Below are 72089 nucleotides of genomic sequence, written 5' to 3' on the forward strand. Positions count from 1 at the left end.
TGAGCATGAAGATGGAGGGACCACATTATTCCAGCTTTTCCTAAATGTCAGTGTTTAGGACACCACCTTTGCAACTTCTGCATATGGGATTCCACTGGAAGCCAAAATGGTTCAATGAATGGCTAAATGAATATTGTGAGATCTAGAAGTCAGCATCTATGTTTTGCACACTAGCTACATTTCTAAGCAGTATGACGCCTGAGCATCCCATAGGAGACAAACAAGAAGCCAGCAGACAGAATAAGGCAGAGGTGAGATGAAATATAATAGAGCCAGAAAGGAAGAGAGAGTGTGAAACCCTGGCTTCTGTTGTGCCTGATATACTACTTCTGCTTTATAGGCAAAGTCCAGTTGTGTAGAAGTGGCAATATGTTCATCAAAACCCATTTCATTGTCCTCCTGTGCACACAATTAAGCTATAGTTTCCAGCCTTCTTTACAGGTAGGTATGGCCTTGAGTTCTCTCCAAATGTGGCTGAAACACATATAACCTATTTCTAGGCTTAGCCCATAAACGCCTTCCATGAGGGCCTTTCATTTCCTTTTTCTATCCATTGGGTACGAGGCTGAAGACTTATTGGAGGAGATTGGATCCTGCAGCCATCTGACCAGGATACTAGCATCAAACCACAGCACAAACAAAAAATAAATGCTCAATGCATTAAGACTGTGAGGTTTGGGAGTTTAAGTTTTTAAGAAATTAGTGATCAATATCTTAACTGATCTGTCTAGTAGTGAACCTTTCATTGCTGAAACTAATTTAGGTTGCCTTTATGTCACTTGCAACCAGAAGAGCCCTGCTTACATCATTTGGACACTTAAATAAAATTAAAGTGAAAGAATATTTGGGTTTCAGTGAAAAAACACCAGGCTTAAAGTCAGATTACCTAAGTTTCTTGTTCTATTAATTTGAAATTTTCATTCAGTGCATTAAAAAAAATTTTTTTTATTAAGTGAGAGGTGAGGAGACAGGGAGGCAGAGAGACAGACTCCTGCATGTTCCCTGACTGGGATCTACCTGGCAACCCCCTATTGGGTGATGCTATGCCCATCTGGGGCCATTGCTCCATTGCTTGGCAACCGAGCTATTTTAGTGCCTGAGGCGAGGCCATGGAGCCATCCTCAGCACCTGGGTCCAATTTGCTCAAACAGTTTGAGCCATGGCTATGGGAGGGAAAGAGAAAGAGAGAGAGAGAGAGAGAGAGAGAGAGAAAGAGAGAGAGAGAGAAGGGGGAGGGGTGGAGAAGCAGATGGTTGCTTCTCCTGTGTGCCCTGACTGGGAATCAAACCTGAGACTTCCACGCACAGGGCCAACACTCTACTGCTGAGCCAACTGTCCAGGGCCTCACTAAGTGCAATTTGGGTTTACATGGCCAAACTGATTCACTTTCTCGGGTTTGACTTCTACCATGACTTTTCAGCTAATCTAATCTCCATTTCCATTACTCGATTCCCTCTGCTCCCACCACGCCAGTGTGAAATTTACTAGGTATTTGAGAGACAGCCCAGGGATCGTACTACGTGGTCATTCTACTTAGCGATTGCTTTCTTCTCAGGTACTTGGAAAAGTTCCAGAAATGACTTTATGGAAGTCTTTCCAGGTCAAATATTTTAAAAAATTATTTTGGAAATTACTAAAAACATAGAAAAGTAGAGAATAGCTTAACATACTGCCAGTTGTCAACCTTCAAACATTATCACCAGAACATTTTGTCTCTTTTATCTCTTCTGTTCCCCCCCCCTTGTTTTCACTGCTGGAGTATGTTAAAGCAAATTTCAAGCATAATGCTATATGAACCCTAAGTATTTCTATGTGCATGCATGTGAATATATGCATATTTATTTTATATATATGTAAATGTGTATTATATATGAATATTTATATTTACATATTTGTGTTCCTAACAGGTAAGGACTTTTTTTTTTACTTAATCACAATTCCATTATCACATCTCACAAAATTGGCAATAATTCTTTAGTAACATTGAATATTCATTCTAATTTAAATTTTCCTAATTACCATAGTAATCTCTTTTTATAGCTGGTTTGATTTAAATCAGCTTCCAAAAAAAAAAAAAAAAAAGAGCCACATATAGCATGGAGTTAGTATGTTAGTCTATTTCTAAGTTTTCTCTAATCTATAAATAACTGGAACTGTTAGTTTTCATTGTAAAACCACTCCAAAACTTAGCAGTTTAAACAAACACTATTTATTTAGTACAAGATTCTGTGTTTGGCAACTGGGTTGGGTTCAGGTGTAATATGTACTGGGCAGCAAGTCTGGCTGGGCGGGGGGCCGGGCTCACCTGATGATTCCTCTTTGCTCTATATGGCCTATCATCCCCCAGGCTAAGCTGGGTTTGTTCACATGGTGCCAAGTTTCCCTAAACTGCGAGTGGGAACTCCTGCAAAGTCCCATGAAGCCTAGGTTCACACTGTACATGCTGCTTTGAACTCTAGTTGGCCATAAAAGTCACGGGGCAGCTCATATTTAAGAGGTAGGGAAGTAAACCATACCTTTTGATGGAAAAAGTTGCAAAGTCACATTGCAAAAGACATGGCTATTCAAGAAGGGGAATAATTTGTGGTCATTTTAGCAATGTATTTATAGTCACCTTCCCTTTATTCCTAGCTAAAAATGTTTGAGCTTCTATAGCTCTTAAAAGCTGTCAAAAGAATATATATTTCTTAAGGTTTATAATTTAATTTCAACCTCACTATTCCTAAACTATTGCAGTAGAAATTAATTACTTACAAAGTTTTAAGAAATACTGTATCAGAAAGCTTAAGATCTTTTTGTTTCTATATAATTTTTTTTTATCTCAAATTTTCTTCAAATAGCAAGGTCAATTCATGAGTACACTTATTTCAAGCACACCTTTACAATGCCTGAAAAAAGTTTTTTAAGATATATAATGAACATAACAAAAGGTTTTGTGATAATTTGAATTAAAGCATGAGTAGCAGATTTTTTTTTCTCTTCCAGAGGTTACCGATTGCATGGGATGTATCAGGAAGGGAATTCTATTTCTTTGGTCCAAGGCAATAGTTCAGTAGTAGACAAAGAAGCCTATTTATTAAGACTAACTATAGATCAAGGGCCTAATTTATGTGAAGGGATCATTTCTGCCAAACACTTTGTAATAAAAAAAAAATCAACTGTTAAAGTCCTTGCCAGGTCAACTGAATTTGGTAGTAAAAGGAAGTGACAAGAAGGTTGATAAAACAACTGTAAATCTTTACTGAATATATAGCTTTAATTGTCTGGCTTTAGACTTAGAGACTTTACTTCTAATGTGCTGAAGCCAGCTTATACCAGCTTGTACTCATCTTTTTCTAATTCCATGTTCAGTAAAGTCATATTGGTAGCTTGAAACTGGCCACAGTGGGAGTATTTACACCAACGCAACTGGCAAGTGCTACAAATGAGGCCCCGCTTTTATTCTAACTAATGGTCAATTGTTAAACATTCACAGCATACCACTGGACTATACCCACATGAAAAAAATGATAGGCACTATTTCTTAGTAATAGTCAAAAAAAGTTTATTTTGTGTGGGAGGATAGCTATTATAGAGGAGAGGGGCAGGCTTCTATGGGTACTTTTTCTATCAACCCCTGTTTGCTGATTACTGGTAGCCTAATTGGATATGAGCAAAGAAAGAGACCCTTTGAGAATTCAAAAGAAGCAGAGACAAGAGAAAGGAGCAGGAGGTTTGCTTGGTTCTTTATTAGCCTATTGACTTGGACTTTCAACAGACTCAAACTGGATATGCTCTTTAGCTTGTTTTTAAGTGTTTAAACATACTCTGAATCAGTTAGAAAAAAAGGCAGAAACTAAAGTATCTCTTTGTACATTAGAGAATTCTGTCTTTCAGCCTTGTGCATGTCCCTTACCTGTCACAGCTTTCCCTCTCTGCGAGGCAGGCAGAGATGAAACATCTGTTCTTCCCCACTGTGCAACTAGTTATGGTTAATGCCATGTTGCCTCTCCCTGCAGAGTAAGAAAAGGAATAGAATGAGATTATTAAAGAGATTCAGGGCTCTCGATGGAGAAGAGAAGTTGAAAGTCATCCGATTAGATTTTGCTATTGGGAGTGTAGTTTATGTGCCAACAGAATCGGTATCACCTGGGAGCTTTTCAGAAATGAAAAAATCTCAGGCCCCACCCTGACCTACTGCATCAGATCTGCGTTTTCACAAGATCCCAGATGGTTTTTATGCACATGATAAGTTGGAGAGTGATCTAAGTGGTCGTTTATTCATGGGAGCAGAGAAAAACCTATATGTTTTCTGTGAAGTGTATATTTTAATCCAAATTCTAACTCCCTTTTATTTCTTAGCTCATTTTTCCACTTTCAGATTCCTATTTGAGCTTCATGGTTAGCAAGCCACTTGGCCTTTTCAAGAACAATGTTTCCATAATCATTGTAATAGAAAAATATATATTGATTAACCTAAAATAGTGGTGCCTTGGGTAGCTGGGGAAGGTGAGCATTAACTCCTTATTCATAACAAGAGAACTTAGTGGATCAGGTAAAAAATGTAAAAATTAAAAAGTGTTAATATCAATATAACATTAAGAGACATGAAAGCAATGCTCAGGACTAAAATGAATAACAAAATGACTTAAAGTTAGTTGGCTCTGAGAAGTGGGACTATTTTTAAAAAATTCTCTTTGGACTATCAAAAAAAAAATGTGTGCATATATTACATCAGTGTCATTTAAAAATGTCATGTGATCTTCTATTTTATGCATTCCTGTAACTTACCTTAGGTCCTTTCTGAGAATAAGTTGAAATATAAATCAGCAAAAAACCAAACAACCCCCCCCCCAAAAAAAAACATACAAAAAAAATCTTCCCCTGGGACAGCAAGCAGCCTACAATGATGGCTAAAGTAGAAAATACAGTGGTTTCTGCAAGGAAAGTATGTCAAACTTGGAGAGGAAAGGAGCTGTGCACAGCAGTGACGAGCTTCTCTTCGTGATCATATATGTGAAGGATGGGAAGAGGCAACCCGGGGTCAGAAGCCGTACGAGGACGTGGTAGGATACCATTCATGAGAGAAGTCCATGTTTCCTGGAGGAGAGGTGCTTCTGTTGGAGAGAATTGCCCCAGGGATCTATCTGCTGGAGATGAGATACTGATATACACGCCCAGAGACAGAAAGTAGGACATTTGGGAAAATGAACCACAGAGAAGAAATAATTTTTTTTTTTTTTCTTAACAAGTGAGAGGCGAGGAGGCAGAGAGACAGACTCCTGCATTTTCCCCAACTGGGATCTACCTGGCAACCCCCTCTGGGGCTAGTGCTCTGCCCATTTTCATCTGAGGCTGCTTTTCCATTGCTGGAAACTGAGCTATTTAAGCACCTCAGGCAGGCCATCGAGCCATCCTTAGCACCTGGGGCCAACTTGCTCATTCAAGCCATGGCTGCAGAAGGGGAAGAGAGAAAGAAAGAGAAGGAAGGGAGTGGAGTGGAAAAGCAGATGGTCACTTCTCCTGTGTGTCCTGATTAGCAATGAAACCCAGGACTTACACACGCCGGGCCAACGCTCTAGCACTGAGCCAACCAGCCAGGGCAGAAATGGACATTAGAATCATTTAGGATGCTGGCTTTCAAATTTTATTTTAGCTTTTGAGGGTTTCTTTTCCCTAAATAACATTTTCTTCTGTATTCCAATGTGTTAAACAGAAGCAAGTAGGATGGCTGAGGTTGATGTAGGGGGTGGAAAGCCTAGGGCCAGTCTGGACCCATGAACTTCGTATTGCCCTGAAGATGCTCTGAGCTCTGAGGAACACAAGCAGAAAGTAAACTATGTGGCAGCTCACAAACATCCATCATGTTAGTAGGGCTTGGGGAGACCCATGTGATTTGCTCATGATCATGTGTAAGGTCAATGGCAGAGCCAAGTCGTGACTTTAATTTCTTCACTCTGAGTCCAGTGCCCTTTCTAATTTACCTTGCAGCTGTGTGCCACGGTTGGAGGGGCAGTTGACTCTGAAAGATATAAACTGTGTGAAGACTGAGTTTGGGTTTAGCTTCTTCACTACTGCAGAATGCTTGGTGTGAAGTAAGCTCTCAAGAAATATTTGTTGTGTAAATGAAATATACAGTGTCATGTTGACTTAGTTTCCTGATGCTTTTGTTAGAGGTGAAAAATGGCCCCAGGTGTTAGGCCAGTGGAGTCAGATCGGACCTTGATTCAGCACCCTTGGGACTTGATTTCTGGCCAAGAAAGAATTCAGAGTCAAGACTCAAACTACATGAAGGAGTGTGCTTAGAAAGTCACAGAAAGCCATGGCTGGTTAGCTCGGTTGGTGAAGAGCATCATCTGGAAATGATAAGGGTGCAGGTTGGATCCCTGGTCAGGGCACACATGGGAAGCAAACAGCAAATGCACAGCGAGTGGAAAAACAGATCCTTCCCCTCCCCTCCCCTCTCTCTCCTTTCCTCTCTCTGTCTCTCTAAAAAGTAGTCGATTTCAAAAACTAACTAAATAAGTTCTAGTTGAATAGCTTGGCTGGTTGAAGCATCGTCCTGGAGTGCAAAGGTTGCCAGTTCAATTCCTGGTCAGGGCACATACAGGAGAAACTCAGTGTTCCTGTCTCTCTCCCTCTGCGTTGCTTAAAAAAAAGGCACAGAGGTAGAAGAAAAAAATGAGCTCAGGAAAGGATTTATAGAGGGCTCTTGGAGTTTAGGAGAAAGAGGGTGAGAGATATAGGCCTTGTGGGAGGAAAGAGGGATGAAAGGTTAGGGTGTGTCCTAGAAAAGCGAGAGAGAAAGAGAGAGAGCACGCCCTAGGGAAGGATGGGGGTGGGAGAAGGCACTGATGACCCCTAGAGGGAGAACTAAGCAAGGCCCTCTGTTCTGAGGACTTTCATACACAGAAGAATATTATCAGCTTTCCTGGTGTGTCTTCTCCGCTCACTGGTCATTGCCAGGGTGCCATTAGTCCACGAAGCTGGTCCTGAGGTCAGCCATGGTGTCATTTCATCTGGTTTTGCTGCTTCTCTGGGCCTAGAGCTGAAACACAGCTGAAGCATAGATGTCCTCTCCAGGGGTTCATGCTGAGGGAGTGGTTTGCAGGGGCTTCAAGTTTTGCCGGTTGCTAGGCTCTCTGCCCTGGTACCTCTCTGGACCTGGACTATTGTTCCTACTTTGCTCGTGCCTAACTGCCTACTACACTTTTAGGGAGTTCAATCAAGTTAAAAGATGTGAGAAGTACAGTTAATTTATCTTGTACGATTTTTTTTTTCTCCAGAAAGAGAGGTTAGCTCCTTGAGGATAAATGATTTACTATTTTTACCTCCTTAAGTCTTACACGATCCTTTCTTTATTCCTCTCCAGTTTGGTGCTCTTTAGCAGAATAACCCAGAATGCAGACCATTTTTTTAGACCAGCTCTTGTATAAGCTTCATCTCTATGAAGATTGACTTTGGCTAGAGAGATACAGAAGTTGGATCTCTTCGCACAGACCCACAGGTTGAGTCAAAGGCATTCCAGCAGGGCCATCTCTCAGAAAAATCTTGATTCAGTCGAAATGAAGCCCTCTTCAGCTTGCCTCACTGCAGACAGATAGCAGAGGCTGCACCTGGACACAACAGCACAGCTGTGATCACTCACTATAATTGCCTTTTAATAGCTTGTCTTGAGAAGGGGGCTTGTGGAGAAAATCTATATCTCGGTGTCAGAGTTTCCATTTAGCTCAGGTAAAGAAGGCAGCTAAAGGCAATCTGTTTGATGGCTTCCACCTGTGTCTTAATAGCTGCCTCTCCCTCTCAGGTGTCCTGGGCAATTGACAATGAGAATGAACATCAGAAGAAGAGCATTAATACCAGGGTTACAGGCAATAGCTCAGCTCAACTTCCAGCACATTCTCCGTGGCCCTAACGTGTCCAAGTACACTGTGTTTTTCTTTGGAAGAATTAGCAAAAAGTATTGGTTGGCTGACCTACCAGTTGTACCCGGGGGCTGAAACAGCCTGTTTAGGCCAGAGTAAAATGGTTAGTTATTCCTCCATCCTCATTAGTTATTCCACTGTGCTGAAGTTACCTTTCCAAAGAAGCAGCTACAAAGATCATTTTATCCTCAGTGCCAACGGGTGGGCTGGAGAAGGGGCTGCCGGGACTTGGAGTGGCTGAGGATGACGGGCTAGTTTTTATGCAGGCAAATTGACCAGAGGGACTTTTCAAAAGTTGGCATCAGGACTTTTTCTCCTTTTTAAAAATTCTGACAATAATGAATGATGTTAGGCTTGTTTCCAATTATGCAACAAGTCCCCATTCATTAGAAACCAAGGCAGCGATGCCAGCTGTATTTCAGTGACTTTGAAAGCGCAGTTCCCTACTTGGCCCAAGGTTGAGCAATTTCAATGTTCAGCATCCATGCTGCCAGCTCAGGTGTCCCGGGGGTGATTAAATGCTTGCATATTCAGGAAAGAGTCCGATCTTTCCCACTTGAGTTTAGAGGACTTTTGGGCTTATCATTTGTTTTGGGGATATAAAGAAGTGGGAAATGCAAGAGTTTCAACCTCATTCTGTGTTTCAAGAGAAGGGAATTGTAATATAGGCAGGCGGGTGGGACCCTTGAGTGACCCACATCACTGTCTTCCCACTGTGATTATTCCTCATACTAAAGACATTGTGGGTTTGAGAATTCATATTCTTATGTCTAAGAATAGTCAGGATATCACCATAAATGTAGACTTCTGAATACTGGGATGGATGAAAGCATATCCCTTAGTCCTAGATTGTCATCAAATACATGATGTACTCTGATTTAGTAGTTTTCTTTTGAGGGGGAGTGAGGTGGGGGCTGGGGAGAAAAATCACAAACATACAAGTATATATTGATTATAAAATGCATTTCAATATCAGAAATATCAAATGTGAAAAAAATTGCATTTTAGCCTTGAGAAAAATATATTATGAAATCATGGGAAAACAATGTTTTATTAGAACTTCATAGACACAACAGACTTGTTCTTTTTCTTCCAATTACTCAGTAGATCTTTGAAGGCTAAGATGAGCTGAAATATTTTGTTGCTTCTTGAAGGATGAAGGAAGGATTGGAAAATTAAGATGAACAAGTGTAACAACAACTACAATAATAATAATGATAACCACAGAGAATAATGACTAGGTATAAGACATTGAGCCAGATGCTTTGTACATATTATTTACAATACATTCTATAATCTGGAGACGTGGGTATTACTAACCCATTTTATAGATAAGGAAACCAGGGCTCAGGCAGTTCATGTGACTTGGCAAAAGGATCACAAAACTGCTAGAGGATCAAGATGAGATTTGAAATGTGCTGTTTACTTCCCCAAAGCCATGTTTCAAGAGTAGGGATAGATGAGGTATTTCAGGTACTTCAAAGAGCAACAAAGTAAAAAGGCAGATTCCCAGGAAGTGACAGGGAAGAGAAGATCCCTTTGGGGTTTTGAAGAGGAGACTATGGAGCCCTGCCCAGATAGCTTGTTTGGTAGAGCATCAGCCTGAAGCACAGAGATTGCTGGTTCAATCCCCAGTCAGGGCATATTCAGCTAGTGCTCGACTTACGACCATGATTGGTTCCGACAGACCGGTCGTAACACAATTTGGTCATAAGTTGGGTAGGCTATATGTACAGTACTGTGAAATGATGTTATAAAAATCTTTAAGTCATATTTTATCATAATTTTCTTTCATTATTGTTATATATCATAATTTTCTTTGTTCATTTTATGCCATTTGTATCATCTCTACACCATTTTATTTCTTATTTTTACATTCGTCAGGTTTAAGTAAAACACTGCATTACCAGTACAACGGGTTTAATGTTTGCAAAGACAATTTCCTCTTGGTAGACATCTTGGGAGGGGTTTGATGAAAAATATCCAAGACACAAAACACAAACTGCTGTACCAAGTCTGGGATAACAGTTGAAATGGTGCATGTGGCGATGGTAGTGCTGCCGGAAGCTGGTCCACACTGTTGTACGCCGAGCTGGGCAACGCTTGCGCTGCCAGATGCAGAGAAGTCGTGGCTAGCGATTGTGGTCCTAAAGTCAAATGGTTGTAAGTTGCATAGGTCGTAAGTCGATCAGTACCTGTATAGGAACAGACTGATGCTCCTCTCTCTCTTTCTCACTCTTCCGCTCGCCCTTCCTTCCTTTCTCTCTAAGAATCATCTATCAAATAAATAAATAAATAAATAAATAAATAAAAACTCATACAGCAAAAATGACCAAAAAAATCATTAAAAAAAGAGGAAGGTATGGTTCTTTTCTCAGCTTTATAACAATAGCAAAGCCTATTGTGTGGCAAGCTCCAGCCAAGTACTTTGGCCACATTGTCTTGTTTAATTCTTCCAACAGCCCTGAAGGCCGGGAGAGGGAGTTATTTAGTTGCTAAGTTTAAACTGTGGCCAGTCTGACTCCAAGTGCTGCGCTCGTGACCAGTAAATTATTTTGTGACAAACATGAATTATGCTTTCCCTGACAAGTTAGGACATCTCTTCCATATTCCTCCCAAACCTCCATTTCTTCTTCAGCCGCTGCATCAAACCCTCGGTGGTTTCCTTGACTGGCTTTGTCCTGCCCTGGCTTTGTTTCTGAGCTCACGATGTAGGAACCACAAGGTGGCAGTATAACATTACACAGTTCAAACATGGGGGGGCGGAAGATAAGAATCTTCCCAATTGTATGTATTAACCAGGTCAGACTCAAATTTCAGACAGACAAATCATCAACAGTAAGACTGGCCCTAGTAGTTTATTTCGTTGTACATGCAAGTACATGAAATTTATTTCTCACTAGCTAATCTGAGAAGAAAGGATCCTAGAGACCTCAGCGAACCATAATGATGGCCCCAATGCTAGAGGGCAGTGGGTATAAATGCTCCATCAAGACTTGAAGAACAGTGAAAGCTATTTTTATTTTTTTAAGTATTTTTGCATCCTGGCCCTCCAACTCACCCTTCCCTATTTAGGTTCTATGGAATCTGTGTTTAAAAAGTACAGAAGTAGAAAGAGCAAGGAGAACAAGAGAAGAGGAGAGCAAGGCTTTGTTGTCAAAGGCCATGGGCTCTGGAAAGCACCTGGGCTCCTTTCTCGGTGTGTGATGTTAAGCTGGACACCCAGTCCCCCGGGCTCATTTCCTCATGCTGAAACGAGAAGATTATGTCTGCCTGCAGATTGTTGGGAATACTAGACAAGGCAAAGTCATGAAGTATTTCTAGGTACTTCATCATGGAAACTGTACTCTTCAGCTGTTTGTTTCCTTAGCTTACAGAGGCACGGCAACTGAGAGAAAAACTAAGATTCCCATCAAAGAAAGAGCACAGCACAGCTGGGGTAGAAATGAATACACAGTCTATGCACAAAGAGAATTTTTGTTAATCTATTAACATATATTTATGTGGTGGACAGCACAATGGGAATTTTGTTTGCATTTCTCTGCATCACTGTGTAATTTGTGTAGTGTAGTGACAAAAAGAAATAATTATGTTTTCCAAGAAAGGTGGGGAGCTGTACATATAGAAATATGTCTGATTTCTAGGCACCAGTTAAGCTTTATAGATATTACCTCACAGATCATTCTTCACACGTGTAAATGTTGCCTGAACATAAACTGGTCTCGGAAGCACGATCTCTAGTTTCAAACCCAGCTCATTACTTACTGGATTTGTGATTTATTTGCTTAATCTCAGTTTCCTCATTTGAAAAAAAGGGGGAAAATTATAGTAGCTTCTGTATAGGCCAACGGAAGGATTATATAGGATAGTCCATATAAAGTACCCAGCACATAGAAAGCCCTAGATAAGTCCTGGTCATTGTGATTGATAACTGCACCCAGTTACAATAACAATGGTGCTTTTCATGGGCCAGGAGTGCAGTTGAGAATCTAGCAATACCTGAAATTGTTCAAAGAGCAATAAACAGAAAGTTGGGCTCCTCTTTGCAGCTCTCTGCTGAAAGCTTTCTGCACATTTTTTCACATTCTTCCGGGGCACCTATTTCAGTGCCCAGGATTGTGGTGTCTACATCAAGCCAAAATGACTTCCCTTTGCATTTAAATTGAATTTTGGGGAGCAGTGGGGAGATTACCAATTCTTTGAACTAGGGACTCCAGCAGAACAGTAAGGTCAAAAGAATCACTGTTTCTCACTGATTCACAGGACAGATGCTTCTACAAATAATTGCACTTTTTGGCCACAATCTCAATTGCCTTACTTCCCCTTCCTCACCTTTTGCAGAGATGCTTCCATTTGAAGTCAAGCACTGTTATGTTCAGTAATCAAAAATCTCCCAACAAACAAAATCCCAGTACCATATGGCTTCAGAATTCTACTAAACACCTAGAGGAGAATTAATTTCAATCTGTCTCAAACTCTTGCAAAAAATTTGAAGAGGAAAGAATACTTCCAAATTTGTTTTATGAGGCCAACATTAGCTTGATACCAAAGCCAGAAAGAAACATTATAAGAAAATAAAATTGCAGGCCAATTTCCCTGAAGAACACATGCAAAAATCCTGTGTGTGTGTGTGTGTGTGTGTGTGTGTGTGTGTGTGTGTATATACACACCAGCAAACTGAATTCAAGAGCACATTAAGAGAATCATTTGGGCCTGATCTGTGGTGGTGCAGTGAGTCGGGCGTTGATCTGGAATGCTGAGGTCACCAGTTCAAGGCCCTGGGCTTGCCCGGTCAAGGCACATATGGGAGTTGATGCTTCCTGCTCCTCCCCCCTTCTCTCTCTCTCTCTCTCTTCTCTAAAATTAAATAAAAATAATTTTAATAAAAGAATCATTTGGCCCTGGCTGGTTGTTTCAGTGTTAGAGCATTGGCCCAGTGAGTGGATGTCCTGGGTTCAATTCCTGGTCATGGCACACAGGAGAAGCCCTCACTTGCTTGTCCACCTCTTCCTCTCTCACTTCTCCCTCTCTCTCCCCCTCCTGCAGCCATGGCACAATTGGAGCAAGTTGGCCCTGGGTGCTGAGGATGGCTCCATGGTCTCTGCCTCAGGAGTTAAGAAGAGCTTGGGGGCTGAGCAACAGAGCAATGTCTCAAATGGGCAGAGCATCATCCCCTAGTGGACTTGCTGGATGGATCCTGGTCAGGGCACATGCAGGAGTCTGTCTCTCTGCCTCCCCTCCTCTCACTGAATAAAAAAAATAATTTACTATAATTAAGTGGGATTCATCCCTGGGATGCAAGGACAGTTCAACACACTCAAATTAATAAATAGAATAAAAGATAAAAATTATACGATCATTTAAAAAAGACAGAAAACCACTTGACAAAATTTAAAAACCTTTCATGATAAAAAAATTCTCAACTAATTAAGTATATAAGAATAGAAGGAATTCTCCTCAACATAATAAGGGCCATATATAGCAAGCCCATAGCTAACATCATGCTCAATAATGAAAAATTAAAAACTTTTTCTCTAAGTTTAGGAATACAATAAGAATGGCCATTTTTACTTATACTATTCAACACAGTACCAGAGGTCCTAGTTACAGCAAATAGGCAAGAAAAAAAACTAAAAGGCTAGAAATTAGAAAGGAAAAAGTGAAATTATCTGTTTTCAGATGGCAAGATCTTATATATAGAAAATCTTAAAAATTCTACTGAACTCTGTTAAAACTAATAAATAAATTCAGCAACATTTCAGGATACAGAATCAACATACAGAAACATAGTGGCATTTCTATACAATAAAAATGAACTATCTGAAAGTTAATTAAGAAAGCAATTCCCCTTATAATAACATCAAAAAGAAGAAAATACTTAAAAATACATTTAAGCAAAGAGGAACAAGACCTGTAAACTGAAAGTTAAAAGACATTGATGAAAGAGATAGAAGAAGACACAAATAAATGAAATATATTTCATGTTCTTGAAGTATTAACATTATGAAAATGTCTGTAGTCTCCATAATGGTCTACAGATTTAATGAAATCCCTACAAAAATTCCAATGGTATTTTTCACAGAAATAAACAAACAAAAAACTATACTAAAATTTGTAAGGAACCATAAAATACAGCTAATAATCAGAACAACCCTGACAAGAAGAACAATGCTGGAGATACATCACAGCTCTTGATTTCAAGCTATATTGCAAAGCTATAATGTAGTATGGTACTGGTATAAAAACAGGTGCATTGACCTGTTGGAACAGAATAGAAAGCCCAGATGTAAACCTACACATACATGATCAACTAATTTTTGACAATAGTTCCAAGAACACACAATGAGGAGGATAATTTTTTAAATAAATGGTGTTAGAAAAATGAATACTCACATGTAAAAGAAACTGGACCACTATCTTATATCACTCACAAAAATTAACTCAAAATGGATCACAAACTTAAGTGTAATACCTGAAACCATAACATTTCTAGAAGAAAACAAGGAAATGGAATATTATCCAGACATAAATATATATGTATTTGGAATGTTATCCAGACATTTAAAAAAATACCCCAGCTGGGCAGTTCAGTTGATTAGGACATTGTCCCAATATACCCAGTTGGCAGGTTCGATCTTCCGTAAGGGTACATAGAAGAAACAACCAATGAATGCATAAATAAGTAGACTAATTTATCAATGTTTCTCTCTCTCTCAAAAAAGGAAAGAAAAGAAAAGGAAAGAAAATGCTGCCGTTTGTGACAACATGAATAAACCTGGAGGGCATTATGATAAGTAAAATAAACCAGACAGAGACAAATACTATGTATATATATGGTATCTTTATTATATGCAGCTTAAGTGTCTGTTTGTCACTGATAGCTTATTGGTTGCTTGCGTAACTGTACTAGCCAATGGGGTGAAGTTGCCACGGCATTCAAATACTCCCTCCTTCTGGCATGTTACCTCACAGATTGAGGTTAAAGATTGGGGCAATTATTATGCTGTTAAGAAATCTTAACACCAGAAGGTGTCTTGCAATGGTACAAGACTAGAGGTTCTCCAATTGAAAAATAATGTCATAATAGCTAAATCTTTGACTGGCTCCTCTAAAGGTGAAATACACGTCATTCCAAGAATTGATTTGGCTCCATCTCAAATAGGGTTGCTGTTTCAATTGAGACGTAGACAATTTCCTGTAAAACTTGCCTTTGCTATGACCATCAATAAGTCTCAGGGCCAAACGCTTAAGCGTGTTGGCATTTTTTTTTTACCTGAGCCTGCATTTGGACATGGTCAACTTTATGTTGCCTGTTCAAGAGTTCATGAAAAAATGAAAGTAAAATTAAAAATAATTGATGGTCCTCTGCAAGGCGAGCTTAAAAATGATGGAAAGATCTACACAAGAAATGTTGTGTACAAAGAGATCTTTGACATGTGAATTAACATTTTATTATTTAAATCACCTTTATTTATTGAGCTAGCGGTGGCTCTTAAGAAATGTACCACCAGTGGTTTCCTTCATTGCACTCTACTTTAAGCAATTAAACAAGTAGAAGGGGGAAACCCCGTGGGGCACTAAACAAAGGGGCATCCTCGCAGCCTGCCCTGGGTAATTCAGTTTGAATTAGCAGACACCTTTGCACAAATCATTTTAATTACAATTTATAATATCTAGAACAGCGGTCATTTCGTATGACCGCCGGGCTTTCTAGTTACTTATATGTGGGATGGAAAAATGTTGCATTTGTAGAAAGAGAGTAGAGCGGTGGTTGCCAGGGCCTGAGAGGAGGAGGAAATGGTGTGATGAAGTTTAAAGAGTACGATTTTTTTATTTATAAGAAGAATGAGTTCTGAGGATCTAATACAATATGGTGACTATAGTCAAGTTGCTGAGTATAGATCTTAAGCATTCACCACATACACAAAGACTTCACTATATGAGGTGATAAGTGTATTAATTATCTTGGTCTTTGTAATCATTCCACAATGTATATGTATATCAAATCATTACATTGTACAATTTAAATATAGACAATTATATTTTGTCAATTAAGTTAAAAAAACAAACAAAAGAAAACATGGTTACATTGTGGAATTGAGCACTACTACTGAAATATCTATATTATATAGATCAGGTGTTTCTAAAGTGTGGTCCTTAGATCAATAGCATCAGCATCAGCATCACTTGGGAGCTTGTTAGAAATGCAGATTCTTGGACTCCACACAACCTAATTCAGCCACTCTGAGGTGTAGGCAGTGGTAGGGATCAAATAATTTAACAACCAGTTCTCTTCCTTAATGACCGTTTTAAGCATAAAAAAATGATATACTGAAGGTTAGTTTATTATTTCGTGCACTTAATATTTAAATGAGAACAATAAAAGAGGTATGCAAAACTAGATTATGTTATAAAAATGAGTTTTAAAATATTAATGAAAAAATATTAAATAATACCTGACAAAAAAAATAAAACTATTATTTAAGATATTTCCATATTGCTTCTTGATTGGCATCCTCACCTGCAATTTTCTTCACTTTTAACTGATCATCATCAGCTGTGTGATTTAGCCTTAACCATCCTTTCACTGTAGGAGCAGGTTCCCATTCAGTGACCTATGGACAGAATGAACATTACTATGAGCGCTTAAAGTATGCTGTTGCGCAGATGAATGCTAAAAAAGTGTAAGGAATGTAAATTTGTGATTTCCACATTGGGTGGCTGCCCAGGCACCCACCTTAGAGAGAATCCTGATTACAAGTGCCATTTTAACAACCGGTTCACCAAACTCAACAAAAAATTAGGTATCAATTCTGCCAAACTGGTGCAAACCAGTTGTATTCCACCACTGATGTTATCTCTTATGAGAGAATGCTACAAACATATGAGTATCTTTGTCCTTGAATGAAGCCAGTCTTTCAGGCTGGTTTTTTTCACTTAGCAACATACATTTCAAGTTTGTCCATGTCTTTTTGTGGTTTGAGAGCTCATTTCTTTTTATCAGCGAGTAATATCCCATTGTATGGCTGTTTCACAGTTTGTTTACTCATTCTCCTACTGAAGGACCTATTAGTTGTTTCCAGTTTTTGGTAATTATAAGTTACCATAAAAATTTGTGTGCAGGATTTTGTGTAAGTATATATTTTAGTCTGTTATATTTTCTCTCAGCTTTTGTCCATCTATCTGCATTTAAAAAACAAGACATCTTTTATTCCACTGTAGTATATGACTTGCCCTTAGATTTTCCCCTGTCCTTAATTCATCCAAAAAATATTTATTGGGTACCTCCTATGGGACAGGCATTGGGCTAAATTGTGGGGCCCCTGATAGTAAATAAAACAGAGATGATTCCTGTTTTCATGAAATCTTTAATTTGGGACAGAGATCTCAGAATTCAAGTGAGCTTATACATAAAATAACTACAAATCATGGTAAGTGCTATGTAAGAAATACATAGGGTGTTTGGATAGAAAATAATGAGTTGGACATGTAGGAGCAATCTCGGGAAGGTTGCAAGGGAGAGGACTCACATGGGGCTGGGTCCCTGAGCTGGGAAAAAGCTTAGCTGAGCATAGAAGGTAGGAAGAGGGGCTGAAATGTGTGTGTGTGTGTGTGTGTGTGTGTGTGTGTGTGTGTGTGTGTGTGAAGGAGGGTGTTATTATGAGATGAGACTGGAGAGGGAGGCAGGAGCCCTCACACATGGTAAAGAGCTCATGGTCTGTGCTTTCAGAGGGTTTGAAAATGAGAATTACAATAATCCAGTTTATCATTTTCAGGGTCATATGTTAATGTCAGAGAACTATGCTTCAACCTCTAGACAACACCAGTCTGTGAATTTGGGAAATCCCCTAACCCTATAGCTCCCTCCCTCTTCTTTCCCTAATGTGGCTTTTTAGGGAGGTCTACACTTCTGAAGGGCGGTGTCATCGTATTATAGAACGTAGTGTGAAGGGTGCTTCTTGGAGTTGGATATGCCGATTTCATGTCATCGAAAGATTAGGCTCCTGTAATAGGCTGTTTCATATCTAGCCCAGTTCAGATGGGGTCAGAGATTATTACCTTGTCTTAGAGTAAATCCATTTCTATATTGTTACAGAGCAGTCACAATTGCTGATTTAAATAAAAATATTTAGTTAGTTCTTCTTATATGACTTACTTGGCCTGATTAAACCAGATTTAAATAAGATAATTTCCAAGACTATCCAATAATTTCTCTAGATCTTACTAGGTTATTTAATGATGAGGCAGTTTTTACTAAAACACACACACACAATTCTGAACAACCATCAAAAGCTATCTAAACTTAAATATTAATAGTTCATAGAATGCTCAAGTGAAGGAAAGCCTATTCTAGAAATTGCCCACATTTGTGTATATTAATTTTGTACATTTAAACTGGCCATGTGAAAATAATTTAGACAGAAAAACAAAATTCCCTCAGTAACTTTCCCATTTAAATAGACTTATTAGCAAGCTTTGACAGGAAAAGACAAGGTCAAAGAAGTTACACACTTAAGATGAAACAGGTTATTGATGCATTCCTCTGGGCTTACAATGAGCAGTCAAGGGCAATTGGCCTGCCCATGGCCACCTGCTGAAGATCAGTCATAGATATGCATAATAATAATAGTTGACACTTATGGAGTCTTTACTAGTTACTAAATGCATGCTAAATCCTTTCATGTGCTACTTCATTTAATTTTCACAGCAAACCAATGAGATAATGTTATAATCACCCTTCTTTTACAGGAGAGGCATTAAGGAATATGCTCAAAGTTCCACAGCTGATAAATAGCATAGCTGGGATTTGAACCCAGATATCAGGTCATAGCTTGCCATCACATTCTGTGCCATGTTACTCTCCATGCTGCTTCCCTCAGCTACAGCTTGATGGGAGAGTGGTGGTTGCTGAAACCAAGAGTAGCAAATTGATAGCCCAGCCGGGAGTCAAAGTGGAAATGGGCTACTCCCTTGGCCAATCAGCCTTCCTCTGGTGACTATAAACTGAGGAATTCAGCAGAGGAATATAGAAGGAAGAGGCTGACACCAAAAACTCCCATGAAGAGGACTCAGGTAAACTAAGGCCACAGTGGCCTAGAGGGGTTGTGCATGAACCAAAGCAATAATCAGTCCAAAGTAATATTAGAGGTGTAAGATAAGCAAAAGACACAGAGAAGAGGACAAAATATTGATAGTCACGGGAGGAGAGAGATTGTGGTGTAACAGAGAGCTTGAATGAACTCTAATATTCAAGACTGAGACCATGTTGTGGATCATGCCCCTATTCCTTGATGCCAAAGAGATGCTGAACAAATATCAGCAGGCTGTGTAGAGGGGGAGGACGAGTCACAGGAGGGTAGCAGGGTTCTACTGATGGCAACACACCTGAGAGCCATTTAAGAACTCTTGTTACTGAGGAGCTGGTCAGATCACTCAACCCCTGGAGCCAAATGACTTTCAGGGGACATTTCTCTCTTCTATGGCTCCTTTTCTTCTTCTTTTTTTTTTTCTTATGAGATGTTCTTCTCCTTTATTATCAAGAGTATTATTTTCATAAAACCCCACTTCCATTTCTTAATGTTGCTTGAAAGTACTTTTTTTTTTCTTTGACAAGAACAGCTCAACAGCAAAGAACATAATTCCTTAACATCCTCTTCAAATGTTCCTTTTCCTCTCATTAGGGATATAATTAACGTTCAAATACACCTGAGAGTGATGGCTTTTTAAAATCAAAGCATGGAAAGCGAAGGTTTGCCTAGATTTTTTAACATCATAAGTGTAACAAATTACCTTTCAACAGTGAAAGATGTTTTGTTTTCTTTCCTTTGTAAAAATTCAAGATTGATCAGGCATTGCATGAATAGAATAATTTATTAGAATAAGTCACAAACTCTGTCTCACGTGTTCGTATTCCACTGTCAGTTATATGCCTCGAGAAGGAAGCTCAAGGCCAGTTTTACAGAAATGTGTACATCCTCCAGGTTTTCCTTGGCACCCAGTCTTTTTTTTAAATTTTTTAATATTTATTTTATTGATTTTAGAGAGGGAGTAAGGGGGGGGGGGTGAGAGAGAGACAGGAACATTGAGCTGTTCCTGCTTGTGCCCTGACTGGGGACCGAACTAGCAACCTCTGTGCTTCAGAACAATGCTCTAACCAACTGAGCCAGGCCGCACCAGTCTTGAACAGGAATTTAAAGAATCAGCTAAGCACCATGTAGGGTATGCTTCATGGAAAGAACACAAGATTTTGATTCAGTAGTTCTGATTTCTAATCCTAGTTTTGTCACTTTCTTGACTATAATTGCAAGCAAATTATTTAACTCCTCTTAGCATCAGTTTTTTTCATCTGTAAACTGGGGTATAATAGTAAATTTAGTAATAACTATTTAACAAGATTTTTTTGTGAGGTTTTGATAATGCCCTTATGTGTGAAACCATTAGTATAATAATAATTTAATAATTATTTCAGATTTCCCATTAGCATTTATTATAGGCTACAAGCTGTTCGGGTTTTGACTTTTAATATTTGTTATACACATCTTTATTTACAGGCTGGAGGATTTTGAGAAAGTTTTTTAATATCCTCATCATTGTTCCTAGGACAAAGACCAAAATCTATAGCATGGCTTGTCTCTCTACTGCAAGACTACCTTTTTCCCTTGATGCCAAATCTTCAGCCACACTCTTCTTCCAGGTTTGGAAGTAGCCACCTTCCCTTTGACCCTAAAGCCTTTCTTGCGCTGTTTCCTCTCCTTGAATGCTCCCCAACTACCCATCTTGCTCCACTCACCTCTTCTCAGAGTTCATGTCAGTGAGTCTCATTTCAAATGTCACATGCCTGCAGCAATCCTGGCCACCCTTGGGGTTAACTCAAGCCTAGCTATTAAGGGCACCTGTACCACCCTCTACTTCTCTTTCCTTATAATTTTCACTGCATAGTATTTGTGTTGCAATTGCATTGTCTTCCTGAAGGCAGAGACTATGTGAATGTTGCTTCCATTGGTAGCCCAACCATAGCCCAGTGTGTGGCAAATACTAGACCCTTGATAAATATTTGTTGGATGAGTAAAGAAAAAACAGTTTGAATGTAATCAATAAAGTTAATAATGCAAAGTAAGCATATAGAAAATTCAATGAAAATTAATATACATTAACATCTCTATCAGGTACTAGAGAGAGTGATCAATGACATGAAATAATTATTTACTTTATTTGTTACACAGGAACTGGGTTTATCTACAAGCAGATCTAATTTATAAGCTAATATAAAATAGTTCAAAATTGGATCTTGAAAATGTACAAAGAAGGGAAAAGTAGGTTCACACTTGTTTGTGTGGAAAATAATACAATAATTAATAAATAATAATAATTCAAGAATAAACTGTGGCCCTGGCCGGATAGATGGGTTGGTTAGAGAATTATCCTGATATGCAAAGATCGTGGGTTCAATCCCCAGTCACGGCACATGCAGGAACAGATTGATGTTTCTGTCTGTATGTCTTTCTCCCTTCCTCTTTCTCTAAAACCAATAAATACATTTTTAAAAAAAAAAATAAACTGTGTTTTGCGTACTCACAACTGTAAGCTTACTTTTCCCCCACCCTGTACCGAGATAAAAAGACAAGGCCAGGTAAAAGGCTAAAATAAATATTTAGACTAGAGAATTCTATGGGGTTCACACATTTGATCTGTGTGACCTTTCTGAGGGCCAAAACAAAAATGAAAATATAATCGCTCATGTGACGGTCACTGCCTTGAGGAAAACAACACACAGGTATTCTGGGAAAAGAAAGTTGTTCATGGCACTTTTTTCTTCTGGAAGAAAGTACTTGGAAAGGCTAGAGTTTATTTTCTCCATGGCTTCTTGAGCAGCTTAGCAGTCTTTCAAAACCGGCAGCATTAGAGGATCAGAGCTTCCGTTCCCAGATCCTCTTCTCCCCAACTCTCCTTTTCTCTTCCTGTCTCTCCCTTCCCCTCCCCACATTTCCTCCTGAAATTTCTACCTCGCATCAGTGAAAAAATAAGCTTAAACTGTGGCCTTTCCCAGAGCAGGGGCGGAGGTGAAGGAATATCTAAACCTGGCAGGTCCCAGCCAGCATGCAGTGAAAACAGTCCCCTCCCGCAGAGGCTGAGACACTTGATCCCACCCTTCACCCTCCAGGCTGAGTCACTTGATCTCGCGCAGGTTCAGTTTCCACGTGTACGTGGGGCTGGCTTACCTCCTTCAAAGGCAGCCTGAAGATGAATGAGAGAACCCCTGGGGCAGTGCCTGGCAGAGGCGGCCCCTAAGCATTCCTTTCTTGTACATTTCCCCCTCCCTCTCAGAGTTGGCATAAGAATCAACGGAGATATAATGTCTTGTGTGTGTGAATGTGTGTTTATATTCCAGAGGTCCAAAGAGAGGGAAGAGGCCCATTCTAGTAGTTTACACTAATAATAATAATAATATAATAATAATAATAAATGAATAAATAAATAAAAGGTTGAATATATTTCTATTTATAAATGGTTTCCTCTCCTAATTTTTATTTTGTATATTTTTTTAACCTAAAGCAAGAAAACAAGGAATAGATTTACAGCCCTTAACAATATATATATATATATATATATATATATATATATATCCCCTCTTTCCATATAATATATATAATTATAAAGTATGTGTATGTAGTTTTTTTAAAAATCGCTATTTGTGGAAATTAATAAGGCATGGCATCAGGGATATGTGCACATCAAAACAAAATAGGCATCAACTATAATTAAAAAAAGAAATAACTAAAAACAAATAACACCCCCCTCCAGGAAGTTGTGGGACCAGCTGTACTTACAGCCAACATTCAGGAATGACTTAACTATTGAGCTTAAAGTGGGCTTCCTCACCTTCATACTTAAAGGCGGGGCTTGGTTGGAGCTGAATGTAATCACTGCCACAGATTTCTCTTTCTATAAAATTCTAAGAATGTTTATTGATTGATTGCGCCAAATTTCTGCATTTTTTTAAAAAGAATAACTCAGCCTTGATTAAAAAGCCTATGATCCCTGGGCAAATTCTTCTTGCCATTCTAACTCATTCAAATTATATCTTTTCCATCTGAAAAGGTCATGAGGAATGCTTTCAGAGGCGCTGCAAGTATGGTGGTTTCTTTGACCAAGTCTCAGGAGGAACAATGTGTACTGCCCAGTGGTTACCAGCTCTGTCAAGAGAGGAACATGATTATTTGTACAGTAATTTCCTCTAGTTTTTACTGTCCTGAAAAACAATATCCTGATAGCATACTAAATCTAAAATTAGATATTCTGTATGTGTCTTCCTATGGTTTTGTGAACAAAGGAACTAAAAACAATGGTAGTTTAAAAATAAAATTACTTTGTTCACTCTGGCAGTATCAGAAATGAAGACTCTTTTACCAGGAGAAAAGGGTACATATTGTGTGTTAGTAACATACCAGCAAAAATGTATCTAGCACTAAGCATTAGATCTGGTAAAGGCTGAGAGGAGTTATACACAGGAATTTAGGATACTTGTCTATCTCTGTTAAGAATATTTAGATTTAGTAATCTATGGATATTATTGAGAAAGGTTTTAATGACCATTATCCATCCAGGAGTGATATTGACTTATTTTAAACATCTGGCTTTTCACTGGGTTTAGCAATTTTTTGTTTTAATTTACAACCTTGGAATATTAACTAAGTAAGGTTCTGAAAGTTTAAGTGACAGCTGGTGTGTATTGTGGAGGACACATTTTAATCCAGGAATTTCTAATGGTGGATTTGTCCCTTTAAATTGCCTATGTATTGCTCCTCAAATAATGAGTTGACAGTTACTGAATTATTAGCAGAACAGAAGGATGAGGACTGGTTTGTGGTCCTAGCTCTCCAGCTATTTCCTATGAGGCCTTAGCGTGTTATTTATTCTTTGGCTTTGGTTTCCTTATGAGTCAAATGTCAAAACTGTTGAACAAGATAATTTTTAGGATTCCTCTTATAATCATATTAAGTGAGTCCAGGAATAATGTGAATTGTTTTAGATAATTTGAGAAAGTGATGACTGTTGTGATTGGAATTATATAGCCCTACACTTTATAAAAAAGAGTTGTTTCACAATAATGTGGCACATGATGGTATAGTAGAAATGTACCCTGTACTAGACATCTGGTAACCTTTGGGAAGCAGGTCAGATCGAAATAATAACCTGTGTTACCAACTGGATATTTCAATCCACCAAATTTATATGTTGAGACCTAATCCCTTAATGATGGTACTATGAGCCTTCTTATTGTGCCCTCACATGGTCTTTCCTCTGTGTGCTGTGGGTGGAGGGCAGAGCGCATTCCTAGCAGCTGCGGCTGATGCAATGCCGTGAGAATACTCCAGCTCCCAGAACCCTCCTGGGTATACCCAGGAAGGAAGCTTGCCCGCTGTAGGCAAGTGACTTAGCGCTAACCACGCAGCTCCCTGATCTTTTCAGCCATTGGCTTTGAGGAACACGCTATAACACCCTATAGGCTGAACCCACATATATAAGCTAGTTTACTTCCTGAATAAAGTGGATCTGCGTCACTGAACCTGGTCCCCGGAGTCGGGTCTTTGCGTCTTTTTTGTCCTCACCCCCGGCAGGACTTGTCCACAGTGTGCCTCATATATCTGTGTCATAATCTCCTCTTCTTATAAGGACACCAGTTGTGTTGGATTAGGGCCCACACACATGATCTCATTTTACTTTAATTACCACTTCAAAGGTCCTAGCTCCAAATACAGTCACATTCTTCTGAGGTTCTAGGGATTAGGACTTCACCATATGGATTTTGGGGTAACACAATTCAGACCATAACACTCTAACATGATTCAAATTTCATGTCTCTAAACTAAAACTAATTTTTGTTTGTTTACTTATTTATTTATTGTTGTTGTTTTTTAAAGAAGGAGAGACCTTATGTTGAGGAAGTTGAACAGAGTGAAGATGATATAGAAAATATTCATCATTGGTGTTTCAATGTGGGGAAATGGTGGCTCAGAACACCAGAAACATAATTAGCCCTGGGAGGTGAGAAGTTCCTTTCTTTGGAGGAGGATCCAAGATGGTGGTGAAGTAGGAGGAAGTTATACTCACCTGCTTTTCAGGACCAAACTGTAATTACAAGTAAAATATATAACAATTAACCTGAGTAAGTAACTGAAGAGTAGCTGAACAGAAGTCTTATAGTCAAGATTTACAGAAGAAGCTGTATCGAGAAAAGCAGAAATGCAGAAAGGACTGGCCCTGCTCCCACGAGATGGTAGCCGAGACTCTGCAGGGATATCTCAGCTGTATAGGTTCTTCTGAGGAGCATGGGGTCTCGACCCCACACCAGGCTCCTCAGTATAGAGCTCTGACACCACCTTTCTTGGTGGAGCAGTCCCTTCCATATGCCATCAATTTGGGGAATGCAATAGCCCCACACTCCGGACTCCCTGTTGCCCCACCTTGCAGAGCTCATGCCCTGTGGAGGAGTCAGCTGCCTGGGCCTGGGGTATAGACGTCTGGGTATACTCAGGATATGTCAATGACTGAGTTGTTTGGTTCTGGGTCAGGGAACACTTCCTCCACTATCCTGTGAGTCTGACAAACACCTCCCCTTCATGGGAGATCTGCTAGCCCTACCCTCCTGACTCCCAACAGCCCCATCTTGGAACTTGGACTCTCCAGGAGGTCCACGCACAATCTTGGACAGATTGAGTTGTTTGGCTCTAGACAGGGGTTATTTTTCCCTCATGCACTCCACCAACTCACTTTACATAAGCAAACCTTTGTCTATTTGAGCCTGATAAACTCTGCTGGCCTCACCCTGATGACTCTCTGAGACTATATTCTACCACAGAGGTCTGCAGATACCTGGCAGGTGGCAGCTAGCCTTAGTATACCCTGAGACTGTGGCTGAGTGGCCTCAGACCCAGCACTGGCACTGAGTTTGAACCTGTATCAATCTAGTTCAAACCACTCATTCCTACTTGGCGATTCACTGAGAACCTACCTCTTGTAGCTGGAGTACCACCAGAGGCTCTTTCAGTGACTGAGCCTAATAGGCAGCCAGCAAGTGGAGGCATATCTTGGGGAGGGGGGGTTGTGCCTCTTTTGCTTACCTGCCTCTGAGCTTGGTGCTGGTGGAACCTAGATTTTGTGCACAACCTGGCCCTTCCCAAGCATACCCACCCTAGCAGAGGCACCCACAAACTGTAGGTTGTTTGTAGCTCCAAATAGGTTGCCCAGGGATGGTGACAGGGCAGTGTCTGACATTGATTTGCTCTGCAGTTCTTCCCAAGAAGCCTCAGAACTGGCACACCCAGTGGCATGATTCAGGCAACATCAGATATTCAGTTAGCTTCACTAGTACACATCCAGAGGGAGATCTCTGCAGACCCTGCTGGGGTGAATTTTGTCTTGTATGGTTAGTACCTGCCCAGCAACTTGTACACAGTTGGTCAAGGTCAATCTTCACAGTCAGCGAACCTGAAGGTTGACCCCATGCACAAATGGACCAATAGCAATCAAGACTTAATTATAACAGGAGGTCTCACATAAACCATGCAAAGGATGTTCCTGATCAGCAAACAAAGCCAAAAGTGAGTAGAAGAAAGGAAATAATTAAGATCAAAGCATAAATAAACAAAATAGAGTTAAAAATAATGCAAAGATCAGTGAAACCAAAAGCTAGTTCTTTGAAAAGATAAACAGGATTGATAAACCTTAAATCAGACTCATCAAGAAGAAAAGAGACAGTACCCTCCAAAATAAAATCAGAGTGAAAGAGGAGAAGTAACAGCTGACAACACAGAAATACATATAATATTTATAATAAATAATTATAAGAAAAATTATGAACAACTATGTGCTAACAAGTTGGACTATCTGGAAAGAATGGATAAATCCAAAGAAACATATATAAAATTATAAAAATGTACACTTGAAACCTATATACTGTTAATCAATGTCATCCCAATAAATTTAATTAAAAATAATAAAATGTGAATCAAGAAGAAATAGAAAATTTGAACAGACCAATTACTATTAATGAAATGGAAAAAGCAATTAAAAAGTTTGTCAGGCATTCAAAGAAGAAATAACACTTTCTTAAATTGTTCCAAAAAATTCAAAGGGAGGCACGATTTTTCCCAAGCTCATTTTCAGGCCAGCATTATCCTAATTCCAAAACCAGAAAAAGACATTGCAAAGAAAAAAAAATTATAAGCCAATATCCCTGATAAAGATGCAAAAATTGTCAACAAAATATTAGCAAACCAAATAAAACAATACATTAAAACAATCATACACTATGATCAAGTGGAATTTATTTCTGGAATGAAGATTGGTACAATAGCCACAAATCAATTTATGTGATACACCACATAAACAAAATGAAGGATAAAAATTATATGATCTTATCAATAGATGCAGAAAGCCTTTTGATGATAAGCAGCACCCATTTATCATACAAACTCTCAGCACAGTATGAATAGAGGGAACATAGCTCAACACAATAAAGACTATATGTGACAAATGCACAGCCACAATTATACTCAGTGGGGGAAAACTAAAAGCATTTTAAGAGTAGACACAAGACAGGGATGTCCACTTTCACCACTCCTATTCAACATAGTACCGAAAATTCTAGCCACAGAATTCAGATAAGAAAAATAAATTAAAAGTCATCCAAATTAGAAAGGAAGAAGTAAAACTGTCATTATTTGCAGATGATACGATATTGTCTAGAGAACCATAAACATTCGACCAAGAAACTACTAGAACTGATAAGTAAATTCAGTTAAGTATCAGGATACAAAATAAACCTCCAGAAATTGGTTAGATTTTTATACACCAATAATGAATTATCTGAAAGGTAAACTAAGATAACATTTGCATTTACAATTGTATTAAAAAATACCTAGAAATAAATTTAACCAAAGAGGTAAAAGAACTGTAATCAGGAGATTATAACACAGTGAAAAAAAATAATTGAGGAAGATACAAATAAATGGTAGCATATAATATGCTCATAAATAGGAAGAAGAAACATTTTTAAATGTCCAAATATATGATGTAAGATGGTTTGACTTTGGGTGGTGGACACACAGTGAAATATACAGATTATGTATCGTAGAAATGTACACTAAAACTTATATGATCCTGTTAACCAATGTTACCCTAATTTAATTAAAAATTAAAAATAATAAAATGTCCATATCACCAAAAACAATCTCTAGAGTTAATAAAATTCCTATCAAAAAATCAATAGCATATTTCACAGAACTAGAACAAATAATTCAAAAATTTAGATGAAACCACAAAAGACCTAGCCACAGCAATCTTGAGAAAGAAGAACAAAGATGGAGGAATCATCAAACTATACTACCAGGCCATAGTAATCAAAACAGCATGGTACTGGCATAAAAGCAGACATATAGATCAGTGAAACAGGAGACGAAATGCAGAAATAAACCCACATCTATATGGTCAATTAAGGTTTGACAGTAGAGGCAAGAACATACAATGGGGTAAGCACAGTCTATTTAATAAATGGTATTGGAAATACTAAACAGATACATTAAAAAAATGAAACTAGACCACCTTCTTAAATCATATATATATACACAAAAATAAACTCAAGATGGGTTAAAGATTGAAACAGAAAACTTGATACCGTAAAAATCCTGGAAGAAAACATAGGCAGTAAAATCTCAAACATTTCTCTTGGTAGTATTTTTACTAATATATCTCCTCAGGCAAAGGAAACAAAAGAGAAAAAAAACTACGTAAAACTAAAAGAAGTTTTGCTCATCAAAGAAAACCATCAAAACATGAAGAGATGACCCACTGAATGGCAGAACATAGTTGCCAATGATATATCTGGTAAAAGATTAATATCCAAAATTTATAAAGGACTCATGACATATCCTGCCAAAAAATCCAAAAAAATAAACAAAAAAATAATATAATTTAAAAAATTGGCAAAAGTCCTAACTTCTTCAAAGAGGACATTCATAAGGCCAATAGACATAAAATGATGCTCAACCTCACTCAAAGAAATGCAAATTAAAATTGCAGTGAGACATCACCTCACCCTGTCAGAATGGCTGTCGTCAATAAATCAATAAATGGCAAGTGTTGGCAAGAATGAGGAGAAAGGGGAATCCTTGTGCACTGTTGATAGGAATGCAGACTGGTGCAGCCACTGGAAAACAGTATGGAGGGTCATCAAAAAATTAAAAATGAAACTGCCTTATAACCCAAAACATTAATGTGAAAGAATATTTGCATCTTTATTTTCACTGCAGCATTATTTACAATAGCCAAGATATGGAAGCAACTCAAGTGCCCATCAATAGCTGAGTAGATAAAAATGTGGTGTTACATATATATATATACACAATGGAATATTACTTGGCCATAACAGAAGAAGAAAATTTTACCATTTGCAACAGCATGGATGGACCTAGAAGGTATTATGCTGAGTGAAATAAGTCAGTCCTAGAAAGACAAATATTATATAATTTTACTTCTATGTAAACTGTAAAGAACAATATAAGTCAGTAATAAACAAAACAGAAACAAACTCATAGATATACAGAGAACAGACTGATGGTTGTCAGAGGGAAGGGAGAAGGGGTTACTGGGTGAAAAAAGTGAAGGGACTGAGAAGTATATATTGGCAGTTATAAAACAGCCATGAGGATGAAAAGTACAGCGTAGGAAATACAGTCAATAATATTGTGATGACTATGTAAGGTGATAGGTGAGTACTGGAAATATCAGGAAGATCACATTGTAAAGTGTGTAATTGTCTAACCAACATGCTGTAAAATACATCTAAAAGTAATATAAAATGATATTAAAAGTAAACTGTGATTGATAAAATAAAAAAAAGCAATGACTGTTCCAGACATAAAAAAATGTTCACAGTACATCAGTTTTAAAATAAAAGATTATAAAACAATAAAAAAAGTGTTTTTTTTTTTCTGAAGCAATGTTTTTGCTTTTCCATTGTTGATAGAGTAACACAAAACAAAAGCTTTAAAGGATTTCACCCCAGTAGGAAGTTTATAGAACTGGGCCAGAGTCATTTCCTGGAATGCTCTGGGTCATCATACATTGGTTGCTTCATTGCAGAGTGGATAAGGTGTTTCGAAAGCTTTCATCCACCTAACGAGGTCATCCCTGGGACTTAAAGGGGTACAGGTTACAAATCTTCAAAAACTTCTGAACTACTTTCTGCATTCACAGGCTAAAATAGTTTATTAAATTCACTACATAAAGAGACAAAATTTTTGTTACTTGATTGAGCTAAGATCATCATATTCTAAAAGGCAATTAAAATAGTCTGACCTTTAAAAAATAAATCACTAAACTGTTATGCTATATTTAAATCTTCAAAAAAGGCAAACCGTGAATTTAATAAGTATGAATGAGTTATGCAACTGAAAAGTTTTTGCAAGATTTTAGTACATAATTGTCTTTTTCTTTTTTTTGTGTGTGACAGAGATAGAGAGAGAGAAAGACAGGTAAGAACAGACAGATAGATAGGAAGGGAGAGATGAGAAGAATCAGTTCTTCATTGCAGCTCTTTGTTGCAGCTACCTAGTTGTTCATTGATTGAGTTCTCCTATGTGCCTTGACTGGGGGCTACAGCAGAGAGAGTGAGTCCTCACTCAAGCCAGCAACATTGGGCTTCAAGCCAGCAACCTTTGGGCTCAAGCCAGTGACCATAGGGTCATGTCTATGATCTCTTGCTCAAGCCAGCAACCCCGGGCTCAAGTTGGTGAGCTTGGCTCAAGCCAGTTGAGCCCACGCTCAAGCTGGTGACCTTGGGGTTTCGAACCTGGGTCATCTGCATCCTAGTCCAGCACTCTATCCACTGCACCATTGCCTGGTCAAGCTTTCTCTTTCTTTCTTTCTTTCTTTCTTTCTTTCTTTCTTTCTTTCTTTCTTTCTTTCTTTCTTTCTTTCTTTCTTTCTTTCTTTCTTTCTTTCTTTCTTTCCTCTTTCTTTCTTCTTTTTTTACTGATTTTAATTTATTGTGTTTACATAGATTCTAGTGTTGCCCTGAATGCATCCCTCCTCCCCCATATTCCCCAAAACATCTCCCTTGTCCTCCTTCCCATAGCGCCCTCTTCCTTTCCCTTCAGGTCTTTTTAAGTGAGAACAGGGAAAATAGAGACAAACTCCCCATGTGCCCTGACCGGAATCCACCCAGCAACCCTCATCTGGGGCTGATGCTTGAATCAACTGAACTGTCCTTAGCACTGAGGCTGACACTTGGACTAACTAAGCCACTGGCTGCAAAAGAGGAATAGAGAGAGAAGGAGGGGAAGAGAGGCAGATGGTCGTTTCTCATGTGTGCCTTAACTGGGGATGGAACCTGGGGCATCCACACACTGGGCCGATGCTCTATCCACTAAGCCAGCCAGCCAGGGCATAATTTTCTTTAAAAGTTAATCTGGCAAAAATAAAATTCAGATATTTACATTCCATTTTATGTTAAAGAAGACTAATACTTCTTATGTGGAAATATATCACAAGGCATATTTTTGCACATATACATATTAAGAAATATATATTCTTATGTAAATATTCATATATACAACCCAACATTTTATTAGTAATTCATTTTTCCAAGTGTTCAGAGTCATATATCTTGTTTTTTCAGTTATCTGCACAGTAAAACTTGAAAGTAAGCAAGTCACCTTCTGAGAAGCAAAATGGATATTGAATTCTACTTGAGTACTGAAGTATTAGAATGTAATGTATAGGAGAATTCTTCAGTTGTTACTCAGAGCCAACAGACTCATTTCTAACAAGCCCTATAAGTTTTGCTCTGAACATGAAAATTAGAAAAGGTCTCCAACAAAATAAGCACAAAAGAATCAATGAGAGAGGTAGAGAGAAATAACCACAGACACAAACTTACTGAAGGCAAAGCCAATTTTATAAGCTTTGATAAGCTCTGAAGCTATCACTCCATGGGGACTGAGGTTTAGATCAATGGTTCAGGGTCATAGAGCTGAAGCTGATGGCCTTCAGCTGACTGGATGAGCCCACCCACATTAGAGAGGGCACTCTGCTTACCCAGTCTACCAATTCAAATGATAATCTCATTCAAAAACACTGTTGCAGAAATTTCTAGAATAACATGTGACCAGATGTGTAGGCACCTTATGGCCTAGTAAAAGTTGACATATAAAATTGACCATCAAAACTATGTGATGTAACAGTAACTATGACTATGTTACTGTTAAAAGCTTATTTTTCATCATAAAATTAATACATGCTATTATCAGAATTTGGAGAACTAAGAAGAAATTCTTACAACTCAATGTCTGACACAGTATGTAGGAATTCATAAAATTCTCAAATATTGTATGTTCAGTGAATAAATGAATGAATGAATGAAACTAGGAAAATTTTTTATTAATATCTTACTGTTAAAGCTTTTTTTCTGTGTATCTTTCTTGTTTCACGTAGTTTTGCTTTACATGTTTTGTTTGGACTGTTTGACTTTCAGAGTGTTGAGTCACTTATTTCTACTAAACAAGTATGAAGGTTGATCATCTGACATATTCTCATCCTCCAAATAACATGAGTGAGGACAAGGCACGTGCTTTGTCAATGCCTCTTGCATTAAAATATCTTTAATATAAATATAATATATTCCTGGATGCATATATATTTTTGTCTAAAGGAAACTAACTGAAGCATGTGATCAAAAACATTTTTTGAATTTTTTTTAATTATTGGGAAAGCTCAGAAATTATCTTTGTAACCAAAAATTAGGGCAATATAAATGTGGGCATATAAAACATCTATTTTGATTTATTTGGCTTTGGCTCCAATTCTATAGGTTTGGGTCTAAATACAGAAAATAATATTTAAAAAAACTGAGAGATCAGAATGCAAGGCCCAATGCCTTGCTGGACAGGAAGCTGAAGCCAAAAAGTGGCAGAAGAAAATTTTTAATTATTAGTGGGAAAAAATGTTGAATCTAGAACATGGTGTTGTTTGTTGTTGTTGTTGTTTTTTTTTTAAATTATTGATTTTATAGTGAGAGGAATGGGGAGAGAGAGAGAGACCGGAACATAGATTTGTTTCTGCATGTGCCTAGACTGGGGATTGAACCAGCAACCTATAAGCTTTCGGATGATGCTCTAAACAACTGGGCTATCTGGCCAGCACACGGTATTTTTTTTTTTTTTTTTTTTTTGAGAAAGAGAAAGAGAGGCAGGGAGAGAGAGACAGGAACATTGAGCTGCTCCTGTATGTGCCCTGACCAGGGAATTGAACCAGCAACTTCTGTATTCCAGGATGACTCTCCACCACGAGCTATCAGGCCAGGGATTAATTTTTATTGACTTAGAGAGACAGAGAGAGGAAGGAAGAGAGGGAGGAGGGAGAAGGAAAGCATTTGTTGTTCTACTCAGTCGTGCATTTTTGGTTACTTCCCATGTGTGCCCTGACAGGAAATTGAACCTGCAACCTTGCTATTTTGGGACAATGCTCTTAACTGACTGAGCTAACTGAATAGGGTCAATTAGTATTTTTCTTGATGAGATGTTGAAGGATTTGGCAGTTGGAGCAGCTGAATAGAAAACAAAAATGTGCATTAAGATACTAACTTTGTTACCAATACACTGGGTTAATAAAACATTTAATCTTTCTTTACCATAGTCTACCTGCTGTAAAACAGACATTAATGGAATTTAATTTGACAGTTTAATTGTATTTTATAATATAAAGATATAGAAATCAAGTCACTCAAAATATGCATTGGACAGCTATAACATGCATAGAACCATACTTGGCTTTTCTTATAGAATTTTAAAGATATATGACCTTCCTTCTATGTTTGTGCTCCCCCCCCCCCCAAATTCATATGCTGAAATCCTAACCCCTCAAGGCAATGCTATTTGGAAGTGAGGGTTTGGGAAGTGGTCAGGTCATGAGGGTGGAGTTCTCATGAACAGACTTAGAACCCTTATAAAGGAGGCTCCTGAACCTCTTTCACTTTGTGAGGACACTCTGAAAGGTCTACAGTTTGGACCTGAAGGAGGGCTCGCTGCAGAACTTGAGCATGCCAGCACCCTGGTCTGGGGCTTCCAGCCTCCAGAACTGTGAGAGATAAATTCCTGTTATTTATAGGTCACTAGTCCCTTCAGGCTGTTATAGTTTCTTATAGCAGCCCGAAGGGACTAAGGCACCTCCTTATCTTTGTGGCATCTCAAGTGGAGCTTTGCACACAGAAAATGCTTAATAAATGTTACTTGAAAGTTTCTATCCTTATAAGCTTGCATCTATTGGGGGAAAATAAAAGACACATGTATAGTTGCAACAGTGGTTAGAGGTCCTGCAGCCATGAGATGCACCATTGACCCTGAATAAACACTGAGTGGACAGATGGGGAGAAGCTATGGGTAGAGGCAGCTGGGGAAGTTTTATGGATCTAACAGGGAGCTATTGACTCAAGTCGGTAGACAGTGGGGAAGGTGTAGCAGGCAGGGCAAGCAGTAACTGTCAATCTCACAGTCCAGCTGGGGCCACGTGGAGTGGAAGGTGCAGCTGCAAAGAGTGGGCTGCCTACGTTGACTCTGGGCTAAGAAATGGGGACTTAGTTCTTTATCCTGTAAATAGTGGCTATCTTTGTTTTTGAGTGGAGGAGTGACATGATTAACATAGCATTTTTAGAAAGATCTACCAGGTATCAACAAAATGACTGACTTAGAGAGCAACCAAACTGGAAGCAGGAAGCTATTAAGAGACTTTTAGCAGTCTAGGTATAAGACAAGGGTCTGGTTTTGAGCAATGAGAATAGAAAGAGGACAAATGGTTTAAAGGCCATGTTAATGAAAGAACTAATAGAAAACTAGCAGACTTGGCTAACTGGGAAAGGTGACATGGGGAATAGAAAGAATGAAAGCCAATTGCATTTGAAGCGCAGGTGGTTGGAAGGATAAAATTAATGTTTGGCCGAAATAAAGAAGAATAAAGACAGGGAAGTGCAGTAAAAGGAAAAATAGATGATTTCAATTTTACACTAATATCATTAATGGTTGAACATCTAATACAGGACACTGTGCACAATGCCTTATTGTTTACTGGGGACTCTTCCAGGGTGGCATGGCAATTGCAATGGAGCTGGACTAGCCCACTGGACATGCACAGATGCAGTGGTGGGATTCAGCAGGTTCGCTTCAGTTAGGCAGAACCAATACCTAATTTTTTGTTGAGTTCGGATAACTGGTTGTTAAAGTGGCACTTGTAATCAGGGTTCTCTCTAAGGTGGGTGCCTGGGCAGCCGCTCAAAGTGGAAATCACAAATTTACATTCCTTACTCTTTTTAACATTCATCTGTGAAACAGCATATTCTAAGCACCCATAGTAATGTTCATTACGTCCATAGGTAAAAAGAAATTGCAAGTGAGGACACCAAGCAAGAAGCAATATGGAAATAACTTAAATAACAGTTTTATTGTTTTTTGTCAGGTATGTATTATTTAATATTTTAAACTCTTTCTTATAACATAATCTAGTTTTGTGTAACTCTTTTATTGTTCTTATTTAAGTATTAAATGCATGAAATAATGAACTACATTCTAGTATTTTTTTTAATATTTAAAATGATCATTAGGGCAGAGAACTGGTTGTTACATTATTTGAATCCCACCACTGCACAGACCCTTAGAGAGAGGCAAGGACAGCTGGAGTGACAGGATAGTGCTGTGCAAATAACTCGATCCCTCCCCATGGTAGTGTGCAGAGCACACAGCACAGAATGACTCATTCTAATCTCCTGTTTAAGTCTCACTTGAGTTACTTAGTTTGAAGTCATATGTATATCTGTGACTGAATAATCAATCTTTAATGTTCACTTCTTTTCCACAATAGCTGGTGAGCCGACAATAGAAATGTCGCCGAAGAGAGTTTTTGAAATAATTATTCAGGTAACATTTGTGTCCCACCTTAGCATACATTTTCTTTTAAGAAAGTTTCTACATAGATAATTTCCATTTGCAAATTCAACAGGATACTGGAACAAAACCAAAACAAGTTGTGCTGTTGCATGTTTTTATCAGCCAGTGCCAGGGAGAGTGATTGGCACACTGAATTGCAATGGTATTATTAAAATTCATGAACAGGATAATTACCAATGTGTAATATTAAAAAATGCAGTGGGTGCTAAGTATCTTTGACATATTCCTTAAAGCTTTTACCATCTTGAGGGAAAATGTTAAAAGTCTGTCAGGAACATATTGAATTTTCCTAAAGCATATGGTGATGAAAAAGAATATCATTTTATGAGAAAATATTGTCATAATGGCTTCCTAGCCCAACATGTCATGGTCATTATCTGTTTCTATTGTGTAGCTGTTTTCCTATGTACCCTTTATCTCTAGGCTGGATGAAGTACCAGGTCTTGGAAGAATGTCATTGTTTCACCCTTCTCTTTCCTTTGGCCATTCTTTTGTTTTAGTTCTTTCTTCTAGAGTCCTTTGTTCTCCACAATGAAGTCTTTGTACCACATTGCAAGACTGGGAGGTATGTGTCTTCATCTAGGTTTTGTTTTGGCAATCCTAAGAGAATTTTCCTCTTCCAACCCCTTCTCACCTACATGATGTGTGTGCTGCTGTTTCCTCCTTTTCTGAAACAGTTGCTTGATTGAATCCCAGGACTAACTGGGAGGCAAGCCTGGGAGTGCTTATTTTTTAGCATGCATTAAAAAAAAATCCATTTTTATTTCAAGAGGATGACAGATGGGAAAAAACCAAAGCAACACGCATTCTCTGCTTGGTCCCTTGGGCTCTGTGTAAGCACTGAATGTGTTCCCAGAACTGGTCTGATCCCACATCACCCAACCCTACAGACAGGGTTGTGGCCTGGCATCCTCTAGGGGTGGCTAGTTGGTAGACTCAATTTCCACATTCCTGAAATTGTCACATTAATCTGTTTTCTAAGGCAACTAGGGAGCAATGCAGTGTTCCCCAAGGGCTTCATTGCTTTAGAAGTTTTAGAGGCCAAGTGGGCATTTCCAATTGGCTGTGAATTTCAAATTCTTTGTGATATGCCCTCAATAATTAAGACCTGGTGAGCTTGTATAAATTGTTTCTCAACGCTGCTCCTTACTTGAGGCAGCTTTGATGCAACACATAATCTCTTCCCTCTCCCCCAGTAAGGGCAATGGAGGCCTCTCCTGAAACGGCTCATCTTAAATTTCATACTGGAAAACGGGCTGGGAAGGCAGGGCTGAAGGCTGGAGTCAGGCAGCTACGGATCCATAGCCCACTTCACTGGGCTACATCCCAGTTGTAGAAATTGATCCTGGAGCTGATTTGGTCTGCTGTAGTACTGGGCAGAGACATCTTCGCCTTGAAGCAGACAGAGGCATGAAGCCACAGCCTGTTTAGGGCAGTGAGCAACAGCGTGGGAGACAAACATTCTCTGCAAGCAGTCCATTCCCAGAAGAACAATGTGGATGTAAACCATTCAAACAAATACTATTTAAAAAGCTATAAACATTATTTTTAAAACGTCATCATTAGGTTGACACATTGTGGAGCAGACATTTGGAAATAGAAACACAAAGTAAAATGTTCTGGTTTTCTGTTTTCTTTTCTTTTTTAGAGAGAGAGAGAGAGAGAGGGAGAGAGGGAGAGAGAGATAGACAGACAGACAGGAAGGGAGAGAGATGAGAAGCATCAACTCATAGTTGAGGCACCTTAATTGTTCATTGATTGCTTTCTCATATGTGCTTTGATGGGGAGGCACCAGCCGAGCCAGTAATCTCTTCCTCAAGTCAGAGACCTTGGGCTCAAGCCAGTGATCTTAGGGGTCAAGCCAGCAACCTTAGGTTTCAAGCCAGTGACCTTTTGGCTCATGACAGCTACCATGGGGTCATGTCTATGATCCCCTGCTCAAGCTGGTGAACCCATGCTCAAGATGATGACCTCGGGGTTTCAAACCTTGTTGCTCAGTGTCTCATGCTGATGCTCTATCCACTGCACTGCTGCCTGGTCAGGTTGTTCTGGTTTTCTTCAAATCTATCAGTGACTCACACTGGAGAAGATATTGAATTTTTCCAACACAATCAACAGTTAAACTGCTATAGAAATATAATATATTTACCTGAAACCTATATACACTTATTGATCAATGTCACTCCATGAAATTTTTATTTTTTTATTTTTTGTATTTTTCTGAAGTGAGAAGCAGAAAGGCAGAGACACAGACTCCCACATGCACTCGACCAGGATCCACCTGGCATGTCCACCAGGGGGTGATGCTCTGCCCATCTGGGGCATTGCTTCATTGCAACCAGAGCCATTCTAGCATGTGAGGTATAGGCCATGGAGCCATTCTCAATGCCAGGGCCAACTTTGCTCCAATGGAGCCTTGGCTGCAGGAGGGGAAGAGAGAGATAGACAGAAGGGAGAGGGGGAGGGGTGGAGAAGCAGATGGGCGCTTCTCCTGTGTGCCCTGGCTGGGAATCAAACCCGAGACTTCCACATGCCTGGCTGACACTCTACTGCTGAGCCAACTGGCCAGGGCACCCCAAGAAATTTAATTGTCTAAATAAAATTTTAAAAAATAATAATAAAAATTAGAAATATTTTCATAAATGACAGAAACTTGTTATAAAATGTCAAGGCTACTTCTCATACTTGTTAGATTAGCTATTATCAACAAGACAGGTAATAACAAGTGTTGAAGAGGCTGTGGAGAAAAAGAAATCTTCATTCACTGCTGGTGGGAATACAAATTAATACAGCCATTATAGAAGAAAATATGGTAGTTCTTCAAAAAATTAAGAATAGAATTACCATATGACCTAGAAATCCCTCTACTGGGTATCTGTCACCCCAAAAACTTGAAGACATTGGTATGTAAAGATAGAGGCACCCCCACATTCATTGCAGCATTATTCACAGTGGCCAAGACATGGAAACAACCTGTCTCTCAATGGAAGATTGGATAAAGAAGATGTGGTACATATATACAAGGGGATACTTCTCAGCCATAAGAAATGATGACATCGGATCATTTACAACAACATGGATGGACCTTGGGAACATTCTACTGAGTGAAATAAGTAAATCAGAAGAAGCTAAGAACTATATGATGTCACACATAGGTGGGATATAAAACTGAGACTCATGAACATAGATAAAAGTGAAGTGGTTACTAGGGGGAGGGCAATGTAAGAAAGGGGGCGGAGGGAAGGGTGTAAAGAGGGAAAAATATAAGGCGATAGAAAATGATTTGACTTTGGGTGATGTATATACAACATAAGCAATAGTTCAAATGCTATAGAAATGTTTACCTGAAACCTATGTACTCTTATTGATCAATATCACCCTATAAAGTTAATTTTCTAAGTAAAATTAAAAAAGAGAAGTTAGCCAAAACTAAAATATCTCCCCCAAATCTCCCATCTGCTTTCTCTTAATGTATTACTATCACCAGGTATCAGAATTCAGGATGATAGTCTATCAAAAATGGGGTCATTAAAGTAGAATAAGCTAAAGTAGGATAGGCTAGAAACACAGGTTTCTTAAAAAATAAATATATAAAATCACAAAAAAGTAAACTTAGAACCACCATGACAAGCACTCTGGTTTTATTCTTTTTCCCACTTTCTCATTCTTGTCCTTTTTCAGCTTCTGTCCCTTCTGGATTCAATTTATTTCCATGATTTTAACAAATATACTTTTACTTCATAGTGTATCCATGCAGGACCTGGATCGCTCTAAACGTACTTAGACTGGCCTATAAAGGTCTAAAATACAATACTGCTGATGAAAAAAATTATTTCTTTTATAAAATTAATTTTAAAACAGTTACATTCCAGCTTTGTGTGTGTGTGTGTGTGACAGAGACAGAGAGAGAGAGACAGATGGGACAGACAGACAGGAAGGGAGAGAGATGAGAAGCATCAATTCTTTGTTGTGGCAACTTAGTTCAGTGGTAGTCAACCTGGTCCCTACCACCCACTAGTGGGCATTCCAGATTTCATGGTGGGCGGTAGCGGAGCAACCAAAGTATAAATAAAAAGATAGATTTAACTATAGTAAGTTGTTTTATAAAGATTTATTCTGCCAAACTTAACGAAAATCTGACATAAAGTACTTGGTAAATAATTATTATTATATGCTTTAACTTGCTGTGACTCTGCTTTATAAATTTTATAAAGTAAAGTTACTTCTCTACTTTATAAATCACCATTACTGTGGAACCGGTAGGCGGTTAGAAAATTTTACTACTAACAGAGATACAAAAGTGGGCGGTAAGTATAAAAAGGTTGACTACCCCTACCTTAGTTATTTATTGATTGCTTTCTCATATGTGCCTAGACCGAGAGCCTACAGCAGACTGAGTGACCCCTTGTTCGAGCCAGTGAACTTGGGCTCAAGTTGGTGAGCTTTGCTCAAACCAGATGAGCCCACACTAAAGCTGGTGACCTCGGGGTCTCGAACCTGGGTCCTCAGCATCCCAGTCTGACACTTTATCCACTGCACCACCGCCTGGTCAGGCTCCAGCATTTGTTTTTATTTCCCTCTCTTATAGCTACTTTATTACCTCTGTTTTACTGTGCTTCTAGAGTCAACTCCTTCTAGAGTATTCTTTTTTTTTTTTTTCTTAAAAAGAGGTTTTTATTGCCTCAGTCCACTTTGGTATTTCACATCATCTCTTGGTTCCAGGGCTCCTGAGTGTGCCGGGTCCCCTGGATGGCCTCCTGGTGGGGGTCCCTATGCAGTACTTGGGCAGAGGGGAGAGGGGACAAGCATGGAAGAGGGGCTCTAGTTTTGCCACAACCACTTAGAACTCCATTGCCCTGTCTGGGCCTCAGTTTCTTCACTGGGTTCCTGGCAGGGTCCTGGGGAAACCCAGTCTTTCATGATGTCTAAAATATCTGGGAACTGTGGCCAGGTCCTCTCCCAGGGGACTTCTTTCCCAGCACCCCCCTCCACCATCCCCCATCCTTACCAGAAAATTACTTTTGTTTTGTTAAAACTGCTTGAAACTTCTGAGTATGGAAACCAGAAACTGATTAGCAGAGAAAAGGGAAAAGGGGCAAAAACAACTGGAAACCATTTGGGGCCAGTTTTCCTCCTATACAAGTTTCTTCTAACCCTCCCCCCCCCCCCCCACAGCTTGGCCCAAAGCCTGCTGAGAAATTTGCTGCCTGGATGTGCCTTAGCAGGGACCCCCATCCCACACATCTGAATCTGGCCTTCGCTGGCATTCAGTTAGAAGCACTTGAACACATAGAAAAATAAGATGAAAATACACAAAAACCCAAAATCCTAGATGGGGCAATGATATGGGGAGACATCCCCAAAGGGGAGCCTCAGTAGCCTGTCTCCTCTTGGTAGTAGGGGTTACTCTGGGGCCTTCCCTGGGCTCGGGCCGTCAGCTCTGACCCTGGAGCCCCGCTGGCCACTGGGCTTTGTGGGCAGTACTTGGAGTCCTGTATTTGCTCACCCAGGCCAAAGACTGCTTTGGTTGGCACTTTGCATGTAGCCCACCTGCACAGACATGGGAAGTTGTCACACTTGTCAGTTCCCAAGTTGGAGTCATAGATGTGCCAGGTCACAGGGCCCATCCTGCCCAGCTGGCTGGCACACTTATTTGTGCTCATTTGCAGCCTAATGGTTGAGTGGTCCATGGATGGCATGATATGGTTCTTGAGGGTCATACAGATGCCTTCTCATGCCATCTGCCATCATGCCTGACTGGATGGCACACTTGTTGGTGTCCGTCTGGAGTCCAATGATGAACTTGTCCACTTTCGTGGGAGTGTCATCAAAGTGCTGCTCCTCCCGGTACTTCATGCTGATGTCTGCACCACTCTGCAACCCCTTTGCAACTGGCTTTCCCTGCCAGAGCCAGAAGAGACACTTGTAGCTCTTTCATGTTCTCACTCTCAAACGGGTCACTGGCCTTGAGCAGGTCCATGAAGTTCATGCTGTAGCTGACCATGGCCTAGATGACATTGGAGAGGTTTTCTAGCCGGTGCCTGTTTTGCACAGAGCAGTTGATCTTGAAGACCAAGTGGACTGCAGCTTATTCCTCCGTGTGCACTGGATAAATCTATCCTTCAGACCCTTCTGGAAGTTGGAAGTGATAGACAGACCTTTTTCTGAGGCTCATATTTGAAACAGGAGTCTGTTCTTGACCTCAGCTGCAAACCTGTAGAACTGCCTGGAGCTCAGGCCACCGTCAGCGACGGGGGGACAGATCTACAGCACTCTTCCCTTCATTTGTCACTTACTGAAATCCTCATTGGTCAAACTCAGCACAAATGGCACTTTTTCTGGAAGACCTGCTTTTAATAAATATTTATTGAGGGTCTTCTCTGTGACACATTGTATCTAACGGCAGCTGGAGACATAGCAGTGAACAAGGACAAAGTCCTTGCTCACATGGAATTTACATTCTGGGAGCTGGAGATAGCCATTGTTAAATAACCAAAAAGTATTTATGTGACATGTCAGGTGAATAGAAGAGCTAAGGCAAAATAAAGGTGATAGGGGAAGGGGCTAGACAATGATATGGGAAAGACCAGTGAGGAAAATACAACTCCTCTTCTTTTTGTACTTCTATCGAATACAATCGCATTTAAAAAATCAAATACCTTTTTGTACATGAGAAAATGACAGAAATGCCATCGATGTTGTAAGCTGTGTGTAGACAGAAAGTTATTTAGCTTTGCATTTGGCAGTGCCTTGTAGACAATAAGCACTTAATTAATGTGCAGTGTACATGATATCGGTAGCACACAGGAAGATGAGAGTTCATCCATCACAGCATCGATACGGGTTGGTGGCGTATGAACTGAGTCATGTCAAGAAATGGAGAAAGAGTGTCTTGTCAGGCGAGAGGGGAACGAGAAGCGACAATGGAGTCAAGAATCAGAGTGTCAGGGGTGGATGTCAGAGGGATCCAAAGGGCCAGGCATCCAGCTGAGTGCGCGCTGGGAAGCATACAGGTGGAGAAAGGGGAGAGGCCGGCAGCTGCATCAGAGGGACCGCAGCAGAAATTGTTGGTGATGCTTAGCTAGCAAAGGTCCTTCTTTTCCAGCCCCAAATAATGAGCCTACAGACCTCCAGTGACTGGGAGTGTGAATAGCATACTGAATTTCATCTTCTGTAAGGTACTCCTTTAATTAGTTTATGTACCATTTAATATTAAATGCGATTTTCCATTAATTAACAAATTTTTTGGGGGGAGGATAAAATTTTGATAAAAGTGCTAGCAAGACCAAAGCTGTTCTTCATTTCAGCCATTTCCAGAAGGGTTAGGATGACACGAGAAGTACGTGGGGAATGGGCAAACAATGGAACTATTCTGTGTAATTAATTACTAAGAAATTCATAATAGAGCGCTGCATCATGGATATAAGGAACATTTTTTTTGCTAAATGGACAGGATATATGTAAAATTTATAATATACCAGGTACTGTTCTAAGCATTTTCCTTATCCCATGATGCCTTGCCTTTATAGTGCACTTTTTGGTGTTCAGATGTTTCCTTTGATGATACTTCTACTTGGTTTTTGCAACAGCCTTTGCAGGTGGTGTTCACTACATCCAGCCTCCAGATCAGGCGAGGGGTGTGATCACTGCTAGGCAGAGCCCCTCGTATTCAGAGGACAGTGGGCACCAAGCTACTCTGTTCATGCCTCATGTTAAGCAGATCCATGATCCATAGTTTTGTAAATGGGGTCAGATATTGGCCCAAGTAGTTTGTTATTTCCTACCTCAAAACAAGCTCGATTCTTCCAGTATGTCAGCTGTCCAGTTACATAGTGGGATCACGGTATATTCATTTTGAAACTGTGTTTTGGATAAAATCTTTTTAAAAGATAGAGGTGTTGTTTCTTTGTTTTGTTTTTTGTATCTTAAAGAAGGCAATTAGTGCTTCTTTTTTTCCTTGATATCAATGTAATTTGTAGTTTTGACTACCTTTAAGCATAAAAGGGAAAATATATAAAATAAAGGTTTTGTGTTTTTTTTAAGTGAGAGACAGGCAGGCAGAAAGACAGACTCCTGCAGGTTTTCTGACTGGGATCTATCCAGCAAACCCCCTACCAGACGATGCTCTGTCCATCTGGGGTCACTGCTCCATTGCTCGGCAACCGAGCTATTTTAGCACCTGAGGAGAGACCATGGAGTCATCCTAAGTGCCCAGGGCCAAATTGCTCATACCAAAAGACCCATGGCTGCTGAAGGGGAAGAGAGAAAGGGAGAGAGAGAAAAGAGAGAGAGAGATGAGGAGGGTAAAGAAGCAGATAGTTGCTTCTCTTATGTGCTCTGACTGGGAATCGAACTGGGGACATGCACATCCTGGGCCAACACTCTACCACTGAAGGTCCTAAAGTATTATATTTTAAGTGAGGAAATAGAGCCTTAATTTAAACATGCCTATTATTAGTGATTTAAAAATGCTTTTCCAAATGACTCAAAAGTATTTTCTTTTCTTTTTTTTCTCTCTTGTAAAGTATTAATAATGCCCAAGAAACTGAGGGTGGTTTTTTGGTTTGTTTGTTTTTTTTGTTTTTTTTTTACTGAGTTGTCCAGGTTTTATTGATTTGGTAATAAAATTCTGGACTCAGAGGACCTAGGTTGGAAAAAAGCACACTCTCTTCTCTGTCTTTTTTTTTTTTTAACTTTCGTGAAATCTCTACTGCTTCATTAAAGTTACTAGCACAGCCTTTAGAAACGTCTTGCTTGTGAAATGGGGTATTGATTTCTTACTCAGATTTCCTTTCCCTTCCACAGTAGGGAAGGGAGAAATTAGATACTAGAACTGAGTACTAAAATGATGGATAAAAAAAGAGAGTGTCAACCAAGAAAGCCATAGTATACTAACTCTAAATTTGCCATGCTTATTAGAGATTTATTTTCACAGAAAAAAAATTGTTGCTTTGCATTTTGAAAACCACCATCTATAGTAGTTATATGTCATTAATAACACACAATATTTTTTTTTCCATATCAAGATGACTGCTGGGCTTTAGGTAGGTAGGACCACAAACTCAAAGCCTCTACAGGCCGACATAGAAGAGAGTGAGGTGGGTCAGGTGTGAGAGGTCATGAGAGTTGCCAGAGTGCAGAAATGCTGGGGTAGAGGCCCCACCCACAGCAGTTGGGCTGTGCTGCTCCAGCCCATTGTTTCCAAATGGGAACTCCTGGGCAGCTGATTTTCCAACTTTTCCAGCTGGGCATTGAAAAAAAAAATTTAAATTAAAAATTAATATCCAACTCAACAGTTGGTATCTAGCCACCAGAACACATGTATGAACTGGCCTCAGCTTGGAAGGGGCAAGAATTTCCCTTTCAAAATAGAAGATGACTCTGTACTTTTTTATTATTTAATTTCATTGCCAAACCGGAAATTATCCCGATGGATCCCTGAGAACATGGAAACAAAGTTTTATACATAATTCTTCCTAAGCAGTCTGTTCTCAAAGGCTTAAAAGAGACTGCCTCATAAGAAGTACTTCATATTCAAAATGAATAGGAACCTTGTGTTTGAAAAGGATAGAGGAGGTGGCCAGTTCAAAACCCTGGGCTTGCCTGGTCAAGGCACATATGAGAGTTGATGCTTCCAGCTCCTCCCCCCCTTCTCTCTCTCTGTCTCTCTCTCCTCTCTCTCCCTCTCTGTCTCTCTCTCTCCCTCTCTCTCTCCTCTCTAAAAATGAATAATAAAAAAAAAGAATATCGTGTCAAGTGATAAAGAAAAAGATAGAGGGAGTATACTACATAAGTAATAGAAATGAGTAAAAGCCTTCCAGTCTTTCAATACTATTCTTAAAGGTCTCTTACTCTATGACCCATTTGCCTTAAAACCAAATATAACATCTATGCTGTCCGTCAGAGTACTGTAGTATTTAATTCCATATTTATACTCAACAATAGGTTTAATAATAGAGTTTTCACAGATAATGGCCAATCAGAACATAGACATCCTTCAAGACACCAGTTTAGATATGATGATGTACAAAGCTAAATACAAATGCTGCTTATATCATACTGTGATATCCTAGCACTTTGCTACTGAAAGGGTACACCTCTGACCTGCTGCATCTGCATCTCCTGGGTGCTGATTAGAAATGAAGACTCTCAGGCCCTGCCCTTGACTTGTGAAATTGAAATTTACATTTTAACAGGCTCCCCAAGTAACTGATATAGCCATTACAAGTTTGAGAAGCACTGTCTTGGACACTTTACAGCTCTTGTTGTCATCTACCCTATATTCTTGCCTTGTATTAAAGTTATTTAAGTTCTTCTTTGTCACTACTAGTAGACTATTAATTTGTTGAAGGCAAAGACTACATTAAGAAAAATCCTACCAGCCCTGGCTGGATAGCTCAGTTAGTTAGACCATCGCCCCAAATGCAGAGGTTGCTGGTTCAATCTTGGTCAGGGCACATACAGGATCCTGTCTCTCTCTCCCTTCCTCTCTCTCTAAAATCAATCAATAAGAAAGTAAAAAAAAAAGAAAGAAAAAAAAAGAAAGAAAGAAACAAATCCTACTACTCTGCTTAACATCTTAACAATAGTAAGGTTTGAAAAATTTGCATTGAATTGAAATGGTAAAAAAAAATGTCATAACAATAATTATTACTGAAGCAGCTCACATTTACTGGGTGTCTTTTATGTGCCTGATGTGAGGTTAAGTATTTTACAGATTACTTTATTTCATCTTCACAATTATGTAGATGGTAATGATTATATTTATATGAAAAGGAGAGGCTGAGGATTGGAAAGGTTACTTGTGCTAGGATATAAAGGGGCAGATTGGGGACAGTGTTGCCAGATGCCGAGCTGAAGGCGGCACTATGGGCTGACTTGGGGTGGTCAGAGTGAATACAGGAGATAAGGGAAGAAGGCTGCAAGAAAATCATTTCTAGTTTGTGAGACTAGAAGAAGGGTGTTTTGTTCTTGATGGTTTCGGAGGATTCATCAATAGCTGCCTTGGGGAGCTGGCCTCGGGATGAAACGCTTCCTTTTTCGGCAGGGATTATCTGCTGATGCACACTCGTCCTTGGCCAGGAGATGGAGCACTTCTGTCTTCATATTTTATTGATTCATCTGCCTGGAGATGAAAGGAGAATTTAAAAAAAAAATTTTTTTTTTGACAGTAACAGTTATTTCTCCCTTTCTCCTAAAAGAGCGAAAGGAACGAAAAACTCAGCTAAATGCAAGGCAATGATTGAGAGTGGGGAGAGGAAAGAGGAAAACATCACTTGGCTCTGCAGACCCTTCCAGCAGGAAGCAAACAGCTGGCCAGAGTCTGTGGCAGAGACTGGCAGAGAAAATCTAGTAACAAGTTAATGGGACCACCAGACAGTATTATTATGAAGTGACAGGCACTGTATAATTATTTTTAACATGCATGTGTGGTTAGGGCTGGAAGTGTATCATAATGCTGTCCAATACTAAAGGAGTATAGATGAAATGATTGATTCTCCCCTTGGGAAAAAGATCAGCCTAAGTAACCCACTGGGGGAAAAAAGCATAAACTAAAGAGCTTAATGAAATTAAGGCTCTGCAAGAGAAAGTGGGATGCTTTCTTAAAACAACAACAACAAAACAGGCTTTGAAATACTGTTTAAAAATGGTCTTAGGAAGAAATGATTTAGATTACTCATAAAACACCCCCTTGGAAGGAATTGTCTCAAGCTATGTTTCCATCCTGTTTTAAAAACAAGCTGAACTCTGCCATGACTTTTACCATCTTCTGACAACTATTTAGTTAAACAACACTGCAAGCACAACAAACAATACATATAGATGCTCGTTTCATAACCACGTATATTGCCCCTACAATTTAGGGAGCCCCTGAAATAACATCCTAGAAGAATATTCTGTACAATCTTAGAATCTGTTAGCATCAAGTTCATTGAAAACATCATAACTTTTATACATCATTGTAAAAAGTATATGATCAAGTCTCACAGGCAATTTCTTAGATTTCAAGGTTAATTCATATTTTAAAACAATTTATTTAAAAATTCATGTGAAATCACACCCATAAACTTCCATAACTATCTCTTCTGGGATAATAAAAAAAAATATTTCTCCACTTACACTCTTCCTCTTTGTTGATTACAATCTTATATCGCCTTCCTGGATGTTCAGGTACCTAAACGACTGGTTCAAATAAATATAAGATCTTAACCTAAACATATATTAAATTCTTTTTCAGGATGAAATACAAATGTTTGTAAGTTGGTATATAGAATAATTTAAATCGTGGAAATATCTCTTTGAATGGGGCTCAAGCAAACAAACCAACAAACAAACAATCTTGGACTCTGTATTTTATTATATCAAAGTTAAACAAAATTTATTACAATACACTGACAAGTACTTTAGTCCTTTAATTGTCTAAGTGATTTATGCATATGAAATACTAAAGGTTGTCAGGAATGCTCTCCTACATATAGAGAACTCTAAAGTGCCTTCACATGTTTCTAATTAGCACATGAACTGAAAGAGCTCCAACTGTCTAGCCCTGAATTGAGACTGACATACATTCTCCTTCTGTATCGCTCAGTCTCCAAAATCAGAGAGTTGCCAGGCTTGTTCCCAAACTCCTGTTTCATGGGAAAGCCTGCTGCCATGGTGGTTAGGTGTTGAGGCTCTGGAGATGCGCTTCAGACTATAGCTTTGCCATCGATAGTTAATGTGCTCTAACACAAATTATGCAAACTCTCTGTGCTCGGCATTTGTACAGGAGGACTATAAATAATATCTACCTTGTAGAAAATTGGGACATGGTACAGTGTTCTTCCCAAAATAAATGGCCCGAGACAGTTAGCTAGTTTTATAATTTAATAGTGGGAAAATAGGACCCATTGTCTTCATTTAATTGTTAAGTAAATCAACTTGAATTGTTACCATTTGATTTTGTTATTGAAATAACATTTCATATTATTTTATTACATGAGCAATATATAACCATTATAAATTATAAATTTACATCAAAAATCACTGTCTTACCATCTAGAGAAGACATCTTTAATGACATTGTTACACACCCATACACACACACACATACACCTTTTTTCCCCATGCAAATATGTGCCCCTGTGATGCATAAATAATCACATTTAAATCAAAATGAGATAAACACAACATATTTGTTAAAAAGCAAATACTGGAATAAAACTGCCCTGATTTAATTCTTGATTCTGCCGTTGAAGTCTAGCTCAGTAGAGACAAAATGTGCCCACAGTAAGATCATTTTTTCTCAATAGGATTAAGCAAGCTGGAAGTACTTTATACTTGTTCAGATTCCCTATGTATCTATAACTATGCTTTGAATATTAAAATTTTGATGACTTTTGAGAGGAGACTGGAAAAGTCCATAAAGTAGCATTCACTAATTCAGAAAAAGTTTACTTAGTGTTATAAATGAATTATTAGGTGTTTTTTTTGTTTATTTGTTTGCTTTTACTTTAGAAAAGGTGATTAATGAGCTGATAAAAAATTTCATATACTATTGCTTGAATTGCATTAGAATTTTTTGGCTTTGTTTTCAGGCCCTTGGGCCCTAGTAGCATTAAACAGCTTTTCTTCAAGTTGGCATTTGCTGTTTGCTATTTGTCTGCACAAAGTGTAAGGCAAAAGATGAAAGGAATGCTGTAAAAGAACTGAAATCTCTCCAGAGATGATTGTAACAAAAATTATCTTTTGCAACTTCATAATTAAAGACCTTGATGAAATGCACATGTCAAATGAGTTTATTGGAGAAATTCCCTTTTTTGCATTATCCCTTTTAAAAGAGTAATTCATTCAACTGAAACCAGCCAGAGGAAGGAAACCTAATGCAGGCTTGAAATTTTGTTTGGAAACAATTAAGTTCTATCTTTCCCAAAATATAGGTTGTGCAATTAATGGGGGACTTGGCCAGAGCAAGATTGTTGACAAAATGTAGCTAGAAGATTTGAGTTATTTTTATTAATGCTGCTTATACTTAATAGCATTTAACATAAACATTTACTTACATGGAAGTTATTCTTTTAAAATATAATGAAGAAATACTTGGCATTTTGTTTTGGGAAAATATCCAGTTAAAAAAAAAACCCAGACAACAAATCAAAATAATAAACACTGTTCACACAGAAGAGATAAATATCCTTATTGACTTATGTAGAGGAAGATTGTTAGGATCATGACACTTCACTTAAAAAATTCATTACATGTAAAACATTCTGAAAAAGTAAAAATTATAATTTATAAAACATTTTAACACCCCCATTTCTTGCTTTCAAGTATATCTAGTCACTGAAAGTAGCCTAATAAAATTTTGTCTGAATTAAAAGAGAAAATTAAAGGAATTGCTTTAAGAAATAAGAATATTTTTTCATTAACATTGTCAATGAAAAGGATTCTTCTAAAGTCTTTAAAAATACTTAAAATAGCTCCCCCTTTTCCTAGATTGTTTCAATTATGGTGTTTCTATTACAGTTTTTTCCTTCATAGGTAGCAAAAGATAGCATGAGTTCCGTCTTTGTTAAGTGTCACACATCCCCAGTGAGTGGGGTGTGAGGCGATGAGAGAAAGATTCCACACCAGAAGACCTGTGCTGGAACTCTTTAGCAGCTTTTGAGTCCACCTGCTTTCCACAGGAGAACCCAAATCAAAGGGCATGGTGCTGTCTCTGGGTCTTGCTTCCCTGCACTGCAGCTCATACTTGCATCCTCCCTAGGCTTCCTGGGTAGACCCTGGAAACTCTGGAGTTCTCAACACATCTGCTTCTCTGGGGCCCTGATCTGTGCTAAGGATCCACCAAATGAGCCCACTCTGAATCTCAGCAGATAAACTAGGGGTCCCTAGCGCTGCGAATCCAAAGGTGTGTAGCGGCTCAATTCTCCATACCTCCAGCAAGGGGAGGAGCAGATTTCCTGCTGTGTTCCTGCTCTTAACAGACAAGTGGACAGGGGACTGAGACTCATCAGTAGAACCCACTAGAGAAGGCTAATAGGGGTCAACAAGACTGCTTCCATGTATTCCTTTCTGTTTAGATTATTATTTGAATGTGTGTGTTTAATTTATACTTCTGTCAACCACCTCCCCATATATACATAGTTCATAGTCACAGAAATAGAAAACAATACCTATACAAGGATTTTAAGAAATTAAAAAGCGTGCCCAGCCCCACCTTACCCTACCCTACCCCCGTTTTCTACGTCCCCATACCCGGAAGTAACTGTTCACAAATCTTTCAATTCTTATTCTGGTATTTACTTTCTTATTTCTAAACAAAGCATTTCTACTGATATTTATTGCTTTTTTCCAATTTTAGATATTATCTATGGACTGCCCACAAATCTTTCAAATACAATTATATCATATATTTAGGAAAGTTCTTTTAGTCTTTAATATGTATTATATATTATACATTACATATTATATACGCCATACACACAGGTAAGTGTTTTTCATAGCTGGCTCACATGGTGTACTGATTAAATGTCCTTTCTTCTACAATTTTTCTTCTCCTGCTGTAAATATTGTCTCTATTTTTTTCTTTCATTGCTTTATATTCTTTAATGAGCTTCTAATAATCCCTAACATATATTTAACAAGGGCAACATGCTCAATATTGCTGTAAACAATTTATATGTAAGAGGGGAAGGGATAGAAGGTGGGACATGCCATGCCCTGGTATAAAAGGACAAAGTCCAAGTTTCTTGCTGTGACACATAAGATCTGGCCCCCAGCTACCCGCCCCCCTCCCAGCCTCATTCCTGTTTTCTCCTCTCCTTATTCTGCATGCCAGCCTCACTGGACTTGTTTTGGATCTTAGAATTTACCCAGCATGCTCTTCTTCCCTGGCCTTTTCACCAGGCCACTGCTGACATGAATTGAATCACTCTTCTGCCTCCATTATTTGCTTCTTGTCCATCCTCAGGTGTCAATCTTCTCTGACCCCTAAAAAATGGTAGCATTTTTTGGAAAGAGCTTCTGTACCACTTTCTTTTCAGTCATCACTTGGTTAACATCTCACCTCCTTGCTGAAATATAGCACTGTGAAGGCATGTCTGGGTGGTCTTAACCCCTGAGGGGGCCCCGGTGTTTGACATCTAAATTTTTAGCTATTTCTAAATCATAGCTTCTATAGGAAGGGGACTCTAAGGAGAACAACAGCAATGCAAATGCATGTCAAAACACTGCAGTGATTTAGGCTAAGAAAATCCTGTCTAAGGGTAATGAATTGTTTACTTCCATGAAGTAATTCTGTTTTTTCTTTATAAGTTGCCTAACCTTAAACCAGCTGAGACTTGTTGCAACTATAAAGGGAGAGTCCGTTGGCTTTGTAGATTGGGCAACCCAGATCTGAGAATCCAGTCCTTATTCAGATTTTGCCAATTATTCTAGGAAGCCTCAAGGAAGTAAATAAACATCTTGGAGTGTCAGCATAGATGACACTAACCTATTAATTTCTGACCTTCCACTTCCCATCACACATACCAAATACAGTGGTTCTCTGAGCAGTGAGACCAGAGAGACTACTGGGGGCTCTGCCTTCACGGTACCTCCAGTCTAGGAAGGAAGACAAACAGCAGCTAAACACATGTGTGACTGTGTTCTTGCAGATTGAAAAAATGGTGTCAAACTACAGACCAGATAGTAATGGAGAACAAAGAGGATGCTCCATAAAAGTGGTCAGGGAAGGGGGGCCTGGGAAAGTGTCATTGAATTAAAAAGTCAGGTAGGAGGTATTCCTGGCTGAGCGAAGCAAGAAGTCTCTAGGACGGATGGTGGTTAGGGTGCACCTGTGTCTAAGACAGCATCCAATGTCTAGGACCCAAGAGGAGTTTACTGGCTGGAACAGAACAAACAAAGGAGAAAAGGCTCAAAGTGAAGTGTGAGAGACAGGCAGGAGCCACCTTACTTGGAGTTGTGAAGTCAGCACTACTCAATCTGTCTGCACATGGGCTACTGGTAGACCATTGGCTACCTGTCCAAGATAAGAAAAAGAGCTGTGGAACATGTAAATTGTCTATGTCTCTGAGATTACTTTTGGGTTGAACTTATACATACACACCCATGCACACACACAAGCAGCAAAGCGTACTCAGTGAAAGGACTGTGCTGCTTTACACTTATGTTCTGAAGTAAATTCCTTACCCGCTGCAGACTAAGCACTAAAAGATTTTCCAGGCATGTGAATGTGTATTGGTGGTGAGGGAGTTGGGAAGGAGGGTCATGGCATGATCAAATTCACTTTCCAAAATGATGTTTGTGACCACAGAATAGAAAGTGAGGGGGAAGGGATAGGAGAGAGATCTGTCCAAACCAGTGTCTTGGGAGAAGATGACAATGGCCTGGACCAAGATGGCAGCAATGGAAGTGGAAGATTAGTGGATGCATCACCATAGATTTGAAGATAGACTCTATAGAATATTCTTATGGATTGGGATATGAGGAATTAGCAAGGCAGTTTAAACTTGACCTCCAGGTTTCTGCCTGAACAACTTTTTGAATATTTATCTCATTGATTGAGATGGTAACAGTGAAGGACAAATGAGTTTAGAACAGAGGAGGTAATATGCATAAATATTTATTATAGTGGACTTTTTAATAACAGGAACCTTTACGAAACCTCCAAATTAACAAATAACAGCACAGTCTATCTTTTTTCTCATACAATGCTTTTTTTTGAAAGCAGAAAAAAAGACCAAGTTGTGTTAAGATACAGATGCTAGGAGGAGTTAGGCTCAATCATCAGATGAGAGATCTTTTTATCATGAGTGACTCAGCTATGTGACTAAGTCAAATAATATAGTCTATTATGGACTTGAGAGGAATAATTAAAATTATAAATGTTAAATCCATGAATTCCAAGGGTACACACAGAATGAGGAATACATTTCATTTTAACTGTCAACTGATTAATTTTTAGCGGATGCTCAGAGGACTCTTTGCAGGCTACATCAGGGTTTGATGCAGAAGGACCTGTGGCAGCAAGCAGGCCAAGAATTTGCTGATCCTGTGCACCTTTCAGGTATAGAAAAGGCACTGGATAAATGCCCCAACATGTGTGGCACTACAAAGAGTAAACTTTGAAGGAACTGTCTATGTGATTAAAACTTGGAACAGACTTCAAGAGTTGGAATACAATGTCATTACTGTTTCTTCCTTTGACAGTGATATTTGAACTAAAAGTGACTGATAACAACTGAGATGCTTTCTGGGATGTCAATGTGGTTTTGCCCTGGGATCCATTAGGGACAGCAAAACAGCCTGATGGAGACTGGGCAAATTCCTCAGGTCTGGCTGGGCTAATTGCCATGGAGTCAAATTATATGGCTGCATCTGGAGATATGGTTGACCATTCTCAATTTCCCTCGTTTGGTTCTGTGCACAATGACTTTTGCTTTATGTTTACCAATTTCAGTTTAGCTTGACTCAATCATCTCTTTCACTATCTCTGAACCTTTCCCAGGAAATGAAGGCCTTTTGCTTTCTTATTCCAAAGACGAGTCAGGTGACCATGTGAGGTATTTTGGATTGCCAAGGGGACTGAAGACCAGTTAGGATTCGTCAGAGAGTGACAGCAGGTTGATGGAACATTGGGAAAGGGTGCTGCCAACCAATATTGCTTAGGTTGTGGAGACAGAAAGGTTGATGTATAATATGAGAGATGATTTCAAGTATTCTGCCAAGACTCCATGAATAAGAATGACCATAATTATTACCATGGTGAAGTGGAAGGGGAGGGGAATAATGATTTCAGAAAGTTGATAGAATAAATCATATCAGTTTTATGGCCAAAAGCCACAAACGGCCTCATTTTCCAACTAAGAGAAGACACTAATGATGTTTATAATTTAGACACTTTTTGTCAAGGAGCTTCAGAATCTACTGTTAGACAAAAGAAAAAAGGGGTCAAACTCAAAAGAAACATTTATTTTACCCTCAGCTGTTTGCTCTGGGTGTGAAAATGAATGGAGATAGCAAGTGTGTGCCTGTTTATTTGTATGCCTATTATCTGTGTGGAGTCATAGAAAGAGTTGGAGATGTTTGAGGTCATCCCGTCTTGGTGATTCAAACTCTTTATTCTTTATAATAGCACAACTTAAAAACAAAACAAAACACTCTTTGTTCAAGTCCAATACCAAACAAGTACAAGCAAAGATGACTGCGTAGGAGCTGGAGCATGACCCACTTGGTTTGGTGCCTTTCTCCACCCTCTTGGCTTTTCCATGAGACACCGCTCTTCTAAGGACTTTGAAAATCACGAATTTAATGAGATCTCTTTATTTTATAAAAAATAGGATAAGGTGATTTTCCCAGAATCGCTCAATTAGTTACCTGGGGGACCAGCTCCCTGTACAGTGTTATTTCCACTATGCCATACTTGGAGTGTCAATAATGATCATTCCTGAGCCCTCCTGTAATCCTTCCTACTTCTCATGTCAACAGGGTCTTAGTCATTATTTTTTCTTCTTCCCACGATATTTAATAGACTTCATCCCCATAGCTGCAATTTTCATGACAGTTCAAAGAAAAACACACCTGACTCCACGTACCCATGAGACTGCAGTAGGAATCACTGGATATACCTTCCTCAGTTCGAGCCCTCACTGGCTGCTGCTCTCAAATGTGCCCTGAGGGTCCCAGTTCACGACCAATGCTGGGTTTGGCAGCAGGGGTGGAGAATCTGTCTTGTCATTTCTTACTGTATTCCCCTGCCACATGACGGAAGAGTAATGAGAAATTCTCTGCAGGTCTTGGGTCCTTTGAATGCTGTTTCTATTTCACAGAACCAACAATGTGTCTGGCCTTTGATAAATCTTTGTATCATGTTTTGCGAGACTTTTAATCCGGTGTGGTTAATAGACAGACTGTTACAAAGCATAATAATATCTATCACCTGAATAAAAAGAGTGTTAATTTTACATGGACTTGTATTTCTAAAGCTATAAGCTCAAGTTTTAGAGCTAGATGTGATCTTAGGGACCTTCTCATCCAATGTTTTTCTCTTATAATGAGGAGTTGAGGCTCAGAGTGGTGAGGAACTGTGTCTATGGTGAAGCAGCAATTTCAAGGCAAGAACTCAATCTTACTCATTCAAGACCCAGTACTTATCCTAGTCTGTGATTGGTTTGATTTGATTGAAAAAAGCTAGCATATTGTGTCCTCTAGTGCAAATTATCAGCAAAAAAGAGATTTTCCTATTTCCTTGATGAGGAAGGACACATAAGAAAGACCCTTTAAAAATCTGAGGTCTTTACTTCATTTATAGGATATTTGCCAGCCCCTTTGGTCATTTTGTGGCCTGAGAGAGCAGTCAAGGTTTTTATGCAGGGAGCTTCAGCATGGTCAGTGGTACTGGCTGTAATCTTTGTATGAAATACTACACCTTTTGTCTTTTACATCAAGTAACATACTGTTTGACCCAATAGTTCTAATACTGTCAGGGCTATGGGCTGGAACTCCATTGAGCTAACTTGCTAAGTTCAGACTCATGGCCTGAAGAAAAGCGACCATCATGCCCATATGGGACAATGGAGCTATGTAAGTCTATCATCTCTCTTAGAGAGATAAAGTGACCTACATATGACAATGTTGAGAGGGAAGAGCCTTCTTCAGATTAACTTTATCTTTGAGAGTAATTGTTGTTCTTCTATGTTGAAGGAAGACTATGAGAGGTGGAAAGCATGGGTTCTGGAGCTGATCACCTGGGTATGAACCCCAGGCCTGTTGCCGGTAGTGACCTCTGTTGATTTACTTAACCTCACTGTGCATAAATTTTTGCATCATAGAGTAGGTTAGTAAGAGTAAATATCTCAGTGTTCTGAAGATTCAATGAGTGAATACTTGCAGCTGTTAGAATAATTTGTCATATAGTAAGCAATAAATAAATACTATCTTTTATTATTCTCATATGGAGTAAGACACCCACTGAATTCCACGTAGACATCAAATGTCTTACTATTTAAAACTGTGTTGTGAGAAACGCTTGTTGTTTGAAGCTGCTACATTTTGGGATAATCTGTTATGCAGCCATAAATTTTTATTATATACACTAACCAGAATCGAAAGTCACAACCAAAATAGATATAGTCTAGACAGAGCAAGTCCAATGTCTAATTCTTGTTATTCTATGTATTCATTTAATAAGCTTTTGCTGTATGCTAGGCTTGTGGACACAAAAAATTAACTTTAAAAAAAATACACTGATCTTGCCTTCTAGAAAAAGACAAGTTTGCAAAATCTGTGGCAAACCTATAGATACAATTTTACTAACTAATTTTAAACTATGACTTATTATAAATGTTTAATTTAAGTAATTTATTAAATATATAATCAAATATCTTTGCTATGTTAAGAAAACAAACCAGAAACCCCTTCTAATTGTTTAGGTAAATTACATCATGTGTCTTACTGTCTATGATCAGGAAGCTCTAAGACCACCTAAACACTGAAAGCTTCTATTGGGCAGGCTTTTCTTGTTATTGAAGACCAGAGTTAGTGAAAGGTCGATTTTTTCTTTGACTTTATTCAATGAGGTGTACATTCTTGGGTGATACTAAAGGGGCACACCCTGGACCAGGTGAGGGAAGGGTGGCTGGATAAGGAGAGTGAAGTCACAAGCATGATTAAGACATGGTCTCAGTTCTCGAGGGCTTAGGGGTGAAAGCCGGGGTAGGGTGGAGATGCAAAGAACTGTGCGATAGTCCTTGCCTTCAAAGAGCTCACTGTCTTGAGAGAAAGATGATCAATTAACATATCACTGTGCTATGATTGGTCTCGAAGCTGTGAGATGTGCAAAGTGCTAAGGGAGCACAGAAGGGGAAGTGACTAAGACAGCCTGAGGAGACCAAGGAAAACTTCAGACAGGAATGACATATAAACTGGAAAGGATGAGTAACTATTTGTCAGATAAAAGAGAGAGGAAAAAATGGCAAGTGCAAAGGCACTGAGGCACAACACACAAAATTTGGCAATGTCAGGGCAGCATGAGCAGTTCAGAAAGTGCACAGCACCACCCTGCTTTAATGACACATCAGCTGGTGGAGCCTGGCATGAGGCAGTGTCTTCCCACCTTCTCAAGCCATTAATTGCTTCACAACCAGCCATACCAGCACCTTTTTGTTCTCACATCATCCTAAGCACAACCACTTCAGAGCCCCTGCACTTACTGCTTCTTTTTTTTTTTCTAGAACATTCTTTCCCATCTATTTACATGGCTGACCCCTTATCACTCTTCAAGTCTTACCTCCTCAGTGAGACCATCTAGGGCTATTTTTCCTGAGGCAAGTCACTGCTATTTTCTATCACAGCACAGATCACAAAGAACACATTGTGATCTGTAATTATTTTTTCTGTTAACATGGTTATTAATGTGCCTGCTGCACTGAAATGTAGCATAAGATGTGAGGACAGGGACACAGAGTCTTTTCTTTCTTTTTTTTTTATTTTAAGAGAGAGGAGGGGATACAGTGAGGCAGACTCCCGCATGTGCCCTGACCAGCATCCACTCAGTCTGGAGCTGATGCGCGAATCAACCGAGATATTTTTAGCACCTGAGGCTGATGCACTCAGTCCAACCTAGCTATCCTTGGTGCTCAGGGCTGATGCTTGAACCAAATGAGCCACTGGCTATAGGATGAGAAGAAGGAGAAAAAGGGAAGATGTAGGGAGAGAGAAGCAAATGGTCGCTTCTCTTATGTTCTGTATGGCCAGAGGCTGCCATCGTGGCCATTCACATACAGGTTCTCATTGAGTTCAGGCAGATGGTAAAGAAATGGTAGAGCCAGGGATGGTGGGCCATTCGTTTTACTGTTGTTTCACTAAGACAGGCAATCCACAAGAAAAGCCAAGAGAAAAGCAGAAAACCTGCTTTTCCCATAAAGGGCAAGGGATGTGGGAGGCCTCTGCAATGCTGATAGCAGGAACCAAGGAAGAGCGAGAGCCCCTTGATCTGCTTCATTTTATAGTGTAGAAAATTAAAGCCTTTAATCCAATATACAAACAAGGAGGTCTCTGACACAAAACCACTTATCTGAGGCATAAATGGGATTCCTCATAAGAGTGCGCCACCCCTTATCATGCAACAGTCAAGGGTGTGGGGAAAAGCTTAGTTTTGAGAAGACCTTAGTATTAGAAGGGAAGGAAAGGCTTAGTCTTAAAACTAAGCCTTAGGCTATAAGGACTTTGTCAGCTTACAACCTGTCTCCCACACCCAAACAAGTAAACATAAACATCGTATTTACAAATTTATTTGACCAACATGTTCTCTGACAGGGAATCTAACCTGGAACATCCATTTGCCAGGCAGATGATCTATCCACTGAGCAATCCTGCCAGTACCAACACTGACTGTCTTGTTCCTATTGAATCCCTAGTGCTCAGGTCAGTCCTTGACACTGTGCTTGATGAAGAAATAAAAACATCAATGAATGCATAAATGAGCAAATGAATGAATAAAAAATTTAGAATGAGATTGGTCTGAATACCTTCTATTTGTTTTAACCGGTCCCATCTTCACCTTTCTCCAATTCTGGGTGGTAGAAAGCCAATCTGTATGAACCACATCAGAATCTACCTGCTGGATTGGGTTCAGCTAAGCAGAAACAACTAAGGGAGAAAGGGGAGTTGATTGGGGTGCCTTCCAGCTGACTGCATCCCTCCCCTGATGGTCTCTGTAAGGTCCACTGTACTCTTAAGGAAGGGTAAGTGCCTCCTTCCTTGACCATGCTAGGGGGAGTATACTTCCTCTGTCTTTCCATGTTACTCTCCCTTGTGGGTTCTCTATGCTTTACCTACATCTTGTAGGTAGTCCCTCTATTAATCTACCTTCAATTTACCTTTGCTGATCTGTTTCCTGCCAGGATCTAGAAAAACACAAGAGAGCTGGGACCAAGTTAGGAAAGGTCTTGAACACATACACAAAGCTCAGACCGGGAGTGACGTCACGGAAATGGCGCCGTGAGCAGCGCGTCCGACAGATCTCCCCAAAATCACAACAAATTTATCAACTAGAAACAGGAAAATTTATCTTCGGAGCAAACTGAAAGCAAAAGGACTGTTATCACTCGAATCTGAGAGACGAGGGTGTGGAGGAAGCTACCGCAGGGACGTTCATTCAAGCCGCGAGAAAGTGCGCCGGTGGTAAGTCATCCCGCACTCGGAAACCGCCGCCGCCGCCACCGCTGCCGCCGCCGCCGCGAGCGGTGGGTCGGTTGCAGAGCCAGCGGCAAATAGCCGCTGGCGCGCTCCCGGTCTGATTGCAGACCGAGCATTGCAGACCGAGCACCGCTAACGTTCCCAGCGGCCCGCGCACGGGGAGCGGGAGAGGCCCCAGGGCGGTATTCCCTACTTGGGAGATTCTCTCCGCGGGCGGGGCACCTCACCCAGCCATTCAAGCTAACAATCAAGTGTTGGGGGAGGGGCGCACGCAGGCAGCCTGAAATACCTTCAGGAGCACAGCTGCGACCCAATTACTAAAATTAACTTAACCCGTGAAATCTGCGCACCCTCGGTTCTAATTGATAAGATCTCTCTCAGTTCACCGACCCAAGACAAGAGGCGTGATATTTTTTGGTGCCTCTCGCTAAAGGGGCGGGGGCAACTTCTGATTGATAGAGCCTCCATATTTAGGGATAAACGCTAACAAGAAGGACTTGGCAGATAATAAGATCTATACCACACTAGTCGCAAGCAGAGACTAGTGCCTCTTTTTACCGGCCAAAACAGGCTACAAAGTGTGGAAAGCCTGGGTTGAGAGGTCCAACGGAATGCTAGGCGTTGAACAATCACCTTGACAACAATTGACTCCCACCCCCGCCTGATTACACTGGAGGCCCTGACTGTCAGAGCCCTTCCCAGAGCCTTGCACTGAGTGGGGATAGAGTGGGGATTTCCCAGCTCTTTGAGCCTCTTACTCCCCAGGCAGAAGCAGTGGCAGCCTTGGGGCTGGATCGCCAGGCTGCTGGTTCAGGAGGGGGGGACTGGGAGAGAGAATCCACGAAGGCGAACTCTCTCGTCGTTAGACCCTGCAGACGCCGGCAGGCCTTGACTACCAACAAGAATAAAGCCAATTGTGTGACATTGCCATAGAACCCCATCAACTGCAAGTCCCTGCCTGGGTGTGGCGCAGGGGCAGGGCCTGGGGTGCAGAGTCGCCGACCGGGAAGAGGGAGAGAGGAGAAGGAGGAAGAGGTTGACATCTCAAAATCAGGAAAAATCCACAGACTTTGCAGCTTGTTCCACTGTTTGTTGGTTGTTGTTTTTTTTGTAGTTGTTGTTGTTTGTTCCTTCTATCTTATTGCCTTTATTTCCTCCACCTCAGCCCTTCTATTCTCTGCCCATCTTATGCTTCCCTTTTCTTGAACTACACTACCCATAAGTGTTACATTTTATTTCTCTCCTTCATCCTCACCCTCCTTTGGGGTTATACTCCAGGACACTTAATTCTCACTCTCTCCTCTTTTGTTTTTTTTGCCTTATTTTGTTTTTTTCTCTTCCTTTTTTATTTCTTCCTTCGTTTTTCACTTTTTCTTATTTTTTCCTTTCTATTCATTTTTTCTTTTCTCGTTTTACTTTCCTCCCATTTAATCCTCAATCATGAACAAATTAGTTAATTTGGGACTCAAGGTTTTTTTTTGGCTTTGTTTTTCTTTTTCAGTTTTGTTTTTGTTTTTTTCTGGTTGGTTTGTTTTAGTGGCATTTTGGGTCCTCCCAACCCAAGGTCTCCATTGTATTTGGTCTTTGCTCCACTTAATACAACGTATTTTTACTTATTATTTTTATTTTTTCTTCTTGATTATTCCTTTTTTTTTGTCCTTTTTTCTGGTTCCCTCTTGTCCCTCTCATTATATCTCTTGGTTGACCGTCACCCGCAGACAGATCAACTTATGCTTGTCTAAGATTTTCTTCCCTTTTTTTTTTATTTATTTATTTATTTATTTATTTATTTATTTATTTATTTTTGCCCCCTTGAACTCTTCACCGCAAACCAGGCCCTCCATTATAGGCACGATATTTCCCTGAGGAGGGGAGAGGAGGGAAGGAGAACAAAGAAAAAAAAAAAGGGGGAAATAATAAATTATTACTGCTTTTTTTTTTTTTTTTTTGTGGGGTGTTTTACCCTTTGTTTTTTTTTTTGTTTTGTTTTTTTTGTTTTTTGTTTTTTTTGTTTTTGTTTTTGTTTTTGTTTTTGTTTTTTACTTTTTACTCTTTATTAATTCTAATTAGTGCTATCAACAAGACCACCCGCAGATGCCAATAAGAAAGAGGAAATCGAATATTATGGATACAAAAGAAAGAGAGGTAACACAAATAGATGTGGAAAAATCTATGGAGAAGAGACTTAACATATTGGAAGCCTTGGAGCTAAATGACAGAGAATTTAAAATAGAAATCTTAAAAATACTCAGAGATATACAAGAAAACACGGAAAGGCAATATAGGGAGATCAGAAAACAACTCAATGAACACAAAGAATATATTACCAAGGAAATTGAAACTATAAAAACAAATCAAACAGAAATGAAAAACTCAATTCACGAGCTGAAAAACGAGGTAACAAGCTTAGCTAGCAGAACAACCCAGATTGAAGATAGGATTAGTGAAATAGAAGACAAACAACTTGAGGCACAACAGAGAGAAGAAAGAGACTCAAAAATAATAAAAAACGAGAAAGCCCTACAGGAATTATCTGACTCCATCAGAAAGAATAACATAAGAATAATAGGTATATCAGAGGGAGAAGAGAAAGAAAATGGAATGGAGAATATACTCAAACAAATAATAGACGAGAACTTTCCAAGCCTGTGGAAAGAACTAAAGCCTCAAGTTCAAGAAGCAAACAGAACACCGAGTTTTCTTAACCCCAACAAACCCACTCCAAGGCACATCATAATAAAGATGACACAAACCAATGACAAAGAAAAAATTCTCAAGGCAGCCAGGGAAAAGAAGAGTACAACATATAAAGGAAGGCCTATTAGATTATCATCAGATTTCTCAGCAGAAACTCTACAAGCTAGAAGAGAGTGGACCCCAATATTTAAGGCCCTGAAACAGAGGAACTTTCAGCCAAGAATACTATACCCATCAAAGCTATCCTTCAAGTATGAAGGAGATATAAAAACATTCACAAATACAGAAAAGATGAGAGAATTTATCACGAGAAAGCCCCCACTCCAGGAAATACTAAAGGGGGTTTTCCAACCAGATTCAAAGAACAAAAGAAAACAACACCACAAGTAACAGCTCCACCAAGAACACAATAAAACCAAATTTAAACTGTGACAACAAAGGAAAAAAAAAGGGGGGGGAGAGAATGGAGATTAACAGTAGCAAAGGACGATGAAGTGCAGAAATACTTATAAGATAGGGTACTACAATGAATATGGTAGGTACCCTTTTCATTACTTAATGGTAACCACCCTTGAAAAAACCACCACAAAAACACATGACTTAAAAAAGGTAGCAACAGAGGAAAGAAGTATGGAACACAAACAAACAGAAACAAATGATAGAAAAACAAAAGAGAAGAATCAAACTAGATACAAAACTAACAGAAAGCAATTTATAAAATGGCAGTAGGGAACCCACAAGTGTCAATAATTACACTAAATGTAAATGGATTAAACTTACCAATAAAAAGACACAGAGTAGCAGAATGGATTAAAAAAGAAAATCCAACTATATGCTGCCTACAAGAAACACATCTAAGCAACAAGGATAAAAACAAATTCAAAGTGAAAGGCTGGAAAACAATACTCCAAGCAAACAACACCCAAAAAAAAGCAGGTGTAGCAATACTCATATCTGATAATGCTGACTACAAGACAGAAAAAGTACTCAGAGACAAAAATGGTCACTTCATAATGATTAAGGGAACACTGAATCAAGAAGACATAACAATCCTTAATATATATGCACCAAACCAAGGAGCACCAAAATATATAAGACAGCTACTTATTGACCTTAAAACAAAAACTAACAAAAATACAATCATACTTGGAGACCTCAATACTCCGCTGACGGCTCTAGATCGGTCATCCAAACAGAGAATCAATAAAGATATAGTGGCCTTGAATGAAATACTAGAACACCTGGATATGATAGACATCTACAGGACACTTCATCCCAAAGCGACAGAGTATACATTTTTCTCTAGTGTACATGGAACATTCTCAAGAATTGACCATATGTTGGGCCACAAAGACAATATCAGCAAATTTAGAAAAATTGAAATTGTACCAAGCATATTTTCTGATCATAAAGCCTTGAAACTAGAATTCAACGGCAAAAAAGAGGGGGAAAAACCCACAAAAATGTGGAAACTAAACAACATACTTCTAAAAAATGAATGGGTCAAAGAAGAAATAAGCGCAGAGATCAAAAGATACATACAGACAAATGAAAATGAAAATACGACATATCAGAATCTCTGGGATGCAGCAAAAGCAGTAATAAGAGGAAAGTTCATATCACTTCAGGCCTATATGAACAAACAAGAGAGAGCCGAAGTAAACCACTTAACTTCACACCTTAAGGAACTAGAAAAAGAAGAACAAAGACAACCCAAAACCAGCCGAAGAAAGGAGATAATAAAAATCAGAGCAGAAATAAATGAAATAGAGAACAGAAAAACTATAGAAAAAATCAATAAAACAAGGAGCTGGTTCTTTGAAAAGGTCAACAAAATTGACAAACCCTTGGCAAGACTCACCAAGGAAAAAAGGCACAGGACTCAAATAAATAAAATCCAAAATGAAAGAGGAGAGATCACCACAGACATCATAGATATACAAAGAATTATTGTAGAATACTATGAAAAATTATATGCCACCAAATACAACAATCTAGAAGAAATGGATAAATTCCTAGAACAATACAACCTTCCTAGACTGAGTCATGAAGAAGCAGAAAGCCTAAACAGACCAATCAGCAGGGAGGAAATAGAAAAAACTATTAAAAACCTCCCCAAAAATAAAAGTCCAGGCCCAGACGGTTATACTAGTGAATTCTATCAAACATTCAAAGAAGACTTGGTTCCTATTCTACTCAAAGTCTTCCAAAAAATTGAAGAAGAAGCAATACTTCCAAACACATTTTATGAGGCCAACATAACCCTCATACCAAAACCTGGCAAGGATGGCACAAAGAAAGAAAACTACAGACCAATATCTCTAATGAATACAGATGCTAAAATTCTAAACAAAATACTGGCAAACCGAATACAACAACATATTAAAAAAATAATACATCATGATCAAGTGGGATTCATCCCAGAATCTCAAGGATGGTTCAACATACGCAAAACGGTTAACGTAATACACCATATCAACAAAACAAAGAACAAAAACCACATGATCTTATCAATAGATGCAGAAAAGGCTTTTGATAAAATACAACACAATTTTATGTTTAAGACTCTCAACAAAATGGGTATAGAAGGAAAATATCTCAACATGATAAAGGCCATATATGATAAACCATCAGCTAACATCATATTAAATGGCACTAAACTGAAGGCTTTCCCCCTTAAATCAGGAACAAGACAGGGTTGTCCACTCTCTCCACTCTTATTTAACGTGGTGCTAGAAGTTCTGGCCAGAGCAATCAGACAAGACAAAGAAATAAAAGGCATCAATATTGGAAAAGAAGAAGTAAAGGTATCACTTTTTGCTGATGATATGATCCTATACATCGAAAACCCGAAGGACTCCACAAAAAGATTATTAGAAACAATAAACCAATACAGTAAGGTCGCAGGATACAAAATTAACATACAGAAGTCCATAGCCTTTCTCTATGCCAACAATGAAATATTAGAAAACGAATTCAAAAAAATAATCCCCTTCACGATTGCAACAAAAAAAATAAAATACCTAGGAATAAACATAACAAAGAATGTAAAGGACCTATATAATGAAAATTACAAAGCATTGTTAAGGGAAATCGAAAAAGATACAATGAGATGGAAAAATATTCCTTGCTCTTGGATAGGAAGAATAAATATAATCAAAATGGCCATATTACCCAAAGCAATATACAAATTTAATGCAATTCCCATCAAAATTCCTATGAGATTTTTTAAAGAAATGGAACAAAAAATCATCAGATTTATATGGAACTATAAAAAACCCCGAATAGCCAAAACAATCCTAAGGAAAAAGAATGAAGCTGGGGGCATTACAATACCTGACTTTAAACTATATTATAGGGCCACAATAATCAAAACAGCATGGTATTGGCAGAAAAATAGACACTCAGACCAATGGAACAGAATAGAAAGCCCAGAAATAAAACCACATATATATGGTCAAATAATCTTTGATAAAGGGGCCAACAACACACAATGGAGAAAAGAAAGCCTCTTCAACAAATGGTGTTGGGAAAACTGGAAAGCCACATGCAAAAGAATGAAACTCGACTACAGCCTGTCCCCGTGTACTAAAATTAATTCAAAATGGATCAAAGACCTAAATATAAGACCTGAAACAATAAAGTACATAGAAGAAGACATAGGTACTAAACTCATGGACCTAGGTTTTAAAGAACATTTTATGAACTTGACTCCAATGGCAAGAGAAGTGAAGGCAAAGATAAATGAATGGGACTACATCAGAATAAAAAGTTTTTGCTCAGTAAGAGAAACTGATATAAAAATAAACAGACAGCCAACTAAATGGGAAATGATATTTTCAAACAACAGCTCAGATAAGGGCCTAATTTCCAAAATTTACAAAGAACTCATAAAACTCAACAACAAACAAACAAACAAACAATCCAATAAAAAAATGGGAAGAAGACATGAATAGACACTTCTCCCAGGAAGAGATACAAATGGCCAACAGATATATGAAAAAATGCTCAGCTTCATTAGTTATTAGGGAAATGCAAATCAAAACTACAATGAGATACCACCTCACACCTGTTAGATTAGCTATGATCAACAAGACGGGTAATAGCAAATGTTGGAGAGGCTGTGGAGAAAAAGGAACCCTCATTCACTGTTGGTGGGACTGTAAGGTAGTACAACCATTATGGAGGAAAGTATGGTGGTTCCTCAAAAAACTGCAAATAGAACTACCTTATGACCCAGCAATCCCTCTACTGGGTATATACCCCCAAAACTCAGAAACATTGATACGTGAAGACACATGTAGCCCCATGTTCATTGCAGCACTGTTCACGGTGGCCAAGACATGGAAACAACCAAAAAGCCCTTCAATAGAAGACTGGATAAAGAAGATGTGGCACATATACACTATGGAATACTACTCAGCCATAAGAAACGATGACATCAGATCATTTACAGCAAAATGGTGGGATCTTGATAACATTATAAGGAGTGAAATAAGTAAATCAGAAAAAAACAAGAACTACATGATTCCATACATTGGTGGAACATAAAAATGAGACTAAGAGACATGGACAAGAGTGTGGTGGTTACCAGGGGTGGGGGGAGGGAGGACAGGGGGAGAGTTAGGGGGAGGGGGAGGGGCACAGAGAACTAGATAGAGGGTGGCGAAGGACAATCTGACTTTGGGCGAGGGGTATGCAACATAATTTAATGACAAAATAACCTAGACATGTTTTCTTTGAATATATGTACCCTGATCTATTAATGTCATCCCATTACCATTAATAAAAATTTATTTAAAAAAAAAAAAAAAAAAAGCTCAGACCATATTCATTTGGAAATGGAGAACTATGAAAGATGGAGCTTTATGCAAGGGTATGATGCAGGCATCCCCAAACTACGGTCCGTGGGCCACATGCGGCCCCCTGAAGCCATTTATCTGACCCCCACCGCACTTCCGGAAGGGGCACCTCTTTCACTGGTGGTCAGTGAGAGGAGCACTGTATGTAGCAGCCCTCCAACGGTCTGAGGGACAGTGAACTGGCACCCTGGTTAAAAAGTTTGGGGACCCCTGGGACATAACCTCAAGAGTGAAGCAAACACTTGGGGATCTGTGTACATTATGTTCTCCAAACTTTTGATAGTGCATTCCCCATCAGTGAAAAATGCTTGCGCATGTCCTGCTAATATATGTATATCTGTTTATTTGCAAATTATATACATGCATGATTGTGCTAATAACAATTATGTAGTATAAAGTATAATAATAGATATTAAAAAGGACAAGATAAAGATAAAATATGTTTAAAACATTTCAAATTGATTTTTAAGTACACTTAGATTGGTATCCATTATCAAAGGGGTGTACACAAATTCATATTCCAAATTATCTTCATGATAACTTCAGTTGGGAAGAAGTTAGTCTCTTGTCGGATCTAATTAGATTATAATTGTTTTGAACATGTCATGTGGTGACAAAGCATTCTAGCAAGTGTAATCTGCTAATTTTCTTTTTTATATCACTAGCAAAGGAAAAAAAGATATTATAATAATGGCCATTTATTAATTTGGTTCAAATGATCAAAATACAGACTGAGAACCAGGAGTTTTCTGTACCATTTTAATCTCACTAAAAAAAAACAAAAAAAAAAAAAACCAGACCAGGGGCTTTAGATAGATGGTTTAAATAAAACTTCAGAACAATCTGCAAATTAGTTTTATCTTTATCCTTTTATAATGAGGAAACTTTTTGCAAACATGGGAAGATCAAAGAATTTGCCCGGTGGCTAGTAAGTGTCAGAGAAAGCTTCAATTTAAACTCAGGTCTGCTGTGCCCAGAGGATTTAGTGAAATTTGGGATGCTTTTATCAGATGGCCTTGATTTTCTCAATAAATAGCAGAACAGGCTAAGTGGAGTGGACTTAAAAGGCCACGTTCAGATAAAATTGGGGTGAAATGTGCTGATTACTCTGCTGGAAGGCAGAGCACCTGGGACGCTATTCTCTTCACTCTTCACATTCAAACCAAGAGTCTGACATTCTCTGAACACGGCGAATCACTCTTATACCCTAATGGTTTCCCTCTGGTTCCTTCCTCCCCAGCTGGAGCTTCCCTTCTTTGGCACTTAGAGTTAATGCTGTAAGTTAGCAAGAGTTTGGCTGGGGGAAAACCACAAATAATTTATACTTCTCTTATTTGTTATTTTTGGTTTATTGTTCCTGGACCCAAGTTGCAATATGTTGAGATGAATGTCAAATAATGTTAAGGAGGAAATGGCCAGAGAGCACTCAGAAAAAAACTTGAAGAAAGTCACAATTATAAGATGTGTAAATCTTCCCGCATGCACCCGACCGGGATCCACCGGCACGCCCACCATGGGGGGATACTCTGCCCACCAGGGGGCGATGCTCTGCCCACCATGGGGGGGATACTCTGCCCACCAGGGGGCGATGCTCTGCCCATCCTGGGCATTGCCATGTTGCGACCAGAGCCACTCTAGTGCCTGAGGCAGAGGCCACAGAGCCATCCCCAGCGCCCGGGCCATCTTTGCTCCAATGGAGCCTTGGCTGCGGGAGGGGAAGAGAGAGACAGAGAGGAAAGTGCGGCGGAGGGGTGGAGAAGCAAATGGGCGCTTCTCCTGTGTGCCCTGGCCGGGAATCGAACCCGGGTCCTCCACACGCTAGGCCGACGCTCTACCGCTGAGCCAACCGGCCAGGGCCAAGATGTGTAAATCTTAAGGAGAAAGTCTATTCTGTTAGCTGGGCAGACGTGTTAATATCATAGTGCCTACGGAGCTATGGGTTCCGACAGAGCCGTAAAAGTTCCTGAGAGTCTTGAGTCTGACCAGCCTCTGTCTTCTTTTATAGAGGAGAACTCCTTCCAAGAGTCATGAGTACTGAAAAAAGTACAGAGATAGAGGTGTCCTAGCACAGGTCATAGGAAGACAGCCTAGAGCGGTGGTTCTCAACTTTTAGAAGTCAGGGCACATTTAAAATCCTACAAATAATATACATATTTCTGAGAAATATGTTATAATAATTAAGTCAAATATTAAAGAAAAAAAATATAAAGTCCAAGCATGCTTTTAGGTAATTAAACAAAATAAGTATGACAAAATTAAATTTATTGTGACACTAAAAAACATTTTTATGTTACATTTTTTGAGTTACGTTTTTTAGAATTAGTAAAAAAGAGGGGTTAAAAATAAAAAAAATGACAAAACAGTTATCTTTTTATATATGCTATATAGATACATTCTTAGTAAGATTTAGTAAATTCTGCAGGTCTTGGCATGAATATGTTAAGTTTTTCAATCTTGTGTTTATGAGAAACACGAGCCTGATGTGTTCTAGTAATTTCTTCAATATTTGCACATATATTTGAAAGGTAAATTCTCATTTCCTCATCAATACATTGAAGAATTCCTCTTTCTTTTACTCTTAATTGTGTTGAGGGTAGAAAATCCTATTTCACATAAATAGGATGTTGAAAATTGTAGTAAAATGTTCAAAGATATTTTAGATATTGCTACATAATTCTTCTTTTATAGAAATCCAAAAGGCTTCAAGAGATAATTCCTTATGTTTAATCATCAATCCATGATCAGTAGATATAGCTGCTAGTTCTTCTTCTGCTAATGTTAAACCAAAATCACTTGAAAGCTTTCATGAATGGGTTTCTAATCCAATCATATTGTTCAGTGTTAAGTGATGGAAAATGCTATAAATTAAATTCTACCCATCAGCCTTCAAGTGCTATTTTATTTACACTTAACTTTTGCTCACTTCCAGAATTGGATTCTTCAATATCACACTTTTTTTGAGAAATCTTTCCATTTTATTTGGGTGTATTTATCTAAAAATAATATAATGATTTGTTAATAATAAATGTAATAATGATGTGTTAACAAAAAGAGCAGTATTTCTGTAATGAAATGGTATAATAGAGTAACTATATTTCTTTTTATATCTGGGCACATGCCACGAACAAATGCAGCTAGTAATTCCAGGTCCTGAGTGGGAATGGTGCGGAATTAAGAAAATACGGGCTTGGGAGACCCCTGTAATTGCTGCTGGCAAGAACAAAGTGTGCCCAAAAACCGCATCTTGCTTTATTTATAGGGCGAAGTGAGGCCATTAGCAAATCTTAACTTTACACCAAACAAAGGATAAAAGAAACTTGCCTCCAGTCCTTCCAGGGAACATGGGGGGTAGTGTAAACAATCCAGCACCACAGCTTAACAGCCTTTTTGCAACCTAATCAGGCAAGTGAGGTGGGGGGTTGGGCAGAATGTCAGTTTACAGCCAATTCCTCATACCTCTGTCTCCCAAAACCCTAAACTCCAAAAACCCTGTTGGTTTTTAGGTCTCCAACAGACACATATTTCTCTGGAATACCATAGGGCACACCTGGAAATCTTCTAGGGTGCACCAGTGTGCCCTGGCTCACACTTTGAGAACCACTGGTCTAGAGAGTAAGTGGGGGTGGAGGGTGAAGTGAGAACTGGATGACTTTCTGAAGAGAAACTATAGGGTTTGGAGAGAGAGACCAGGAAATCAACCAGAAAGGGGCGGGTGGTTGCTGAGTGACACACAGAAAGAGCCCTTTAAATATCCTGGCTCTTTAACCACTGGGCTTTCTACTGTTATATATGCACAGAAAAGGCCAGTGGAGAAACAAATGACTTCAATTCTTAATAAATACATATGTAAAGATTACAGTCTAGGGTAGGAGAAGAAACCAGAATTTTGTACTTGCAAAGTAATTCATAGTAACACATCAAGATGCCATGAGAAATTCAAAGCATTTTGTTAAGAGTATGAAAAGGCAGCAGATTACATATATTTGTTATTATTTCTGACAGACTAGGTTAAGCAGTTAATATTGTTGAACACTGAGCTATTATTATGGCTTGGGCAACTTTGGCAGGTGTTAAGATTCTTTCATAAACTCACAGAATATAGTGCTTCTACTTGTGGGTCTACACACACAGAGGTGCACACCCTTGTCATCGGGGACAAATAACCACTGCTGTCTTCCTGCCATGAGGCTCTCAATCTCTTGCCAGCAATCCAGAGTGCAGTCACTTGCATTTGGTGGGGAGCAAGGGAGGGGACAAGGAAGAGGGGGAGGGGGGAGACCGTGAGTAGTTTAATGCTATTGGAAAAACTTGCTAAACTTGAGACATGTCCACTCCTTCCTACCTCCAGCCTTCACTGAAGATGAGTTGTCCTTCTGTTTAACTCCTGTTGACTTCCTCTTCTGTCTCCTTGGTGGCCCTATAATACCTTTCACATGAGTTTTCACCTGAAC

At 39.1% G+C, this 72089-nt stretch overlaps 1 pseudogene; it reads right to left on the reverse strand.

Moving 5' to 3' along the window:
• Positions 1-41271: 41271 nt before the first annotated feature.
• LOC136391505 (calponin-2-like) lies at positions 41272-54236 on the reverse strand (annotated as a pseudogene).
• Positions 54237-72089: the final 17853 nt, after the last annotated feature.

The sequence above is a fragment of the Saccopteryx leptura genome, chromosome 2 (genome assembly GCF_036850995.1).
Source record: "Saccopteryx leptura isolate mSacLep1 chromosome 2, mSacLep1_pri_phased_curated, whole genome shotgun sequence".
NCBI classification, from domain to species: domain Eukaryota; kingdom Metazoa; phylum Chordata; class Mammalia; order Chiroptera; family Emballonuridae; genus Saccopteryx; species Saccopteryx leptura.